Raw genomic sequence first — 72,089 nt, 5'->3', positions numbered from 1 at the left:
GGGACTTACTGTGCAGGCAGGATACAAAGCCTCTCATGCGAGGAACAAAGATGGCGGGCGTCTCTGAAGCCAGACGCACTGCACGCTTTCACTGCATCCAATGAGAGAGCACGTCAGATGTCCGTGGACATCACGCAAGCTGCTTGCCCAATCACCGTCCTGTCCGCGGAGCGAACAGGCAAGTGTGTCTGCGAAGTGAACACAGATATCACTGATTTTTTCACTTACATTTTTGTCATTTTCTTAAAAACTACTGGACGGATTTACACCAAATAAAGCAAATCATGCTTTCGGGACCAAGCCGCCGCCCCTGCCGCAAATTTGGTGTAAATCTGTCCAGCGGTTTGGGCTGTAGGCGTGAGCAAAGTTTTTTCCCATTATGTCTATGGGAAAAAAACATTTTGGGACCCCTCCTATAACTTTGCCCCCTCGGACGAATCATCACCAAACTCAGAGTGACCCAAATACTTCTTTTGCAAAGTTTGGTGAGGATTCGTCCAGGGAGAGCGAAGTTATAAACCGCCCAAAAAGTGCTCTTCCTATGGAAACAGCAACTTAATCATAACTACATGGCCACTACCATGGCCATGTAATATATATATATAACACGGACCGTGGTAGCAGCCCTGTAGTTATGGTTAAGTTGCTAATGCCATAGGAAGACCACTTTTTAGGCGGCTTATAAGTTCATTACCATCGGAGGAATCCTCACCAAAGTTTGTCAAAAAAGTATATGCCCACAAGTTTGGTGAGGTTTCGTGCAGGGGGCGCGGGGGGGGCAAAGTTGTAGGGGGGTCCCAATTTCTTTTTTTTCATAGACTGCATTTTCACCAAATTTGCGACATCAGCAGTGAACAGGAGACAGACACGGGGCATGAGCGGGGGATGGGGGGAACAGGAGACAGATACGGGGCATGAGCGGGGGTGGGGAGAACAGGAGACATACATGGGGCATGAGCAGGGGGGTGGGGGGTTCAACAGGAGACAGAATAGAGGCATGAGCAGGGGGTGGGGGGCAACAGGAGAGAGACACGGGGCATGAGCGCGGAGTGGGGGGTACAGGAGACAGACACGGGACATGGGTCGGGGCAACAGGAGACAGACACGGGGCATGAGCGGGGGTGGGGGGAACAGGAGACAGACACGGGGCATGAGCGGGGCGTGGGGGGAACAGAAGACAGAAACGGGGCATGAGCGGGGAGTGGGGGCAACATGAGAGAGACACGGGGCAGGAGTGGGGGTGGGGGGTACAGGAGACAGATACGGGGCATGAGCAGGGGGTGGGGTGCAACAGGAGAGAGACATGGGGCATGAGCGGGGGTTGGGGGGGTACAGGAGACAGACACGGGGCATGGGCGGGGGGTGGGGGTCAACAGGAGAGAGACACAGGGCATGAGCGGGTGTGGGGAACAGGAGACAGACACAGGGCATGAGCGGGGGGCAACAGGAGACAGACACAGGGCATGAGCGGGGTGGGGAGAACAGGAGACAGACACGGGGCATGAGCAGGGGGTGGGGGGCAACAGGAGACAGACACGGGGCATGAGGGGGGTGGGGGGTACAGGAGACAGACACGGGGCATGAGCAGGGTGTGGGGGTCAACAGGAGAGAGACACTGGACATGAGTGGGTGGGGGAACAGGAGACAGACACGGGGCATAAGCGGGGGTGGGGGGTACAGGAGACAGACACAGGGCATGAGCGGGGGGTGGGGGGCAACAGGAGAGAGACACGGGCATGAGCAGGGTGTGGGGGGAACAGGAGACAGACACGGGGCATGAGCAGGGGGTGGGGGAACAACAGAGACAGACACGGGGCGTGAGCGGGGGGTGGGGGGCAACAGGAGACAGACTCGGGGCGGCAGCAGGGGGTGGGAGCAACAGGAGACAGACACAGGGCATGAGGGGGGGTGGAGGGCAACAGGAGACAGACACGGGGCATGAGCGGGGGCTGGGGGAACAGGAGACAGACACGGGGCATGAGCGAGTGGTGGGGGAACAGGAGACAGACACGCGGCTTGAGCGGGGGTGGGGAGAACAGACAGGGGGCATGAGCTGGGGGGTGGGGGCAACAGGAGACAGACACACGGGGCATGAGCGGGGGTGGGAGGAACAGGAGACAGACATGGGGCATGAGCGGGAGGTGGGGAGAACAGGAGACAGACACGGGGCATGAGCGGGGGGTGGAGGGCAACAAGAGAGAGACACGGGGCATGAGCGGGGGGGGAACAGGAGACAGACACGAGGCATGAGCGGGTGGGGTGGGGGGCAACAGGAGATAGACACAGGGCATGAGCCGGGGGCGTAGGGGGCAACAGGAGAAGACACGGCACATGAGGGGAACAAGAGACAGATACGGGGCATGAGCGGGGGGTGGGGAGAACAGGAGACAGACACGGGGCATGAGCAGGGGGAACAGAAGACAGACACGGGGCATGAGCGGGGGGTGGGGGGAAGGGGAGAGAGACACACGGGGCATGATCGGGGGTGGGGGGAGGGAGAGAGACACACGGGGAATGAGCGGGGGGTGGGGGGAGGGAGAGAGACACACGGGGCATGAGTGGGGGGTATGCGGGAGGGAGAGAGACACACAGGGCATGAGCGGGGGGTGGACGGGATGGAAAGAGACACACGGGGCATGATCTTTTATTTATTTATTTATTTAATATTTGTATTGTTGCGCCGGTAGCTCGCGAGCCTCGGGGCGCAGAGACAAGAACACGATAGACAGACGAACAAGAACAAACAGCAGAGACGGGACAGAAACATGCAGAGATTACTCCAGCTGGAATTTGGACGTATGGTAATTTATTTGAAGATGTGGGTTTTTAGCGATTTGCGGAAGCGGATGTAATTAGGCTCTATTCTTAGGTGGTCCGGGAGGTTGTTCCAGAGATTGGCTGCGAGGGACGGAAAGGCTCTGCCTAGGCCGCTTTTAAGTTTATGTGGGGCTATTGCAATTTTGCCGAGTTGAGATGATCTCAGTGTTCTATTTGGAACGTATGGTCTGATTCTCGTTTTTAGGTATGTTGGTGCTTTTCCGTGGATGCATTTATGGACAATAGTTAGGGTCTTGAAGTGCACCCTATCATGCTTTCGGGACCAAGCCGCCGGCCCTGCAACACATTTGGTGTAAATCTGTCCAGCGGTTTGGGCTGTGGGCGTGAGCAAATTTTTTCCGATTATGTCTATGGGTAAAAAAACATTTTGGTACCCCCCCCTATAACTTTGCCCACCCTGGACGAATCCTCACCAAACTCAGAGTGACCCAAATACTTCTTTTGCAAAGTTTGGTGAGGATTCGTCCAGGGAGAGCAAAGTTATAAGCCACCCAAAAAGTGCTCTTCCTATGGAAACAGCAACTTAACCATAACTACATGGCCACTACCGTGGAAATGTAATATATATATATATATATATATGTATATATATATATATAAATAACACGGACCGTGGTAGCAGCCCTGTAGTTATGGTTAAGTTGCTAAAGCCATAGGAAGACCACTTTTTAGGCGGCTTATAAGTTCATTACCATCGGAGGTATCCTCACCAAACTTTGTCAAAAAAGTATATGCCCACAAGTTTGGTGAGGTTTCGTGCAGGGGGGGCGGGGGGGCAAAGTTGTAGGGGGTTCCCAATTTCTTTTTTTTCATAGACTGCATTTTCACCAAATTTGCGGCATCAGCAGTGACTTGGTTCAGAAAGTGTGCTTTTGTAAATTTGGTGAAAATCAGTCCAGTCGTTTTTTAAAAAACAGGTAAAATGTAGGTCCCAAAAAAGTTTGTGATATCTGGCTCTGCTCCGCGGCCCCATTTCCCTGTTTGCTTCACAGTCATAACTCTGATTGGCCGGAGTGAGGCGTGATGTCCGCAGACATACGACGCGCCCGCAGGTTGGCTGGAGGCAAGCGTGATGTGCCTTAACATTTTCAGAAATGCCCGCCATGTTGTATCCGAGTATAGTGTGTCAGCGAAAGGGCCTCTAAAACATGACTTCAGGCATCTGGTGGTGGGAAGAAGGGCTGGAAAGGCTGGGGGAGTAAAACATTGTTAATATGATGCATTTGCTTAGGTGGAAAAAAGACAGCAGTGAGTGTGCAGTGTCCGCGAATACTTCAGTAGTTTGCGGGTAGCTCCTCAAGCAGCCGTCATTGGGGTAGGATAGGTCGAAGTCGAGCAGTTTCTGTGGTGACTGCATGCAGGTTTAATTGGGGAAGGGGAGTGAATTGTAGATGATATGAGGATATTTGCATAGGGTGTATTATGCTGTGTTGTGTGTGGTAAGCCCCTATAGTCTTGGGTGCATGGCCAGAGGCGATGCGCCCACAAGTCTGCCCACCAGTTGCAAGTAGGTTTCAGGTTGTTGGCTTATGTGTGTGATTTGTGAGCAGTGTACAGATTGTTGGGTGCATGGGTGTGTTATGTTGTGGTGATTTTGACCACGTACTACAGTGTTGGGTGCATGGCTGGAGGTGATGGAGTCAACAGTCCAGGAGTGTGTCCATTGGGTGATGTGTAGGAATACTATGTGTACAGAAGTGGACAGCGTTTAGGTGGATGGTTTATGTGTTTGGGTTGCAGCCACTGGCCAGGTTCTCAGGTAGTTTACTGTGTTATGTTATATTGGTTGCAAGCAGTTAATAGAGTCTTTGGGGGCAGAGGCTGTATTGAAGAGTGTGTGCTTTGGTTGGAAGTTGTTTAATAGTATGTGAACTGAAGTGGGTAGCGCAGCTGGTGGTTGTGTTATGTTTGTGAGTTGTGGTAACTGGGCAGATGTTTGTATGCATGGCTGTATTATGTTGTGGTGATTGTGGCCAGGGCCTAGACTTTTGGGTGCATGGCCAGAAGCCGTTGACGTGGGCTATGCACCCAGGAGTCTCTGCCGTGGCCACAACTACCAAAACATAATACAGCCATGCATTCAAACATTGTGATACTGGTATAAGGATTCGACAAATGTGTGTACAGAGTGCAATTTTATTGTACCCATCGTTTGGGTAAGTCATTATAACCATATGTTGATCGATCGTAAACTTTTTTCCTACGCATCTTACTTAGGGTGGCCAACTTTATAGAATGGTTCTGCAGGTCACTTTAGACTTGGTAGCGAATCAGAAGTGGGCTGCAATGTGTGCAGTTCCATATGGTGTAATTTGTGCCCTGTGTTCCCCATTTGGGAGTGAAATAAGACAATTTGAGTTTAAATGGTTTGCCCCAGATCATACACGTTGGTTAGGGAGTGAAATGAGAAACTGTGAGATTAAATTATTTGCCCAGGATCATATGTTTGGTTAGCTAGTGAAAATCAGATGTGGGCAATTTAAGCATTTGACCACATATATTTCATGATTTACTTGATATACATAATTATTAAAGCTTTGTTTAAAGAAATGCCTTGGAAAAAACACATACAACATAGAAAAACACAATGAACTAACCTTACACTACATTACTTGTAATAAAAATATGTTGAGCAAATTGAGTATGACTTTAGCTTTATTTTTCCCGTCCTGCATGAAAGCTCACAGCAGCACTAGTCACACTAGTTTGAGAAAAAACGTTCTCACTTGACTTTCAAAATTATAGTCTTATTTCAAACACAGCATGCTGTACTGCCACTTCTAATCCCTCCGAATTCACATTTCTTAATGGACAAAAGTCCTTGCTAATATCCCCCCTGACCCCTATTTATGTCTAATTGCTGCCATTGTAATGCTCTGTGGACACAGAGCAACACGTTAAAATGCTGCACACCCTCAGAGATCTGCACTTCTGCCCTTGTGCCCTGGGCTTCAATCATCACACATAAATGTGAGCTCAGGGCAGGAAAGGCTTTAATGAGGCAGGGGGTCAAGGCAAATTCGGGTCTTTTGGCGGCCTCCACAGGGTGCCTGAAAATTGTGGTACAAAACCCAGTAATACGGTAAGTTCAGCAAAATATGGGACGGTTGGCCAACTTAATCTTACCTCAGTTTCCCTTACTTTTACAGATGCAAAAAGAATGTGTTGAGTGTGGCCATCTTGTGCTAATCTTATGCGTGGATCGATCGCCTTAAGTTTAAGTGAGGGTGTGGCAATACATCAAAACACCTATCCCGAAGCTGACATTATTTGTCCCAATGATTTGATCCAGCCATTTGATTACGTTCGTGCCCAAGTGCAATGACATCACCCATGTCCATGCAAACAGGAAGATAAACACAAGATAAAATAGACATGCTCACACAGAGCGTACCTTCTCTGTCTTAACATGAGTAGCATTTGTTTAGTGACTATTTTAGTAATACCTAAAGAAAAGTCTGAAATGTTGCAAGTGCTTTATTTTTTCAAAGAATGTTCACAAGAAATTGTAAGCTGTATGAAACAGTTTTTTTTTGTGTGTTTTTGTCCTTTTGTGTCCTTCTCTTGCCGTATGGCAAATTAGCAAAACATTTGAATGATGGTCCTTGGTGGTTTGAGTGGGAGAACACAAGACTTTTATGTATTTGGAAAGGTGAACTTTCTTGTTTCTGTGGCTTCTTACATCACAAATGCTTGCATGTTGCTCCTTATTGTTAGAAATGCAAATGGACATATAGAGCGATAGCAATCGTCCCAGATAACGGTGAGTGAAGACACACCACTTATGGCAATCCTGGAATGTTGCTTCCAGAATCCATCTGTTTGCACTTGGAAGAAGTGACATGCACAGTAAGGTAGAAAGAATCTGCAAATGTAGAAGAATAAGAATACATTTAAGTAGCCATTATTTATTTTAGTGTAATAAGTAAGCGTATAACTCATGAGTGCTCCAAAGCTAATTATAAGGACAACACAGCCAATCTTTAAACACACACATTGAAACAAGGTGTACTGTTTGAAATCACGAGTTGCATACAAGTTGAGTGCTGTTAATTAGGTATAGCTCTGAATGGGATGGAGAAGGATGTGAAGAAAACGGAGAACACTCATAGCACTCATTCAGCTTGAACCCCAGAGAGATGTCATTTTAACAGAGCGTTCAGTATTACTGTTAGAAAACCGAGCACAGTGCACACCGTTTACGCCACTGTCCATTAATAATTATGCATACAGCACTCTATCCTACTAATTTTTAATCCCTGTAAAAATGTTATGTAAACTTCAATTTATATAATTTCTGCAAATTCCAAGGTCAGATTGTTTCCATGGGAAATCGCTCTGTACGCCGTATTAGATAGTTTCAGACTGCCTTGGCAGAAAATGTCTGCTGTGAATATAGTTCAAGTTATCTTTTCTTTTTCTGTTTAATTTCGCACAATGTCTGTCCTTGGAGCAATTCATGTGTACCGCTCAAGGCTACTTTACAATAAGAAGGAGGTTTTTTTCCTGGATATCTTGCTTTTGTCAGTTTCAAGAAATACATTTTCCACGCAGTTTGATGCATTTTTTGGTGTTTATTCGTGAAAGTTTTTTTTTTAGGTACACATTTCCGGTACATCTGGGGCTTTTCTGTCCCCATGCGGTCAGCCGACACGTGTTTTGACCCGTAGGTCTTTATCAAGGCTGATACATATTCAAAATCATGTAAGGTGACAAATTGTGTGACATTAGTGTGACATAATATATTGAGGTATGTGCAAGGTGCATGGTGTTTGGTGGTGGTTGGTGTATTAGGAGTGCATCATACATTTAGTACATGTTTTAAAAGATTTCATCAGAAATGATCATGCAAGTGGAAGGAAGAGAGAAGGAAAAAGCAGAGAAAGTAAACAAGGGATCTGGATTGGCTGGGTATTAGTCATACTTGGGGATTGAGTTCCTCTTACCTATTGTTACTGGTACGGCACCCCCTGTGGGGTCCTTGTGGAGATTGTCTTGTGGATAAGTCCTGTTTATACAGTGGCTCATGTTGGGCCCTATGGGGAAAGGGGTGGAGGATTGAGGGTCAAGTGGGTCCCTGGATGGGTTTGTACGTCATGAGGCTAGTTAGCAAGGAGCTTGTATTGGGTGGTGAACTGTGTTGGGTGATTGTGTTGGTTATTCCGTGCTGGTTGTGCTCAAGCAGTGGGGCCAGTGTGCACTTGTTCTAATGGCACTGCGTGATATTATGGGGCCCATGCGTTCAACTTGTGGTGCCTGGAGTCTACTTCATAGTGTGTGTCTTACTGTGCTTAGTTTGTGCCTGGGTTATAGTAGCTGGCTATATGGTGGCGCACTTGGGGCTGGCCATGTTCTCCCATGTAAGGATGATAGACCCTGTTGGTTCGACTAGTGCCTATACTAGTAACATCCTCGTTTGAACCAGATTTAAAGTCGGGTGAGTATAGAGCGAATAGGTGTGGCAGACCTCTGAGGGAAAGGCAAGTGCCTCATGCTTGAAGTGATCAAGTCCGGGGGTTGGAAGAGTTGGAAGAGTATAACATTGAGTGCTTTTGTAGATGGTGCCAAGTTTGAGGCTAGCTCCCCAGTTTAACTATGGAATGTGAGAGGTTGGGGAGAATTGAGCACTGTGTGCTTGTCCTTACCTGGATCCTGGTTCTCATACGGCTAAGTGCCGTGGTGTAGGGTATTAGTAAGGCGCAGTGCTGTTATGTGGATTGCAGAAATATGTGTACAGATTGCAATTTGGAGATTATAAAGAAGTATGACACCACATTTTGTATACTTACTGTTCGTAATATGGAAGGCCTATGCAATATTTGTGTATGATATGTGGAAATGTAGGAGTCATTGTTGTTTCATTCTCTGTGGTAAAAGAAAACATAACATGTTAGGGTAGGTACTTTGGTATTTTGTAGTTCATTGCATTACAGACATTTGTCTACTTTGTGGACCCTCATAATTCATACTTCATAAGTACTATGCTTTAAACAAGTGTACTGTTCAGTGTGCGGAGTTCCTGTGTTTCTTTGCATAATCATTGGTTCTCTTTGGGAGAAAAAAAAAATCCATGCAGGTTTAAAATAAAATGTCTATATTCATTTGTTGTTATGTTGCAGTCTGTTTTCGTAACGTGTGCACTAGTTGAAGCAATGTTTAAGGTGCACTGTTGCAGTAGGAGGAATTGAAATGCTGTATTATTTCTGTTTTGTAAGTGATTGAAGTATGGTTGCAGTTGCATACCAGTTGGTGTTTTCTAACTGTTTATCTGTTTCCTCTTTTTAGCAGCGTTTCTTTATGTGTGTGGTTGTTGCTGATGCTTTGTAAGTATTGTGGCATTACACTGTGATATTGCAGAATTGTGGGGGGAATTAAATACGTGTTGGCGTATTCTAACTGTTGATAGTTTGGACGTTTTTGAGGCTATGTTTGTAGCGCTGTGGTTGCTGGAGGTTGAGTTTGGCAGTTTGAATGATGAAAGTAATATTGAAGTATTATGGTTGCAGTTAGATACCAGTTGGTGTATTCTAACTGTTTATAGTTTCTCATTTTGGCAGCGTATGTTTAGAAGCTTGTCCATTCTTGTTGGTACATTTAGAATGTTCAATATTCTGAAGTGCTGTTGCAGCACTATCGGCGCACTTACTATTATTTGCATGTTTCTTGCATTGATATGGCTATTGTTAGACAGTTGTTGCCTTATTCTAGTAGCTGGTGGTTTCAGAGGTTACTGAGGACAGTTTTAAACCCTCATACGAAGTAGTTTTTGGTAAGTATTATGTAGGAAACAATATTAGTGTGATTATTGTACACTTATTTGTAATCATTGGGTCATTGGGAAGAAAAATTGTATAGCAGGCGTACTGATGTCTTTGTTGGATAGTTGCTGTATGATAAGTTGTTCCAGTTCCACAGAGGTGAAGGTATTTTTTTTGTTGCAATTATATATTTACTTGTGTGTGTTGGGGAGTAGGTTATTCTAATTTTGTAGATCAGTGAGTACATTTTGGTTTCAAGAATATTAAGTAGGCATTTGCAAGATTTGCTGGTAATCTCTGGTTTAGAGTAGTGGGAGTATCATTGCATTCAAACCATGCACATTGCTTTTTTTTAATGTATGCAGTATAGTGACCTGCACTGGTTGTGTCACCTGTCTGGTAGATTATGGCTACTGTTGTGAAGGTTTTCTTGCCAAGTGATACATGTCCTTGTGTGAAGCTAGTAAGCTTGCAGTTGTGTTTGGGTCCATCTGCATTGTATCTTTAAAGAATTAATATTATGTATTGGCTTTGTGATTGTATCTGTAAGGTGGAACGATTATCGGAATTGCAATTGGATTTACAGTCAGGTATAGATACATAGACAAAGCGCTGGTTAAGGACTTGTTCCTGCATCACATGGTTGCAGAGAGTGCATGTATGTTTCCACATGAATGAAATTTGGAAGATTTCATTTATAGGTATGTTTTCAGTATTCTTAGTAAGTACGTTAGACATTCCTGTGGATCTTCTTGTGTGTTTAAAGCGAATCTCACCATTCCAGCACAGTAGTCCCATTCCTGCCTTATTCCTGAGACACTGTAAGTGATTCCAGGATTGGTTGTTGCATTTCTGTGAAGGAGTAGCATTTGTAAACACAATTGGTCAGAGCGTATAAATAAATGTTTTTAGCACTTAGTGGCAATTGAAATAGAACATTTATTGCTACATTTGCATAGCAATTTACACCAGTTGTGTTGGAAAATATGAATGGACCAGATAGTTCTGTGTCTGAGTCCTTTGATAGAAGTCCACATGGTTTGTTTAAAGAGGTTGTTCTCTTTGTTTGTGCAGTTGGGTATGTATATTCCTTTTCAGTACATTTTTCTGTGGTTTTGGTAGTTGATGGAGTATGAGCTGATTTCAATTTCTTTGGTGGTACTGTTGGGAGATCATGTATAAGTTCTGATTGCATTTGTTTTCTTTTCCAAAGTTTGTGTTTTTTGGGAACAGGGTAGATTTTGAGATGGGGTGTGTAAAGTGCACATAGTCTGTTGTACTGTACGATGCAAGGAATGCCGGCGTTGACTTTACTTACATCAACATTGACTAGAAATAGTCCTTCAAGTGTACATAGGCGTGACAGTACTATGAAACGCATGCCTTCTTTAAAGACTATGTTGCCAATATCAAGCAATCCTTGATCTAAGTTTAGGCCTTGCGATTTATAAGTAGTGAATTTGTATGCTAGCGACAGAGAAAATTGTTCTCTAAATACATGCATGGCTTAGAAAAGAAGGGATCAGACTCTTGAGCATCCTATCCTTTTAACTGAAATTTTGTCAAAGTGGATGGTGACAAACTGAATGCTGTTGTCACGTGGGTATGTCTGGAAGCCAACAACTGTACCAAGTGCTCCATTAACTAAACCTTGCTCCATGTCAAGGTTATGCATTAGCATTACTCTACAGTTTAACACGCAATCTTAACATTTTCTCCAAACCAGCTGTGTTAGAGATAGATTTTGCTAAGGTATTTAGTCGTGCTATGTCTTCTTGACACATACGTATTTTCATACTGTGTACGTATTGTTTGTCTGTGGAGTAAATTTGCACTAGTGGTTGCATTTCTTTTTTTCAGCCTAGTTTCATTGAATTGTGCACAGCTTGCTAGAGTTGGCATTAAGGACATACAGTGTACATTTTTGTGTGCTAATTGTTCCATGGCATCAGTAGCACATGTGTTATGGCCATATAGCTCATGGGTTCATCTGGTATTTAGGATAGACTTAACTTCCTTATATAGTACACCAATCTGAATGCTTTTTAACATATTGGAGTAGGTGAGGTCTGCAGACTGATGCATGTTTTCAGTTAGTTCTCTGTATTGGAAATGTTGCCACTGATTTACATTCCCTATGCTTCCAAGAGTTTTATGGCATAGTTTTTTCCTAAGGTTTGAAAAATAGGTTCACCTTTCATTGGTGTTAATTGAAGGAGATCTCTGAAAACAATAACATATTTTCCTCCAAAGACTTCTTAGTAGTCTGTTTTGAGGACCGCTTGAAATCTGAGGTAAATCAAAGCTAAGATTAAGTTGGAAACCATGCTCTCCTCATCTATTAGGAACATTTTCATTTGTTTCAAAACTCTGCGGAGCTCCATGGCAGCTTTTGCTGATAGTTTGTAGTACTCTAATTTGTTTTGGTGTTCTACTGGAAGGAGTAGCAATCGGTTTAAAGTGACACCACCTCTGTTGTAGGCAGCTAAACCTGTGGGGGCAGTTACTACATCTGAAAGGTTGTTGTTTGTTAATTGTTGGAGGAATTTAATGATCATTTTTATTAAGAATGTTTTGCCTGAACCAGCTTGACCACTTACATACAGCAGTACAGGCTTATAGTGTTGACAGTTACAAGTTTAAGTTTTGTGCTGCATATCATGCTCAATTTCATTAATTTCTTCTAGGAAAATGGTATGCTGCTCATTGTTTAGTTGTGATTTCAGTAGAGCAAAGTCTTCTGCAGATTGGTCATACTGACACATGGTCTACTCTACTTCAGTCATGGCTAATTCGGCCTCATTTGCCATGAGTGGCTGTCCAAGTGGTTCCTGGCTTCATGTCAGAGAAGGTTAACTGCTCAAAAGAGTGTCTATGTTTAGTTGTGTTTGGAGTTCTTCTTCTTGTTGGCCTTCATTGTCCAACATGTTTTTGTACTGCATAAAGTTTATATCTGTTATGGTGCTTTCACTTTCCTTGAAAGCATCTTCATAGGACGCATGGGTATCTAATAAACCTTCTTCTTTTTTCCATGGTTTAAAAAGTTGCAGTACAGTTCTTTGTGCTGAGGAGTTTTTAATGGCAGCTTCATGTGATTAATCAGGCTGTGTTTGGTTAGTTTTACCAGGCTGTCCTCACAACTTTCAACAATGCATTTACCTTTTTCTCATCAGGTTTAATATTATTTTTGTTTGAGAAGTTTTGGGCTATGTGGTATAGGCATATGGTTTCTACAGCAGTACTCCTGTTTGGGTAGTATGTGTCCAATAAGTTGTTTTTTCAAAATATCCTGGCTGTTGGGATCGTTTTTGGCTATTGTTTCTATATCTTGGTACGATTAAAGAACTCTTTTTCTGGATGCAGCAGGACCAAGGCTTAGCCAGACTATGTTTTCAGATTTCCCATATAAGGCAGTGCCGGTTAAACAGTCTGTGGCTTTGGACCAGCCACATTCTCTATGGGAGAGCATTTTTATGCTAAAGCTGTACAATTTCAGTGACAGTGTTTTATCTGATAATATGTCATCAGAGGTCTTTGAGCTCTGTTTTCTCTGCTTTGGTTAAGTAGGCTGTGACATATTGTGCAACTGCAGTGGAATTGTCTGCAATGTACTGCACATCTATATTTGCATTCCGTAGGAGGGCTAATGATTGCATTGTAATCATTGATGTACTTTGATGATTCTGTTCTTTGTATGCAGTATGTGTTCTTATGAGATTTGCCTTTTACGCTGTGTCTAACTGAAGACATGAAGCTGTTTAGTTGTCCTTTTGCCGAAACTGGTCTATGGAAACCAAAGAGGCATTTGCCTTTGTTTTTATATTTGTGCCGACAATCCTTGCCACACTTGTGTCATTTAAAAAAGCAACATTTGTGCATGTAGGTTGCTATGTGTGCTTTCTGAAGGGATTTCACAAGTGACATATTTGTAAATGTACTGCAAAACAGTTGAATCACTGTCCTGACCAAATTTAGAAGTATTTTTAATCCACAAAAGCATGTCTATGTGTGGGGCTCCTCTGGCTTGATATTCTTTTCTCCAAAAGAAGTGTCACTTCTCCGAGGGGAGGAATTGTTTTATTACAAATGAATTGCAGCATGGCAATAAAACGATGATGGAAGCACCTTGATACATTTACAGGATCAAGAGAGCATAATTCTCCTGGGGTTTTCATGCCTATACATGTTTTGTTGTTGTTTGCTATGCATAGGAAAGTGTGCAAGTCTTCCCATGCATACTCTGCACAACTTAAAGTGACAAACCATGTGGGTGCGCCAAGGTTGCGTAGCATACACTTTACATCTGTGTGCCGTCGGAACCAGTATTCTTAAGTACCACACATGTTTGCCAAGAGATTTGTAATACCTGACTGTGAAACTTTGTCTTTCGCTTGCACCTTTTGAAGTAGCTGTGTAGCAGACATGTTTTGAAAAGTGGAACCTGTTTTCAATATGTGTGCAACTCCATAACATAGAGTTGCTAGTTTCACTTTCACTTTCAGTTCAGATTGTCTGAATCTGGGGTCTTCAGAATACATTTGTAAATGGCTGTTTTCTGATGCTGTTATTCGTGTGTCTCTTGCATCGTATCTTCCACCTTTTCCAGTAGGAAAGAGTAGAGTAAAGGCTCATGCTTTTACACTTTTTTACCCTATACTGATTGGCGATCAGTTGGCTTGCCGCATTTAATATGTTTCTAGTGCATCGTCTATGGTGTCTTTGGAGTGCAGTGGGTGAATTGTATAGTGGTCTAACATATTGGAGGCTGCAGTTGGAACTAGAAGTTCAAATGGCCAGTTGTTCAGGAGTCCCGAATTATTTCGGTCATTTCACTCAGGTTTTCTTCAATGTTTATTTCTTTGTAGTATTGATTGGTGTCTTTAAGATATTGCAGGGCTTTTGTAACTTTGTTTATGTCCACTAGTTGCTGCCAAATTGTTTTGTCTTTTGTAGGTACACCATTCACCAGGATAATCAAATATTGTTCTATTAGCCGTTTCACTCCTAGATTGTCTACATTTTCTTTGAGATTTAATGGCAAATAAACTACTTTGCCAGAAATGCCTCTCAGTAATTCAGTTGAAGGCAAGTTTGCAGTTTTTGGTTGTAGTCGTATTATTGCTGGAAATGGGTGTACTGCCTGGATTATAATGGTCTCATACAAATTAAGCTGTTGGAGTGTGTTTGGCAGTGGGAATATTTCCAAATTATTACTGATAGCCCATGAAGGTATTTGGTTATTGTCAAGTTGTTCAGTGCTGATTGTGCACAGTATTGAGGGGTTAGTCATTTTTCATGTGTTTTCTGCTATAAGGTAGAGAGCTAATTGGAACCATTGGGATTCCTCATTGTCTTCTATTTGGTACATTTTATCTACAGTTTTTGTGATCTTTGTATAAAAAGTTCTGCGACAACACACACATACTTGGTTTGGTACTTCAGCAGATGTGCTTTTGAACTTGGCTATTTCTTTTTTGTATGTGTGTAATAGACAGTTGACATCCGCAAGGTTGTCACTACTGTTTTCTGAAGGTGCAAGAGTTTATAAGTGATTTTCAGTTCCAAAATATTTGCTTTGGATGTGGTCTATTAGTTCGAGCAGTTGTTTGGCTGTACCGTGGAGGAGAATGGCATTTAAATGCTCCACTGCTAAAGCAGGATTTTTGCATAGTACAATTTGTGAACAAGATTTCTTACAGTGGAATGGTGTGTTGCTAACATTTTGATATGGTGGAAGGTGCTTTTGCGAGCAGGTCCAGAAATGCAGGCTAATGAATGTCCCGTAGTCTTGTATATGTGCGTACTGGACAGGAGTCCATACTTTGTAGTATTTTCATTTTCACTTTGTCGTTGGCTTTCACATAGTTAATGAGGAACTGCTGCAAAGATTTGATAGAGTTTTGGCATATGGTGCACACTGATGTGCATGGCCATTTGTAGATGGGGCGTATTGGTTCGGTAGAATGAAGAGTTGAATCTAACTTTGATGGGGATATTTATGAAAGCAGTTTTTCTTCTTGCATTATGGTATTGTCTACCTTTTCATACCCTCGTCCACCGCTATGTATGACAATTTGGTTTGTTTGCTCTTGTTTGGTGTAACTCCACTCACCTGTACAGATGTTGTCAAATGTATCTATACTGATACTGCGTTTGTTGTGAAGTACTGGTTGTAGTTTACTAATTCATTGTGTTAGTGCTTTCATTCTGTTTAAAATTAATAATGTAAATAATTTATTTTGCGCAGGATTGGACTGTCTACATGAGCTTCCAGGATCACTTTTTTGCAGTAAGTTTTAAGGGTTGAGCGTGATTTTTACCCTGTATTTATAAGGTTCTGAAAAACTCTGTGGTGGAACATTTTTTGTAAAATAAATTGTTTGGAATGCTTACTTGTGGCCATGTTACCTTTTGTACATGCTCTGTTAGCAGTAGTGGTAGTTGCAATCTTTTTAGTACATTTCTTTTTATTTTTACATTTTGAAAGATTAGTTAAAGTTTGTTTCCTGTTAGGTGCTTTCCTTTTCGTTAGTGACTGTGTGAGCTGTTGTGTGGGTTGATCTGCTCTATTCCTGCGTTGTTTTCTATTGAGTTTCTTTTTGGTAGGCATTCGATAGTATCTGTTGGAGAAAAAAGTAAAGAGTGGGTGTGCAGGTTTTGCACTGTATATGTGTGCTCTGTGCATGAGTGGTTGAATATGAGGGTAGGCATACAAATAGAGGTGTGTGATTGTGTAATGGCTGTTAATTTAGGTTGGGATGGCTATATTGGTATCTGAGTGTTACTATAATGGCGGTCAGATGACAATAGAAAGTGGGCACCCTCTTGAGGTGCAATGAGTAAGAATGAAGCAAATATGGTTGAGTTGATGGAATTGTGTATCCTACAATACAAGAACACTGCACTGTAAGAGGCAACACTATGATAGTATTTAGTATTACACTAACTTTCTTCTAGGTTGTATTTTCAACTTGACATTCCACTGGCTTTCAGGAGTGAGGTATTCACTGCATCTGTGAAAGAAGGAAGTAAGAACAAATGTTTGTTAATGGCATAGTGATTGCATTTGGAGAATGCATTATTTAAAATTGTAGGAAGATGTCTTGACAGGAAGAGTTAGTGCCATTGTGAAATTGGATAGCTTTGTATATGAATGGGGACGTGGGAGCATCAGCATTTTTGACCAGGGGGTAAGTGGTTTATTTATAAGTGTGCTGTATGGGGTGCACTTTAGCAAGTGTGTGTGTATGTTGCTGTAGGACTATTTAGTTTGAAAATGGATTAGTGCTAGTAGGGTGAGAAAAAGGTTCAGAAAGCTGTACAGATTGGAAAGGAATATGTTTTCATGTGTGCAATTCTATTAACCTTTCTGCAAATATATGCTTTGTACCTGAGTGGAGCTGTCATTTCAGTTATTTGATTTATTTATCCACATGTATAAATGGTACTGTTCTCAATGCACACATACATTTTGTTGGTTTTTAAGTAATGGTGTGTTCTGTGAACTGTGCAAGGTAAGTGGCAGGAACCCTTTTAATATTCATGCAATGTATGTACTTGGTTTGTGTTGGTAAGATACATTCAGTTTTCCTTTTCTGTGTACATTTTAGGAATTCTATAGAAGGTGTGTTAGTGGGGAAAGAGGTTAGCAAAATGACAGAAGGAACAAAGAGAGTAACAGTTTGCATATCACAATGGGTGATATGGGTAAATGAAAACTTTCAAAGCACATAGTATTGTACGTGGCACTTGATGATAGGTGATGGGACAAATGATAGTTGGCCTCATTTCACGGTAGGCGGTAAGGGTTTACCGGTACCGGTATTTTACTGGTACTGGTAAACCCTTACTGCCTTACTACGAGGTCCCTTTGCGGGTTGGGGAATTTAACGACTGCTTTTTGCAGGCGTTAAAAACCAACCCGCAAAGGGATCAGGGAGCTAATTACGGTACCACAATTTGCGGTACCGTAATTAGCACCTTCCCCATTCCCATAGAGCCCTATGGGGCAAAAATGGGAATGGGGAAGGGCAATGGGGGAAGGGGGAATTACCGCCCCACCAACCTTGGAATAGGGCGGTAATTCCCCTTTCCACCAAGGCGGTGCCGGTATTTTACCTTGGTCCACCGCCATCCGTGTAATGAAGCCCAGTATGATTTTGAGTAGGTTATGCAGGGTAAGTGGCAGGTACCCTGTTCAGAGGCACTTATAACAGAGTTCCAAATGTACTGTACACAAAATATTCATACCTGTAGTTTGTGTTGATTGATGGAGCTGTGGATGATCTGGAATCAGAAATCTTGGATAGTTTTAAAGTACTTTCTGCTGGAGGTGCTTTTCAATCACAGGAGACATGTACTCTGAGTGTTTAACAGTAAATCAGAAGGGGTGAACAGAGATGATAGTGTTAGATATAGAGGTCTTGGATGCGATTTGTGGATGTGTGTGTCGCTGCTTAACAGTACCCAATGAGGGAGTGCTACAAAGAGTGCCATGGAACGGAAAGATGGGCTGCTCCTGCGTTACGGTGTCCGCCGACACTGCAGTAGTTCGAGAATCATGCATGCCACATTCTGCCCTTCTCAGCATGCCGGGCATGGAATTGAGACTGTGGGGATTATCCTATCAGGTTTTCAAGGAGTGCTTAACAGGATGGGGCGGTAATACTTTTGTTCATTGCTGTGTGTAGTGAAGATGGCAGAGATGCAGAGGGTCAGAGTGTTGATCGTGGGTGATTCCTTTGTTGGTGATCTGCAGAGGTATGCCCAGGGAAGAGGCATTTCTGGCAATTTTGATTTTGAAGGAGTGGAGGCTTTGTGGTGCAGCTTGCATGTGCACAGTTTGCAAGCTGTGTTGCAGTCTGCAGAGATGTGTCCACTTTCAGTACTGCTGATGTTCTAGTGGTGCATTGTGGAGCAGAGCATTTGGGTTACATCAGTGCTGGAAGTTTGCTCAGTGCACTGAAGGAGTTGGGGTAAGCAATGATGCTGCTTTTTCACACTGCAAAGGTGGTTTTCTGATGTATACCACCTTGCAGAGTATGGAACAATCCAGATGTACTTCATCCCCAGCAAGTGTTGGAAGGTGTTTTGTAAACGGAGGCATGTCTGCATTTTTGTGCAGTGATAGGATGTTCTCCTGTGACAATGAGAACAATAATTCTATCAATGTGAACTTTTTCACTGCAGATAGCATTTCTTTGTCCACCAATGATAAGTAAACAAATGAAAATGGTCAGTCTTGCCTAATTGAAGATCCCCAAGGAATCATTGACATAACATAGTAGACATACCTTTTTTTTTTCGACAAATGTTTTATGTTAAAAAAAAGGAGAGACCTATTGGTCTAATGGCACGCACAATACAAAGAACATATTATTTGTGGCTGGACATGAACCAAATACATGTTGCTGTTCAGAATACATATTCGAGAAAGATAGTTCAAAATTATTAGTACATATTGGCATTGAATGAATGAACACCTGCTGTTTTAGAGAAACAGGGGTTACAACAGTTAGTGCAATTTCAAAACAAGAGAATGAGACAAAAAATAAAACAGTGTGGACAAATGACACATAAAAGGTCAAGTGTTCTACATATGTGTGTTTCAGCCCTAGTGGGCTACAAAGTGGGCCTGTCTTGCACAGGTCTTCATCAGGGTGAAAAGGTACTTGTGGAAAAAGCCTGTTCAGTGAGTGTGTTGCCTACAAAATGAAAGACAAGGGATAGTTTCAGTATTTTTAAAATTGTCAAAAAGACAAGACAATATTTTTATTTCTTATTTGTAATCTATAAATGTCTGATTTTTTATTTTTCTTACCATGCTTAAGCAGATGGCTTAGCATGGTTCAAATTTGTATTTTTGAGTGAAGATCTGTAGCTTGTTAGATGCTCTCCTGAGTGGACTTCATACTGTCAATTGTTGAAGTTCAATCTATGGATTAATGACTTGTGTCAGTACATATCTAGAAACAAGTTGAATCAAATCAAATAGGTGCCACATTGTATCATGCACCAAACAGATACTTAATATCCATCCAGAATAGATTTATATCATCTGATGAAACAGCACCGTTTGCCACTCTATGTGCATGTACATGATGTGACAACAATAGAGGCTGTGTCAAATTTAATTGTTTGATAGTCTTCAAACATGACTGCATGCGTACACTGGGATATACTAGATCCTACGAGTCAGTCAGACAGCAACATCCCTCCCCTTCTGTCCCTATACCTACAGGAATCCAAAGCAGGCTTTTTATCATATAAACATACAACAACAGCGGCACAATTCAATGTGGACCCAGGTTCCACCCTCCAGAGACTCACCACCATACTGTGGCATGCACAGGTAAGCCCCCCCACTGTTTGGTGCATGACACGACTTGGCACCTAATTGATTTGATTCAACTTGTTTCTGGATAGGTACTGACACAAGTTATTAATCCATAGATTGAACATCAACAATCGACAGTATGAAGTCCACACAGGAGAACATATAACAAGCTATAGATCTCCACTCAAAAATAAAAATGTTAACCATGCAGAGGCATCCGCCAAAGCACGGTAAGAAAATCTAAAATCAGACATTTATAGATTACAAATAAGAAATAAAAATATTATCTTGTCTTTTTGACAATTTTAAAAATACTGAAACTATCCCTTGTCTTTCATTTTCTAGGCAGCACACTCATTGAACAAGCTTTTTCCACAAGTCTCTTTTCATCCTGATGAAGGCCCATGCAAGACAGGCCCACTTAGTAGCCCACTAGGGCTGAAACACACATATGTAGACCACTTTACCCTTTGTGTATCATTTGTCCACACTGTTTTATTTTTTGTCTCATTCTCTTGTTTTGAAATTGCACTAACTGTTGAAACCCCTGTTTCTCTACAACAGTAGGTGTTCATTCATTCAATGCCAATATGTACCAATAATTTCGAACTTTCTTTCTCGAATATGTATTCTGTACAGCAACATGTATTTGGTTCATGTCCAGCCAGAAATATTATGTTCTGTATATTGTGTGTGCCATTAGACCAATAGGTCTCTCCTTTTCTTAACATAAAACATTTGTTGAAAAACAGGAATGTCTACTATGTTATGTCAATGATTCTTTGGGGATGTTCAATTAGGCAAGACTGACCCTTTTCATTTGTTTACTTATCGTAGAGCCCTCCTGGACAGAACAGGGTCTCAGTCAGGTGCCTTTTTATATTTTTTTGTCCACCATTGGAAAGTATAATTTGCTCTACAATCTAAGGGATGCTTTGAAGAGTTCATGTAAGAATGTAAGGAGGAGAAGAAGAGAAATCCTTCTAAAGAAAAACAAAACAAAAGGTGTTTGTTTACAAGCACCTTTAAAAAAACCACTAAAGAGGAACTCTCCTACCGTGGTTGAAAACTGTTCCCAACCCTTTTACAAAGCACGATATGTCCGCGGACACCGCATTTGTTTGAGGATCGCACATCCCACATCCGGGGCTTTTGAGGATGGCAGTCATGGAAATGGGACTGTGGAGGCTAGGGGATTGGTCAATAATGTTTCCTGGGTGTGGTGTGTAAGGAGAGATTGTGGCAGAAAGTCTGTTTGCAGAGAGGAGTGCAGATGCCTATGATTATGGCTGTGTTGTTCAGGAGACAGAGTGTACAGATTTTTGGGGACTCCTGGATACATTGGTTGGAAGAGCATGCAGAACACTGTGGAGTGGCTGCACATCTTGGATTCCATCATGTGGGTGTCCACTGGTATGGAGTGCGTGGAAAGAAGTGGCTGAATTTGGTTCCACTTTGTGCCACTTTGGTGACACTCCATCATCCAGACATTATTAATATTATTAATTGTGGAGGGAACAGTTTAGGACATGTTACCGGAATGTCTGTGCAGTTTGGGATGAAGGAGGCTTTTGGGCAAGTCATGGACATGTTTCCAAACTCCTGAGTAATTTGTTCTCGCATTTCCCAGAGACAAATGTGGCTGCGTTCTTCTTCATTTGGTCCGCAAATGGAGAAAGCAAGGTGCACAGTCAGCAAGGCTGTTTGCGCCTTTTTGAGAGATGTTGGCATGTTCTGCTTCCACAATGAAAATATTACATTTCGTAGCATGAACATGTTTCACGGTGATGGAGTCCATCTTACTGTTGCTGACAATCAGCTTGTTCTGCGAAATATCCAAAATGCATTGCAGCCTTTTTTTACAAGTATAGCAAGTATTTTTCCAGTAGGTGTTGGCCATTTTAACCCTTCCAAAAACAAACACACTCCACAAAAATACTCTTTTGAGAGCCACCACTTTCTACTGGAAAAGAGTGCAATGTTTTTGATGGCTCCGACTCTTACTTATTTTTAGATGTCCGCAGACTACCGCGCTGTCCGCAGACTTCACAGGTGCGCAGGCCTGCATCATTTCTTTGTCACTTCTATTTTTAAACTGTGAAAGGTTGCTCTGAAAAGAGCCTTTTTAAATGTATTTTGTTTGACTGTTTTTATACATGACATACAAGCAAAGGAAGTGAAGGGAGGGTAGGGAAGGGGCTCCTACCACAAGGATAAGAAAGGGCAGGTGGAGAGAGGAAGATATTGGGTGGGCCTCACTTAGATAGAGGGCAGTCTTTCTCATGCTCCTGGACTGAAGCCTCAAAAGCACTTCGAAATTGAACCCGCCTGCAGAGTACCGCATCGCAGTAGATGCACAATACAGTGACCCTTGAAAGGTAAGGGTCTGCTGCAGTGGGTTTGGCCTGCGAGGCAGGTTCAGGGATTTGCTGTCCCACAGGAGTGTCTCTGGTGGTGGCAGGAGCAGATATGCAGCATGCTGCAGAGGAACTCAACCTACTGCTTTGTTCAAAGCGGACAACCCTCTGAAACTGCCGCCTTGTGTCTTGACCTCAGGTGTCGCTACATGGGGGTGGTGCCATAGCTGTACAAGCCTGGTTTGCCACAACTGAGCACCATATTGCACTCAGTGCATTGCACCTTGTCTGCATGAGCTTTGGCTACCTCCCCGACGGTGGTAAACAGTCTCCACACCCAAGATTCACGCTGGCTGCAGGCAATGGGGAATTCATCTACCTCATCCTTGCTCTCTTTTTGATCCCTCTCTATAATCACCATGCATTTTCCACTCCCCAGGCCTATGAAAAGATGGTGGTCTTGGTCAGGGTGAGGGTGCGGGTGCTGGTGCTGCTGAGGCCTAATCAGTAGCAGCAGCCATGGTTGCCATTACTATAGCACAGCTCTGAAAGTAGTACAGCACAGCAGAATTGAGCAGAAAGGAATTCTAGCAAGGAACAATCTGAACACTGTTCTGGCACAGCAGCAAAAGTAATGCAGCAGAGCAGATTTCTGCAGAAATCAATTGCAGCAGCAAGGAGCAAACTGGACCACTGTTCTGTTTTGGACAGCCAAAAACAGAATGAGGAGCAGCTCTGGGGTGTGGCCTTTTTTAGGGGTGCTGGGAAGCACTTCGAACCTGAAAGCGGGAGTAAAAAGGTCCCAAAAGTGGTCAAATTGTCAGTGGCATTGTGTGCGACTTCTATAAGGGTGTAGTTTCACAGTAAAAGACATTGAATTGCCCAAAAAAGCATTGTTTTGATGTTCGGGGCCGATGCTCAGCGTGGGGGCAGTCACATGGTGACGTTGCAAACATTCTCGAGTGGGACGGCTGCCCGCAGGACACCTATTGTGTGGTATACGTTGTGCGCATGTGCATACGTGTCCTATGCACAGGGTTGGGCTCCCCAAACTAATTAAAAATGTGACACATCTGCGGCGGACATTTCAGAACAGGCACAGTGTTGCAGGACCCAGATGGTGGGGTGTGCATGTGCCCAGGTGTCTGTCGGACATGGGTGGGCTCCTCGAAGTAATTAAAGCCACCACTGTTTTCAGACATGCCTGACAGGGGTGGTGTTACCAGAACCCAGGGGAAAAGATACATATGCGTGAAGGTGTCCGGCCGACAGGCTTAGGCACCCCCAAAGAATTAAAGGTATGTCACAACTTTGCAGACATGCAAACAGGTGTGACATACTACAAACACGTCCATTTAGATGGTGGACAGGGAGGGCAGGCATTTGTGATGACATGGATGTTAGTCTTTGCAGTACACAGTGGTGGCGCGAGTTATGGTTGCTTAGCTTACCATAACTGGCGGATTTCTGGGTTTTTTTGGTTTTACTTTTAACCACAAATTGGCTAGGTTTTTATATAATGCCCCTTCAAAAAAGTGTTTGCACTGCATTTGATAGGTTTTTCTTAGGGCAACTGAACCATAACATCCCTTTAACAATGTTTTTTCACTGAATATATATTTTATATTCACTGAAAAAAAAGTTGTTAAAGCAAAGGTATGGTTAAGTTGCACTAATAAAAACCTATAAATGTCACTGAAAAATTTTTGTTAAAGGGACTTTATGGTTAAGTTCCACTAATAAAACCTATGAAATTCAATGAAAAAACTTTGTTAATGCGATGTTATGGTTAAGTTGCAGTAATGAAAATCTATGAAATTCAGTGAAAAAACTTTGTTAAAGGGACGTTATGGTTAAGTTGCGCTATTAAAAACCTATCAAAGTCAGTGAAAAAACTTTGTTAAAGGGACGTTATGTTTATAGGTAAAACTGAAAAACCTCAGAAATTTGCCAGGTATGGTAAGCTAAGCAACCATAACTCGCACCACCACCGTGCACTGCTAAGACTGACACCCAGGACATCAAAGATGACATCACAAATGTCATTGATGACATCACTGATGACATCCCATATCTGGTTCACTGGAAAATCTAGGCCAGGTGGTTTTATTCACTGACAATTAGAATATTAAAATTCAAAAGGTGATGTACTAGTGACGTGACTACGGCTGAAAACTGCTGTTTTTGTGTGAAGGCTGTATCATTAACAATTGCGATTGTGGCTAAGCTAACATGCTTTCGTGATTTGTCATGTTGTCATGTGGTATAATCATTCATTTGCTGCTAGAGGGGATGCCGCAACTTTATATCATGCATCCGCTGTGTACAAAATGCTTGCGTGTGTACTGCTAACTAAACAGAACGTGTTGCTAAGCAACTGATCTTGTTGCATGCCGTCAAATGACTAGGGCCGTTTTCTTACTGTTATGTGTCAAAGCTGTATAAATTACAAATGTGATCAACTCTCAGTACCGTATAGGTTTCAGAATACATTGAATCACTAGAATTTACTGGCTTGCGATCTGTCATCTGTCTGTGTGCCGGGCAACTGCTGTCTCCGTTCTCCAGTATCGCACATGCATGCTCTACTCGAGGCGGGGGCACGGTTCTTATTTCTGACTGTTGATTGGCTGGTCAACGTTGTCATGGCAACTTGATGTCATGTGGCAGGGTGAGGCTAATTGTTGTAATAGAGTGACACCACCTCCCTGGCTCTCCTATTTGTGAATTGCTTACGGGGTAACCTTTGAGATACTCATGTTGGTGCATATTATGTGATATTCAAGTTCAGAATTGGAAAACTCGATCACACGGCTCAAGCTAAATGCTGTAACCTAAAGGTAATATTGTGAGTCGTGGGCATAACGTATACTACATAGAAACACCAGTTTACAGATGTTGCACCATAATCTACATACAAGTCTTCCACAAACAAAAACAAATGCTGTGTATTTTGTAATGCCTATCAAAAAGGTTTCCCACTGTCTCATTTTACATTGTCACAACACACTCGACAAATTCTGACCATTGACCACTCATGTCATGAATTTCATCAGATTGAAAATTGATCTGTGTTATTTTACATTTTATTACACAGAGACACATATTTGATCGTATATGCACACGTATGTATTTACACCCAACCTGTCATCTGATCGCATTCAGTTGCCAGGAAACATTGGATGCTAATGGAACATATGTATGTTGTTATGTGACTGAGTATGGTTTGTAATGGAGGTTATCCATTTGCTTGAAGATCTGTGGGAAAGGTTTATACAAAGTTTTTAGAAATTCAGATTCCACTCAATCGCGACATTAAGACCGTTTTTTACTGTATCCAAATGATTAATTAATTTTTGCTCTAGCTTTCTGAGTACTAGATCTCGATCTCCTTCTTTTGGTTTACTCTTTACAGTCTGTATGACAAACCAGCACAATTCTGTATGTTTATGTTTCTTTCTCTGAAATGTGCCACCATTGGTTTATCCTCAATTAGATTTTTCATACACGCTCTATGCTCACAAATGCGCTGTCTGAGATTAAGACATAGAAAAAGGAATCAGCACCATCATGGAATGTGCAATGATTTTCTGTGCAGTTTTTGCGAATGTAAAACACGCTGTTAATTTAATGAGGTGGTGTGTGCAAATGATATAGGCATTTTGAACTTTACAGTTAATGAACATTAAACTGAGAGTCATGGCCAGCTCTGTCACGAGCTTTAACACGCTTCTACCCAACGGATACAAGAACATCCCTGCGCCCAGGTCCAACCACTCCGGTGGGGGTGCAGCCCTGATTTTCCCTGAGTTGATTCCTGCCTCTGTCACTCCTACGCAGGCCTACTCCTCTTTTTAATGCCTTGTCTACAGTTTCTCTCTCTCCTCTAGCCATTCCCTTACTGTGGCTACTATCTATCGGCCACCTGGTCAAATTTCCTCTTTCCTCTCAGAGCGGGCAGACCTCTCCTTCTCACTCCTGGCCTCTACCACTCAACTGTTCCTCCTTGGAGACTTCAACATCCACCTGGATGCCTCCTGTCCTCCCTCTGGACGCTTTCATGACCTCTGGGACTCTCTCTCTCACTCACTATTCTCCACTCTGGCCCGTCTCAATCTGGAGGGCACACTCTGGATGTTCTGATCTCCTCAGATCTTCCCCTCTCTGTCCCTCATACCACTCCTCTCTCCTGCAGTGATCACTTTCTACTCTGCTCCCACCTTACCCTCCCTACCCCTCAGGCCAAGCCACTCCCATCACTGGCACCCACCTTATTGGTCATCCGACCCATGAAGCGTGTGTCAGCTGAGGCTTTCTCCGCCACCTTCTCCCCCCGTCCCCTTTCGGCTGACTCTCAACCTGACACAGCCCTCTCCATGCTCCACTCTGCTATATCTCATACTCTTGATATCCTTGCCCCTGTCATGAGAATCCGCCTGAGGCCCAAAGCCAAGTGCAACTCCTGGTATGACTCAGACCTTGTCACCCTAAAATGCAAGTGCAGGGTGGGCGAGAGGAAATGGCCTGCTTCATGTGCATCCTCTGACAAACTGGTCTGCCGCCTGTTGCAAAGGCATACCAACTCTCTGTCCGAACCAAGAAGAGAGGTCATATCCAAGCCTGCATCTCTGCGGCATCTAACAACTCAGCTGAACTCTTTAAAAATCTGCAAGGAACTGGCCAATCCTGCCACAGTCTCTACCTCTCCTGTCCCTTCCCAGGCCCTCTGCACGGCACTGGCTTCTCACTTCATCTCTAAAACTCAGGACATCCTGTCCTCTCTCTCCTCCTCTACCCTTCCTCCCTCTTCTACTTGTTCTTCCTCTTGCCCTTCTTCGACCACCTCTCCTCCCTCCTTCTCTGCCTTTCCCCAGTTTTCCGCTGACAAGTTTTCTAGACAAGTCCGATCTATGAAAGTCTCATTGAAACAGGATCACCCCTGTTCCTCCAAAACCATCAAGCACCACATCAACTCCCTGACTCCTACCCTGGCTGATTTGCAATCACTCCTTCACCACTGGAGTCTTCCCTTCCCCCTGAAGCGCCCCCTTGTGTACCCTCTTCTTAAAAAACCCTCTGCCGACCCACCTGCCGGCTAACTATCGCCCATTCTCCATCACTCCCTTCCTGGGCAAGCTCCTGGAGAAACTGGCCATTGTCCAGCTTAATCTCCACACTGAATCTGTTGGCTGTCTTCATGACCATCAGTCTGGCTTCAGAGCTGACAGAAGCACAGAAACTGCTCTCCTGAACATCTGTGAAGACCTGCTCTCCAACCTTGACTCTAACACCCCTGCATCCTCATCCTGCTTGATCTCTCTTCTGCCTTTGACAGTCACCCATACCATCCTGCTCAACCGTCCCCATGATAATCTGGGTATCAATGGTCAGGCTCTGGTGTGGCTGACTTCTTTCCTCTTTGACCAATCCTCCCAGGCCAGCTTAGGTCCTTCCTCTCCGCTATCTTTTTCTCCACCTGTGGTCCCCCAGGGTTCTAACCTCTCTCCCTGTCTGTTTAACCAATACCTGCCACTCCTTGGCCACTGCATCGCCACTCTCTGCCCCAACTTTCAGTGCTATGCTGATGACACCCAGCTCATTTTCAGGCTACCCTGGGCCTCCTCCTCTCCTTCTCTCATCTCTGACTGTCTGTCTGCTATCCAGGAGTGGTGTGCCGCCAATGACCTCTGCCTTAATGTCAGTAAGACAGAGATTCTCCTCATCCGCACACCTGCTCCCTCCTTCCTTGTAGCTCTCTGGCCGGCCTCTCTTGGCCCTCTTCCAGCTCCCAACTGCAAGGCTAAAAACCTTGGGATCATCTTCAACTCCACACTCTCCTTCTCTCCTCACATCTCTGACATCTCTGAGAAGTCACACTACCATCTGCACCTCCTCTGAGGGATTCTTTCTTTCCTCTTCTTCCTCCAGAAGCTCACTGTCTCCAGTGCTCTGGTTCGCTCTAGGCTGGACTATTGCAACAGCCTCTTTCTAAATCTACCTGCTTCTACTCTCCGCCCTCTGCAACTTAACCAAAACAGGACTGTGATACTTGTCCTTGGCCTCTAGCCCAGGGATCGTATCTCTCCAGGACTCAAATCTCTGCACTGGCTCCCAGTGGTTATGAGGATTAAGTTAAAAACCCTCTATATCGTCCACAAGGCCTTTTGTGGCCTGGGTCCTCAATATCTTCAACTCTCCCTTCCTAAATACCTTCCTTCTGGAGCTCTGTGCTCATCCGCCTCCAGCTCCCTCAGGGTCATTCGCTTCTCCAAGCAACAAGTTGGTGGTAGATCTCTTTCTTCGGCTGGTGCCTCTCTCTGGAACAGCCTCCCTGCCTTCCTTAAACTTGAGGAGAACCATCTCTGGTTCCGGAAGCACCTGAAAACCTTTCTCTTTGCTTCTGCTTTCTCTCCTCCTCACCACTGCTGACCTCGGGCTGAAACCTGAACCACACTGGCTATCTGGTCACCCTCTGATCTCGGGCCCAGGTCCATCCCCTGCCATTGTCTCACACCTCCACTGCCTACCTGGCAAACCCCTCACTCGGGGACTGTTTCTGTATCCCTACAATCCCCCTACCAGCCCCTGACACCTGTTGTCCGGACACCTGTTGTCCGCACTTACCCATGCACTTGCCACGTGCTGGCCGCTACTCACTTATTGCTATCATCTTGTACTGCACTTGCCACTTGCTGGCCATTACTTACTTATTGTTATCATCTTGAACTGCACTGTCCCTGCCCCCTTCTCATGCACTTGAGCGATCTGAATGACACCTGGCCTAGGAGGATCATTGTCTGTCCTCCCTCTGTCCCCTCCCTTTCCTCATCGCGCCTTGAAGCACTTGTGCATAGGCGCGTTATAAATACCATATCGTATCATATCATATATCATATCATATCATATCATGTATGCATAGAAAATGTAACATACTTTGGAAGGAAAAACAACGGTCCATACATAGATGTGTTCACTTGTGTTGCAATGTCAGAATACGCTGGGCTATGGAATGCAGTTTTATTTTCTTCATAGCACTATAATATTTTTTGAGGAATGGCAAGTAGCCGTTTAAAGGTAATTCTCATAATTTCCCATGTAAATGAATGAAAAAGTAATCCCTCCTGCCACTGGTATCACATTACCAACCAAGGGTAAATCCCAACCAAGGGGAAAATAAAATGCTGCTAGGGTTAAAACAAATACAGTCAGTGGAAATCCTACACAAATACGAACTTGGATAAATACTGTCAACTTTAATGACTGCCTGCATTAAAAATACAGCCTGTCAAATATTACAATTTTAGGTGTTGTGTCTCCAACTGCCTAAAGCGCTCCTATCTAAAAACATGTGTATGTGTGTTTGTGTGTGTGTGTGTGTGCTGTTCACACATGATGACAATTATTTAAGAGTGCAAAAGTATTTCTTTATTTTAGGCATTATCTGCAGACAGATCCAGTCTGTATTGTGTTCCATAATGGGTATTGCTAGTGGTATGACCTTTTCTGAAATATCTCTAGAGTTACGTGTGGTTTAATGCCAGAAGGATGTGATCTAGAAGTGTGGCCTGGACTGCCCCTTTGTGGGTGGGACCAAGCCTACTTTGCATATGGTCTTTCTCTTTTTGTAACATCATGGCATACTGAAATATAACGGTCTGGTGGTTTGCCTAGGGCAATAGTAGAAGTAATGATTCATTCAAAATCATCCAGCCTTCATTTCAGTGTTTTACTGAAGTCATCCCAAGTTTGACATCATGCCTACACATAGGTCCCGGCTTTGCCAAGTTTAGCATCCCACACTACACCTCACTGACCATGACCAATGAGCTTGAAATATGTCTACTGATCAAGTAGTTAGATGTTAAAAAAAATATTCTTTATGTATGTCTGCAGAAAAACATATTCCTTTAGTCATTAATAGTCTCAACTTTCAAATAGTAATACCATTGGTGTTTCTTAACACCGTAATTATTTTCATTACAGTACAGTCACATCAACAATTTCAAATTACACAATTGATTAGTCACAAAAATTGGTTTGTTTCCTCGTACAACATATATTCACAATGTGTTCTCTCTATTATGGTTCATGTGGTGTATTATCCAAATGATAAAATCGTCCAAATATCTTGATTAGATTTTGTACGGGTGCTCTAATTATGTTTGTGCTCATTAGTGCATCTCCTATCTTTCACTACACGTTTCAGGCCTTGATATGCCCTTCTTCAGGTGAGGATATCAGGAATTTACTTGATTTTCTAGAAGAAAAAAAAATTGAACTCTATTAAAAATATGTTTTGCTTAATAATTCAATCATCTCTGTTATCATTCTATGCTGATGATTAGTTGTTGTTCTTAACATGCTCCATTACTAACCTTGGAACTGGTTCTGAGCACATTCATGATGCTCTGTGTTAGATCATATAGGATTTGTTAATTCACAGGTGAAGGATGCTTTATTTCATAATGTGTCTATTCTGTAAAGAAAGGACACTAATTTAGGTAACGTTATCTGTGCGATGTATCTGAATATGATAATGGGTGATCTCCTGTGGGACACGTTGCTTGTAAGGCGCTGTGTCCCACTAGGAGATCAGAGTCAGTTTTGGGATTCATTAAAAATTATCACAATCATGTTTTTTTTCACTTACCGAACCAATGTTTCTATGCAGGTGCGTTGTTTCAATTTAGGCAACACATGGGATGATATTGATTCTCCTTCACTGTAAATAATTATGGGTATTTTTCAGACCTTGTATCATGCATAGTACTCATTGCATTAAATCTATTTGTGCAGGATGGTTGGCTCTATGAAGACTCTTGTCATACCTTTATCATCGTTAGGTTCTTATCTGGCTCTTTCCTGCTGTATGTGAGACGTGTGCGTAAGAGTTCACTGATGTGTTCTTCACTGTAAATAATTGTGTATATTTTTTAGAGCTTGGCACTAGATATATAATCATAGTGTCGGTTTTACAATGGATTACGGACGCCTTTCATACCTTAATCACCAATCGATCCTGCATGTCTCTTCTCTGTTGGACAACGTGTCATGTGTGTTGCAAAAAGCTGCAGTGTCTTTTTGTTTCACTAGTCAATCGCCTCTGGCTCACTCGCTGCAAACATACGTTTGTATAAATGAGTCTGGTGACATTGGTTCTAATGTTAAATGCGCTTACAATTCGGGTATAATTCTTGGTTTACCCAGAGTATTGAGGCATAGTTTCGTCTCAGCGTCCTCGTTTTTGCTTTCGGTCTCTCGTTCGCTTGGCTCAGAGTGAGTATCGGGTCATTGCTAGGCAACCCCAGCGTTAGTCCATCTTTTATGCTATCGTGCCATTCTGTTGTTATGCATTTACGTCCACCATCTTGGATGTATTAATGCCATATTCACCTATGCTATTACATGTGACGGGTTGCGAACGTAGCTGCATTTTATTATATTTTTAATTGTATTATTGTTAATTGGTGACCCTAAAAATGATCTACATACAATATTATTTTTGCAGACTAAGTTCTCTTCGATGTTGTTATGTTTCTCACCGTGGTACTTCTTAGACCCAGGGGTATCTAGTCAATACAAACTGTTTTTCTCAATTATTGATCTCTTTACGTGGGATGTTGCTTTAAATAACTTCCATTATATGTACTCCTACAAATGATACAGGCGTTTCCTACATTATATCCAGAAGCTGTTATCAAAATTATTCTGGGTGAATTCTCTAGTGGTATGGCATAAAAGCTCCTTTCTTTAGTATATAGATTATATCACAAATAATATGTCGCAAATCTTACATTGTACTCATATGTACGCTAATTACATTACATGTAACCTTCCATTTTCCAAATTCAATACTGCATCCCAGTGCACATGCAGTGGTATTGTATCTTAGTTTGATGGTTACATTGTACCTTCAGATTGTTCAGGTTATAGAATCTCAAGTTTATCATCATTTAGTAGTGGAACATCTATGATACCAGTGGGTTCCTGATTCACAGATAACAGTTCAAATCTCATTCTATATTCATACAACCAGGGTGCATGCTGTCTGGTTTCTCAATCCAATACATTTCTCTTTGCTGAAGTCTTTTGGCTAGGTCCCCCCTCTCCTTGGTTAGGTCACATGTTCTAAGATTACAAATTGAATCTGTGCGATTGTGTATTTCTGCCCCCTAAAGTGTGGGATACTGGTGATTTTACTGATTGTTGTCTGATGTTTGATTTGTGTTCGCCCCATCTGATTTTTGATTTTCTGCCGGTGAGACCTACGTGGTATAGCCCACGTGGGCATTTGATCCCATATATGACAGTCATGATGTCACATGTCGAGGTGTGTAATAGGGGGATTTTGTGTCCTTTTCGTGGATGGTTCATATAATTACCTCTGATTATATTGTTGCAACAGTTACAATTATTGCATGGAATGGTTCACCTAATGTTCTTTGTGATAGTTTTCTTGTGGCTAAAATCAGATTTGATCAGATGATTTCGAATTGATCTGCTTTTGCTATACGCAAATAATGGTGGATTTGGGAACAAGGCAGCTAGGTTGGGATCCAGCTCCAGCAGATTCCAGTTTCTTTTGATTATGTTTTTGATACTGTTGCTTTGTTGCGAGTAAGTGTTGACATATACTAATTCTGTCTCAATATTTTTGATACTTGTTTTTAAGGCTTTGTTCTCAGTGTATTCTTTATTTTGGTGGAGTGTTTCAACACAGGTTCTTCATTGTATCCTCTCTTCAAAAACATATTTGTCAGATGTAATGCTTTAGTGTCAAATTCTTCTTCATTATATATAATTCTCCTGTATCTCACAAACTAACTCAGTGGGATACTTTCAATTGTTTTTCTTGGGTGTAAACTTGGCACCAATAATAAACTGCTCCTGTCTGTGACTTTGCTAAAAACAGTAGTCTCTAGTTTGTTTGATTTAAACTAGACTAACACGTCTAGAAATTCTATTGACGTCCTGCTGTATTTGTGAGTACATTTTATCCTTGGTGTGATTGTATCCATACATTTGAAGAAATCTTCTAATTCTTCTTCTGTCCCATTCAATACTCCAAACAAGTTGTCAATAAATCTAACTAAACACTTGAGTTTGTTCTCCCATCTAGGATTTTTTAGGACTTGGGTTTCTTCCAGGTAGGTCATGTACGTGTTTGCGTAACTCGGCACCATATCGGTTCCCATTGAGGTTCCAGAGATTTGAATAAAGTAGAGATCATCAAGCATAAAGTAGTTGTTGTTTAATACAATAGATAGGAGTTTAAGTATCAATATGCGTTCAATTCTCACAACTTCTTCCGTATTCAATAGAAGCCATTCCATCTCTCCCTTTTTCCTATCTCCTCCCTTACCATCTTCTGTGCACTTACTTTATTAGAATTGTCCCTGGACCTAATATGATAACAACCTTGTCTGTTTCCTCCACCCTCCCATTACTGTTTTTTCCTCCCCACACCACTGCTAGCACTATCTGAAATGTCGTCAGGCCTAGTATGATAGTCACTTGTTTTGATCCTCCCCTCCCTTTCTGCACCCCTCTCCCTCACCTTTTGTTTTCTCCGGCTCTCCCAGAAATGTCATCAGGCCTAGTACGGTAGTCACCTGTCCGTTTTCATTTCCTTCCCACTCTCCCCCTCCCTTCCATATCTATGTCATAGCTCTTGCTATTTCACATCCTTACTGCTCATGGCCTGTAAGAATGCCATTGTATTTTCCATTGTTCCCTCCCTTGCCTTGAAACGCTTTGAAACACATTGTGTACAGGTGCTATATAAATAAACTATCATATGATATCATATCATCACTTCCAGTCCTGCCTTATGAGTCATGTTTGTATACAGCCTCATCACATCCATTGTGAACATGATGTCTGTGCGTCCTTCAAAAGTTATTGAATCCAGTTTTCAATCCAGTTGAATCCGTAAAAATTATTTGTGTCCTTGATATATGTGATCTATCTGTGTGTTAAGGGTTGGATAACCTTGTCAATGTATTGAGCCAAGGGTTCCAAAAGGCTATTATTGGCCACAATAATTGGACGTCCTGGTGGGTCTTCTAGGCTTTAATGGACCTTTGGCAAGATATATATGAGCAGAATCAATGGGTGTAGATTAGTCAAAAACATTTTAGTTTTGTGTGTGATAATCTCTTCTGCTTCTGCTTCATCCCATGTTTTTTTGATAATCTCCCGCACTAGTTCCATTGGATCCATATAGACCTCAAGGTAAGTGTCTTGGTCGTTCAGTGGTCATTCGACCTCTGTTTTGTATTTGATGATCTAGGATAACAAGGGCTCCTCCCTTGTCGGCGAGCTTGATGATTATATCTGGATTCTGCCATATTCTTTCAAGAACTTGTTTTTCGCTGCTGGTTAAATTAGATTGTTTTCTATTCTGAAATTGTATATTCTGAAAATCTTTTAACACGATTTTCTGAAAGGTATCCAGTACCGAGTTGGGAATAGGTGGTGAAAAGGTGTCACCAGACCCATTTATACAAACGCATGTTTGCAGCGAGCGAGCCAGAGGTGATTGACTAGCGAAACGAAAAGACGCTGCACCGTTTTTCCACGCACATGACCCGTTATCCAAAAGAGAAGAGATAGACAGGATTGATTGCTGATTAAGGTAAGAAAGGCGTCTGTAATCCATTGTAAAACCAACACTCTTATTATATATCTAGTGCCAAGCTCTAAAAAATATACACAATTATTTACAGCGAAGAATGCATGAGTGAACCCTTACGCATGCGTCTTGCATACAGCAGGAAAGAGCCAGATAAGAACCCACATTCACAATTGTTTGGCCTGGTAACATAGCTATAACAAGGTGCACCTAAGAGTGATTTACTATTAAGATAGAAATTGACATACAGAGCTAATTCCAGAGAACCTGCATTCACCTCTACGACCAATCTTCTTGTTATCATTAATTCAAAACCTTACAGCCATTAGCATTTTGTTTTGCTGCTTTATTACAATTCTGCCTGCTGTATTTTCACCAGTGGCAGTAATTACCCATTATGGTATTCACCAACAGCAGTAATCAGGCAGAATGTATTTCACTGACAGACCATGTTTTGCGATTCATTGATGCCAATTGTATTATAGCCTGTCTTAATAGACAATTATTACCAGAAGCACTGTCAAGGACCATGCGTGAATAGTGTTTTGTGTTTGTGTGTATATTCATAGTGTACATGTGCTTCAGATGTGAATGTTGTATGTTGTTTGCTGTGAAATGAAGATGGTAGTAGGGGTATATTTGGATTTGATTGAGTGATGCTATTCAAATAAAGTATGTTTTGAGGTCATTTGATTTAATGTGTCTGTTATTCTTTTATATTTAAATAGCAAATGTTGTGAGTTGTATTTATACTATATTGTGTGTGTACTGTGTATGGTAGTATTTGTGAGGATGAGATAACAATGCTGGTATTATCTTATGCTATGTTTAGTGTTTCATAATATATAAAACCATAATGGGGTAATTCCCAACATTTCAAGGTTTTAACCTTTTATAGATCATAATGGTAAAATGTTTTTTGTTCCCATACTGCTTGCCTAGATTGTTAAAGGCAGTATAATACATGTTGTCAATATATGTTGTCCTGAATTATGTTGGCAAATTTACTTTGAGTTCGATTGTTTTAATCAGGTGTGTATTATTTCCTTTGATGTCTGCTTCTATTTTGTGTACTTGTATGCAGAGTATTTTACAAATAATCTGTGTGTGTTAGGTTTACTTACCATACCATGGGATGCTTAGACTTTTGGTTATGTATTCATATGAAATTCCTTAACATGTAACAAATGAAGATAGTTGATATTTCCAATTCTGATACACACCTACACATCAAAGCATGTGTCGTTTAATACGTTTCAAAACAGACTCCATAGAGCTTTTTAGATTAGCAGTTGCCCGCTTGTTTGTCCTTAATTTGAATGTCCCTTTTGGTGTAGTGAGCATTATTGTATATCCTTACCTCAAATGTATTTCTCCCATATGGCCTGTTTTCCAATTGACAACACCATGACAAGGGTGCAAATTGGTTCTCTCTTCACCATCTGAGCCCAGTCAGGTATGGCACATGATGGGGATTCTATGCCATACCGTCCTACTATGCCCTCCAACAATCATTCTTCAGACACCCATTTCCTCTCCATCAGTGTTCTCAGCTTGACTAGGACCACCATCTGGATATCAGCATGTAGGCATCCCATATTGATCTGTTAGTTGCCCCAACAACACCCAGAAACTCCTTGGCACATATCAAAACCTTCAGAGAAACCCAAATTACTTCACATACGACTACACCAAGTTCTGCTGGCCAAAAAGGGATGGTCTTGTCCCCTCATAAAGTAAGTAAAAACAACAGGCATTACACAGTCATCTCGTAGTAAAACCATCACCAGAATGGAAATTACACTGGGTGGCCAAGTGAAGATGAGGAAACAGTCGATCCTACACTTCAGTCCTCTGGAAATCCATCCTAGTGGCAATCCAGGTTACTTTAGGTCTCCTTAAGTTTAGGAAAAACCTAAAGACCTGGCTCTTTCAAAATCATCTTGGTGTAACGTAGATTCGGGCTATCGTGTGCACTCCCCCATCCTTATGTTGCACTTTGATAATTATTACTAAATTTTACTTAGTGACCAATATTTTGCTCATTGATCTGTTTTTTTATTTATTTTATTTTATTGTTTAAAGCTCTGACCTAACTCAAGAGCAGAGGGGCAATGTTCAGAGTGTGGATAGCCAGCATTTGTGCTGATATATTTTAACAGTAGCACAGTGCAGTGAGGTGGGGGTCTCTCCATCGGCTTTGGTGTCCATGGGAATTTGTGCTTGGTCAGGTGTTGGTGCAAAAGCCATGTTTATACAGATTTGCAAAAATTGAGAATTGTGCGGGCATTCCAAGCCAACATCGGATTAAGTTCCAGAGGGTAGGTGCCTGACAAGAAAATGATGATTTATGTGTCATTTCTTGCATACAAGTTGTGATCCAAGCCGTTTGGTCAATTTGCTGCTCAAGAAGTGTATGCCACCAGACATGTGGATCTTAGTCACCAGGTACGCTGGTTTACAACTCGTGACTCCTTTGTAGATGATACATGAAGTCTTGAACAGTATCCTGGCCTGGAGAGGATGCCAATGTAGTTTACGTAGGATGGGGTTATTTATTCAAATTGCCATGCACCCATAATAAGTGTGCTGCAGCATGGCAAACTGCTTTAAAGGAAACGCGTAAGTAGTTGTGAGCACCGTCAGTAGGGTAATTCCCTCATCAATGTGCAGGAACATAAGGGCCTGCACTATGGTGCAGAAGTACTGCAGTGAGATCAATGGTTTGATTTTGCAAAGGATGGCGATTTGGAGCCAGGCAGGTTGAGCCTTCTTGGCTATGTGTTTCGGGAAGGGCAGGTTGTTGTCAATGGTGAATCCTAGGGATTTTGCTGTGTCTGAGAGTGCTAACCTGGCACAAGAGAGTACATTGGAGATGTCATCAATGAAAGAGTCACTCCTGTGAGGTGGTCTGTAGGTGAGATTGAACATGATGGATTCCTTGTGCGATAATGGGGATAGACAGGACAGTGTTTCAAAAGAGCTTGTTCAGGGAGAGGGTATGATAGATCATGGCCAATCACTCCTGGGGATGATTGTCAGTCTGCCACAAGCCCTTGCTGGGTATTCACATGCTGGATTCTGTATTTCTGAGGTAGGCGGATGTAGAGAACTTGGGGGGAGTGTGAGGTAAACCATGTTACAGTGATGAACAGGGAATCAAAGTTGTAGTAGGGGATGATGTCAGCGATCTCTGCTGTGCGAGCGACTGCTGCATGGGCATAGATCCACATGAGAGGGTGTGTGTGGTCTGTGGGTGTTTGATAGGCGAAAGGGTTGTATTGAAAAGGTTTGCTAGGGTAGTTTGCCACGGCTCCCCATTACGATTGGCTATTCAAACCCTAGTGAGAGTGGGGATGGGCTGTGGAGGGAGGAGACACATGGTGAAGTCTTTTGGTGAGTAAAGTAGTAGCAACTGCTTCATAGGTGAAATGCAGAATAATTAGTCTCCCTTGGCCCTACCAGGACTGAACAGGCACAAACAGGTGGGGTCATTGACTCCGTACGTCCTTTGCTGAGGACACGGGTGATGAGGACGTGTAAAGAAACACTGAATGGGGGTATCTGTATTACTGCTTTCTATATGTCAGAGGAGAGGCACACAGGACACCAGCCAAGATTCTGTATTGTTGGTAGCAATTCCTGAGCTACGATGAGCAATCATGGCTTAGCTCTCAGGAGGTGATGGGGGCTGGTTCTTAAGTACATTGTAGTCCCCAAACACTGACAAAGGAACACATAGTATAAGTTAAAACACAGTCTTCATATAAATAAGGTTGAAGGTTATATACACAATCACGATAACACACTTTGTGCTCCAACAATTCTAAAATGGTAAATGTACAGAGTTCTAGGTGGTACCACGATTACTGTGAATCCATTAAAATGCATCAACTGTACTCAGTTCAAATAGCATACGAATCAACACAGCACAACGGTACCAACTATAGATTTAGGAGGAAAACAAGTTGGTTAGACAATTGGCAGAATACTGAGCCCCTACCGTCAGGCACAGTTCTGTATGAGGATATGGGCAACCTGTAAATGAATATGCACTACAAACCCAGTCCATGTATTGTCTATTAGAGTCTCATCTCCTTCTATAAATGTTCTACTGCCCCAATGTACCTGGTTTCGTAGAGTTCTTCAGTGAGTCGTCAACAGGCCCATCTTGAGTGCACTCCCTTTAAGGCAGGAGCCGCGGGTCATCGAGATTGGGTGAAGAAAGAGGTGAGTGTTGTCGTAGAGCGAGCAGCTTTGTTCTTCGGGGTGCTCATTGATGAAAGCTTGTGAACGTCCTGTGAAGAAGAGGCGTGCAGTGCACCTCAACAACAAGTGTTTGTTGCTGCAATGAGTCAATGAAGAACGTTGGCCCAGCAAGGGCGTCCAGTCATCAGCGTCTGGCTTTGGCGAATGGTGCGTGACCACAGCTGGCTTCAGTAGCTTTGTCTGCATCTCAGATGGCGAGAAACTCACCGGCGGATTCTCCTCGGTTGTCGGCTGCCTTGATTTTCTCCGGCAGGACAAAAACGGTCAACGAGGGTGAACAAGGGAGCACTTGGATCAAATTTTCTTTGGCAAAGGGAGCACTGTGGCTCCGGTCGGTGACGGCGGCCGGTGATGGTGGACAGCTGTCTGGTGCTACTCTTGGTTCTCGTCGGCAGTCCCCCTCTCCGGTCGGCAGCCTTTTGTAGGTCTGTCTACCAGGGAGCTTTGGCAAAGATCAGCTGGTGCACAATGGTCCCTCGTAGCTCAGGAAGAGGTCTCCTAGCCAGGTCCTCTCTTGGATCAGTTACTTGAAGGCACAGCAGCTTTTTGATTACCGGAGGACAGCCGCAGCAGTTCTTCTTCTTCCAATGGGCTTCAAAGTTAAGCATCAGTTTCAACTTTAGCTTCGGAAAGCAGTCAGAGGCCCCCAAATATACTGTTTATCTCCCATTCACTCTGCTGGCTCTCACTCAGACAACCAACCAATCATTCAGAAGGGCATTCTGGCAGTCAGGCAGCCAATCAGGTGCACAGTGCATTCAGGCCATTCTTCTCCATCCACACACTCACAACCCAGAGTGTGGATTCGGACAAGCACTCTGCCATTCAGCACTAACCACTGCATTCATACCAATTTCGGGCAGGGATGTCTCTGTCATTGTGTCAAACACGAGACACTAGATACCCACAACATGAAATGCATATTCGTCACACACTCCATTCACCCAGGTCCCACCCCACGGGCGTACCCACAACATACAGTCATTGGGAAGACTCCAGCCAGTCTGGCCTGGACTTCCCCACAACACCATATATGGAACTTCCACATAACAGCCAGTCAGAGGGAATGAAGAGAGTCAGGGCTTCCTGGGACTTCAGGAAAAGTAAGCTAACAGGTGATAGAAAACAAGAGGCCACAGGGGCCATCTTGTTTCCTCTAGGAATCCACTGATTCCAATGACAGGGCCAGAGCATCCCAAAATGGAGGACGTTCAGGGCACCTGTCAATTCAGCACGGGGCTGCCACCAGCCCGTACCCTGCTCTGTGGGCCACACACAGGTGCCCAAAAACATACACTAGGAGTAAAGGGTTGTACACCCAAGCATGCGTGCCACAAGGATATCCCAAGGGTCTGCTCACCAAACCAAATACAGGAAGAGCCGCACCTCCACGAGTCCCAGATGAACTCCTGTGTGGAAAACAAGTAAGAACACATGATAAAAAGCAATAAAGTACAAGGATACAGAGGCTGTGTCCTTTCAATGCATTTCGAGCATCACAAGGACACCTAATGAGGACTGGTAAAATAGGTGGTGTGCGGAACAACTGAGTGACAGGACCTGATCACATGGCGAGCAGCCTACTCCTTCCTGTCTGCCTGGAGCTGGCTTAGCGTCCTGAAGTAGAGGCCTGGAAGTCACAAAAACTAGTGGCAGGCAGAGAAACTGATTTGCACGGCCTGGCAACGTGATCAGCAGCCTACTGAATGCTGTCTGCTTGCAGCTAGCCTAGAGTTCTTAAGAGACCTATACATGGCTCCATTGCTGCCAATGTAGGTTTGCACTATACAAATATATTATTATTAATAATAATAATAATACTAATAATATTTCTAATAATAATAATAATACATGTCATTTAATGTGTCCTATCAGGATTTAGGTGTAATAATCTGTGGTTGCAAGTGTATTTTTGATTCGCGGGTTCTTGCTTGTAATGTTTATACAATAGCACACATGGTCATTCTGAATCTGCATTTCAAAATTCTTGGTTGGTAAACGTTGTCATTTCTAACTTTAAAGTTTTGTGCTTCCCTGTTTTGATAACATACTATGCTGTGTTTGTTAAACATGTATTGTTCAATCTTTTATGTGCTTTTCTTTATTTTTCGAGTTTTGATCACCATTTCGAAGCTCTCTTTGCAATTAATTGGACAATGTTGAGAAATGTGTTGAATGCATGAGTGATAGTTGAATACATACATTCAGGATAATGTTATATTTCATCATTCAAATCCATCATTATGTATTGTTATAGGCATATTGACTAGTATTTGCTTTAGCACCATTTTGTCCTTTATTGTGAAAGAGCATAAATAAGGTGGAGCAAAGGTATCGATACAGTTGAAAACTACACTTGAACAGTGGAACACAAAACATTATCAAATTGGGAGCCAATGGAATCAGGCTTTGTAAGGAGAAATGCTAGTGGACCAAGGAAGTCAGAAGAGAATACAAACAACAGAGTAAAGGATAGAATGTAGAAGAAGCAACACATAATTAGGCAAACCGACATTTAGGAAACAACAGTAATTCAGGGTTTTGGTTGAAGAAAAGGTAAGTCAATGAAAATATATATTTTTTTATTAAAGAAGTGAAATCAGCATGATTGAAAAGATGGATACGATTTGCGGTTGCACTGAAAAAGAAGAATAAAAAAGGTATCTAAGATTGCGATCCTGATAATTTACAGAACGTGTCAATGGAGTAAAAGAAATATTTCAAGAGGGCAATAGAAGGATTAGCAGGAATAAATAAAATGTCTGCTTTTTGGGATTGCAACAAATTGGGAGCCCATCCAGGATTTGACAGTTTAGAGACAAGATGAAAGACAGTGATGAAAACAGCTAAATGAGGGGAAGGAGATGCAAATCTGAGTGTTGTTGGTCACATAGATGAACTTGGAAACCGAAAACAAGAATATAAGAACATAATTGGAAGTTATATAGACAGAGAATATGGGTGACCCAGAACAAAACCCTGCGTAACACTATAATAAAGAGGAAAAAACTGAGAATTGGGGCTCTTCCAAGAGACAGTAAAAGAGTGATAAGACAGATAGCCAGCAAAGAGAAGATTTGGAAACACCATGTGATAACAGTGCATTATGAAAAATACAGTGAACCACAGTCTCACAGGGAGCACTAGATCTGGTAGACAAAGAATAGAAGAGAGTTTGTGATAATGAGTCTGAAGAATATAGTAAGAAACAGAGAGAAGGGAGTTTCGGTAGCGAAACCATGACGAAAGCCAGATAGAGCAGGAGGGAGAAGAATTATTTTAAATAGGGTAAAAAGGAAATAGGGCAGAAATTACAACAATCATCAGGGTTAAGAGAGTTTTTTAGAAGAGTAATAGTGTCAATAGAGAGACAATAGAGAACATTTGAAAAGAGAAGTTAGAAAAGGAATAAACAATGGAAAAATTGATTTAATCAGAAATGCAAACAAATGATTGAGGGTGCAGCTGTTGGATGGGAAAATGAGATGGCCATAATAACTACATTAGTCTCAGTCACTGAAGTAAAGGAGAAAGAAGGCTGATTGGAATCAAGAACAGTAGAACAATTAACAGCGGACCCAGAAGGACTTCAAGAAGACAAACCCATTAGAGGGGATCTGGTATTGTCAATTTCTGAATTTAAAGTAGGAAATTAAAGTTAAGAGTTGAAAACAAGGAAGGAACTGAAAAAAGTGTTGGGTGCAAGTTCTTTGTTTAATGCAGAGTTGAGGAGTCTTTGGTGAGTAGCTCTAGATTGAACATAATATTGAAAATAGTTAATTTTAGCCTCTGTAGGGGAGGACTGGTCCAGGAGACCCCTCTCGCCTGCGTTTCTTCCCCAGGTGAGGGCTATGGCCCATTGGGCGTTCCCTCATGCCACCCGGTCCCAGGTGGTGGAGGGCTCACCCACTGGAGACATTGCCCACACGTATCGAATGCCCACATGTATTGATTACAACACAAATTTAGCTAGGCCCAGAAACCATTTTTCGTCTGGTAAAGATGGTGTGAGCTCCGTGCACTGTAGCGCGGCCCCCACCCTTGGAGAGTTTCATCCCTGTTGCCGCAGCACCCTGGCAGATCCGCTGCGAGCACGTTCCCACGAACAAGACGGACATGAGCTAGCGCAATACGCTAACATTGTAACAGTTCACCTCCCGCAGTGTACCATCACTATCAGCATGACCCGGCCATCAGGCCTGAACAATGAGAAGAACGGTGAAATGGTCATCTGATGGCCGACAGTCTTAATATATGTGTATATAGTAATGCCAAGACCACTTGCAAAGTATACTTTCTTCCACAGAGCCTCTTATATTACATACGTCTGTAGAATGTATTAAAATAAAAGAGCATACTCCCATGATATAAGCAATGGTGAGCGCACACCATTACAGGTGGATACCAATAATAAAGGAACGCTCAAGGGACCTGTTCGTTGCACGTATCACTGGGCAACCTACCTCCCATGGTTTTGCGTCATAACTAAGCTAATGCTGCTAGAGTACACGAGAAAGCGAATGCAATTATACTATAAGCTCATGCAAAGGATGCGCGAGAATGCACTTATCATGTGTGTATGTCTGAGCCCCTTATGTGCCACCACCGTCACGTACAGTGGCGGGTTGTTTTCTATGTACTCCACCGACCCAAGTACTACCTCATTCACTGCAAATGTACATGCATGTAACTAAAATACTATAGCTGCTAGAACATAATGTACAAATATGGTGCGCGGACTGGATATAATCGAGAAACATCCAGCAAAGTTTAAATGCATGTTTTGAAGCGATTCTGAATAAGTATTATAGAAAGTGTTCAAATGTTTGTGATGTCTTTACCTACATTCAGCAACACACGAGGGAGATACCTCTGTGAATGTGTACAAGGCCATTTCCCCCTCCCACCCTGCGAAGGCTGCCAAGACATGAGAACAGAGGCCCGCTCTGCGCTATCCCACCTCCCCCGACCAGACTGGAGCCGCTTCAAAGATTTGTAGCCCCACTGCAGCACCCAAGGCCGCAACTAGCCACCTGCATTATTTACAACACAAGCAGTAAACCTTTGTCTAAACTCACGCGCCCCCTCGTAAACCCCACAGCCCACCGGACCGTCTACAACACACAGCGGAACATCCATAACAACTTCTAACAAGACAGAAAGACCTGTACCATCCGTCCCAGGCCCCGAAGCTTAGCCCCTCGACCTATGGTCCCGGTCAACAGATCACGAGTAACCAGGCCTCGATATATTACCTCCAGACCCCTCACAAGGTGCATTCCTCCTGTGTTGCGTTAACCTATAACATAAACTATTGGAAGATTTACTAAAGAGAATAACACTGTAAATGAGTGAATGACTGTGGTGTGCATGGCTGAGGGCAAGTAAGTCAGGAAAGGCATTCGTCTCTGCCACAAGCCGCCTTGGCACACCAACACCGCCCGGATGAACTCAAGCCGACCTGCCAGGCCCAGCCCAACCCACGAGGGTGACCAGTGACGTCCTCCAGCCAAGACCAACCACGCCGCAGCAGCACCTATAGTTAGTCGTCGCCACCCAATCCCAATGAACTTGTGCCCCCTATAGTATGTAGGTTTTGATGACGTTTTTTGTAAATATATACGCCTGTCTTTGCGATTGTCAGACAGAGCGCTCTCGGAGTTTGCAGAGTTCTTTGCATGCCCAATTCTGATTGATAAACTCCCATTTACGCTCACCCACACTCTGTCTTGGCCTTATTCCCATTTTGGGAGAGTCCTTCATTGTCTCTCATTGCGGGGAGGATCGTGCTGTTTGGGGACGCTTGCTTTCAGTGGTGACCCCGATAGCGTGATTTTTATTTCTTCCTAACTCCTTATAACCGTCCCCTTTTTGGCACGAGAATCTCCGGTCGAAAAGGGATACGCACGGTGAGCCGGCTCCGGGAGGCTGCCCGCCAACGGCGACCGGTACACTAAGAAGTGCGCACTCAATAGAGAGGGGGTACGGGATCCCGGTTGAAAAATCCCCTTTGAGTACCGCTCGCCGGAGCCGGGGCTGACTGTTGAGCTGACGGCGACACTGCCTGGACGGACCCAGTTTCGGAGACTATCGGTTCAAGACGGGCACGTGAGTACTGAGTGCGAGCGATCTTAAAGGGAGCGGGGAGTGAAGTGTAGGACAGGAAACGAAAAGGGGGTACGCAGATCTACTAAGGATCATCTTAAATTTTCCTTGCTTTTTCTTTGCATATGGCCATTAGGATTAAGAGGTGAATAAGAGATAAAAGTGACGGGAACCTAGCTCCGAAAGGGGGTGGAAGGCGGCGCCGCATGTGCTATCTTGACTAGTACTGGGAATATATGAAGAAGTGGAGTATAAAATAAAAGTGTTCAGCAAAAGGGGACACTGAGAGTACATTAGTGACCGCTATTACTTTTTTCCTTTCTTAAAGGTAGGGGGGGGGAGAATAAAGAACTGTGATTAGCACAAACTTAGGGAAACAGTAAGAGAAAAAGAGTCCTATTAGAAGGGGGAAAAACAGGTTAATATCTACATATATATATATATACGCATCTAGATATTTAAATAAGACGAACAGGGACAGCCGGCTAGGGAGGAAAGGGAGGGCAGCTTGAATGGTGAATGGTGCCAAGAGGTGTGTGCACCTCGTATGTGATAGAAGAGATTTTGATGTTGTGAGTGTGTGAGCGGTTATAAATGCATAATAGTTAAATGGTTATGATAAGTGTGGTCGGATAACATTTTTTTTATAGTGAAGTGAGTGAGTACCTTTTTGATTTCTAGGTTGACATTGTCACAATAAAAGGATGGGTTGCTCTTGTATGTGACCCTCAAAGAGAACAGAATAGACATTGAGTACGGCCATTTTTGTATTGTGCAGTCAGGGAGGGGAAGAACCCAAAGGGACCCAACATCGAGTGTGAAGTAAAATTTAAAGGATAATATTGATACTACATTTACATTGTAGTTGCAAACACACTGAGACACACCAGCATTAGGAGGGCACAGAGATGGGGGCTGAAACACCCTTATCACATATTTGTAAGAATCTCCCGGGATATGTGGAGCGGATTAAAAAATATCACGACCAATGGGTGATCGAGCTTAAGGGGGAGGGGTTACCTCAGATTTGGCCCGAGGGAGGGTTGTTTGATAAAAGTGTTCTGGATACGGTGGCCACATGCATTTTTCTAAAATACAAAGGAAAGCAGCTGCAAAATAGGAGGGAAATATTGGATCTCTGGAGGTTATTTGAAGAGATACCACCGCCTAAGACACCAGCACTAAATGCTGATCTCCCGTCCACCACAGACAATCCATTACTAATACAAAGAGATGTCAAAGAAGGCTCAAGTGTAACGCCACCAGTAGAGGTAATAAGTTTGTACCCGATAATAAAGAAGCCTGTGCCCGCAGAGGGGTACAGTGACCCCACTTACATACCTCCCCCTAAAGATGATACACCCCACCGCCCCACGGCACCTCTGCCATATGAAAGCACGAGGGAGCGAGCCCAGGCAGGCGCACAAAGGGTAGATATAGAGAAGCTCACAGATGATTTAGAATCAAGACTGACGATAGCAAAGGATGAGCTCTCGAGGATAAAAGACATATGCGAACGAACAGCACTAGATGCAACTAGATCAGGGCGTACGTCCAGAGCGCTAGGTGAAAATAGAAAGCCCGAAGAGGGGTGGAAAAAGGGCGAGATTTTGTTCAGAATTGAGGAAGAACCAACACGAATAATAGAAGTAGGGCCCGGAGAGGGAGATGTTGCAAGCGAAGAAAGGCGGGGGGGAATTAGAGAGGAGTTGCTGTGTGATATAAGGGACGAGGTAGAAGAAAGCGACAGGTTGAGTATGGCGATAGGAGGGGGAAGCGAGGGGGAGGAAGGTACGTGTTCACTGAGAACCCTGGATGATGAGTGGACGGGGCGACTAAGGAACAGAGTGGGAAAAATGGCATCACTGGGAACATCAGCAGCCAAAACGGGTCCGGACGGAACGACAAAAGGAAGGCTACAGCTCCCGTTGATACACAGGGGAGGAGGGAGGCCTAACTATATCCCATGGGCGCAGATGGATAAAGCCAATTTATTAAAGCTATTGCCCCCGTTGTCAGGGGGGGCAAGTAAGTGGATATATGCCTTTGAGAAACATACTGCCGGGGTACCCCTAGCCATAGGAGATGTAAAAAGTCTACTCGTATCAGCAGTAGGCGATCAGGCTGAAAGGGTATGGGTTAAGGCCGGTTTCCCGGGAGTAACGTTAGACTGTGACCGCCATGATGGGGCATCCTTTAACACAGTGCGTGCCAGGGTGTGGGATGCCTTACGCGAAACATTCCCAGATACACCGGACTTGCAGTCAGTGATGCAGTGTACAATGAATGACGGGGAGGAGGCTATGGATTACATTTTTCGGGTCCAAGAGATGTGGAGAGCAGAAACGGGCACGCCCTGGTATCAATCGACATCTTTGTTTTATTTTATTATAAAGAGAGGGCTCCCAAAGGAAGTGCAGAAGGCGCTTGACAAGATAGCAGGTATTGAAGCAAAGGGATGGCCCGAAATTCAGAGCATAATAGTACACCATTGTAAAAGAATCAAGGAGAGGGAGAAGGAGGTGGCGCAGAAAAGATTGGCAGACGAGGCGAAGCTAGTACAGTCAAAGTTAGTGAAGGTTGCAGCAGCAGTAGCCGCGCTCCCACACAGTAGAGAGGGAGATGAGGAGGAGGAGGGGCTGATAGCACTCCAAGGAAGGGTGGCAACTAATTGGGCAGGACCAGCACAGCGGCAGTGGACTGAGCAGGAGCAAGGTGGAAGTCCGCAGTGGCAAGAGTGGACCCCTCGAGGGGGACGAGGTGGGTACAGGGGCCGGAGAGGGGGCGGACAGGGGTATGGGGGAATGGGAGGAAATGGATGGCAGGGTCCCAGGGGCCCCCAGGGGAGTTGCTGGAACTGTGGACGATGGGGACATTACTCCAGGGAGTGCAGAAGTAGACAAAACAATGGGTTCCAAGAGGAGGAGAATTATGGTCATCCACACCCGGGAAGCCCATATGGTCTCCCAATGGGACAGCAGCAACTAAGAAACCCCGGCCAGGGTACCACGGGCCAGCAACAGGGACACCAGTACAGGACACAGAACCACCCCCAAAACAATGACAGTATGCAATACACGCCAGGTAACCCTTTCGCGACAACAGCAAACGGGGCCCCCGCGCCAGCACCTTACAGCGGCATGTCAGTAGTTTCAGGGAATGTCTTTAGTGAGGGAGGGGCGACGAGATACCCCGCATAGGACAGCCCACAGAGAACACTTGCGTGTCCAGTTCTATCCACCACCTACAATGCAGCAGAGGAACCATTGGTAGGGGCGCAAATAGGAGACAAGCAGTTTATATTCATGGTTGATTCGGGAGCGGAGAAATCATGTATCAGAGAAGGCCGATTCCCGTTATCTAACAGGAAGTTAGAGACGCAGGGGTTCTCTGGGGCTGTAGTTGAAGTTCCTTACACAGAAGCCTTGGATGTAACAGTGGGGGGTAAGACTGTGAAGGCACCCTTATTGTATTACGAACATTCCCCAATTAACTTGCTAGGGAGGGATCTCCTGAGTAAACTCAATATGACCATATCATTTACCGAGAGAGGGATAGTGTGTTCCACACCCGGGATATGCCCCTTGCGTGCGATGTTGGTAGTGCAAGCCTACACAACCACGCAAGAAATACGAGGGCTGCCACAAAATGAGGAAATGTTTATCAAAGGGCTGAAGACTCTGGCCCTCATAATTCCCGAGCTAAGAAGCATGGACTGGAAGATTCCGGCGGAGTTCCTCTTCCGCCCCATAGTATGTCCCAACACAGCACCAGGATCAGTGGTATCGTTAGACTTGCACGCTGTGCAAGTGTCAGCCAAGAGAATCGCTGTGATTGGAGTGGACGAGGAAGGGTGTGAGTGGCGCACAGTGCTGTGCACAAACGCCAACATCGCCCTGCGAGAGGTGACAGATGAGGATCTCTTTTCAGACACGGAAGGGGATGGTGAGATAGTAATGGAAATAGAGATGCCCTGTGACATTTTAATACATGCAAGGGAGACCCCCGTCCAATTGATGACAGTGGTAGGAGCACCACCGTCCTTTTTTGATGATGACATGAGGCTTGTACCAAACAACTTATGGACAACAGGCCCCCATGATGTGGGACTGTTGCATGGAGTACAGCCTGTGGTAATAAAGCTAAAGCAAGGAGCAATTTTACCACAAGTTAAACAGTATCCTCTGTCTCGTGAAGCTGAAGAAGGGATAAAAGAGACAATAAATGCCCTACTAGCACAAGGGATAATAGTGCCTTCAAACTCCCCATGTAACACTTGTATTTATCCAATCAAAAAAGCAAAAGGGGGGTCTTGGAGGATGATACAGGACTTACGCCCCCTCAATGATGTAATTCAGAAGGAGTTCCCTCTAGTGCCGAACCCGGCATCAATACTATGCAGCATCCTGAAAGAGGCATCACATTTCACAGTAGTAGATTTGAAAAACGCATTTTTCTCCATACCCCTGGCTGAAGAGAGTAGATACCTTACCGCCTTCACACGGGGGGGTAAAAGGTATGAGCATTGCAGATTACCACAGGGTTACTGCGAGAGCCCGAGCATCTTCAATCGCGTATTACATGAAGACCTAGGAAATCTATCAGTTGAGAGCACCATTATTCAGTACGTAGACGATTTACTAGTCTGCGCACGAAACGAAGAGACATGCAGAGCAGATTCCATAACATTACTGACTTTGCTGGCCAACAAGGGGTACAAAGTGGACAAGGGAAAGCTACAATACTGTCTGACAGAGGTCCTGTACCTAGGACAGCTGATTTCAAGAGATGGGAAAAGAATAATACCAGACAGGGTAGAAGCCATAAGATCAGTAAGAGAACCCACAACAGTAAAAGACATGCAGAAATTTTTCGGAATGTGCAATTACTGCCGAGCATGGATATTAGATTATGCGGCATACACCAGGCCCCTATTACAAGCATTAAAGGTGGCCCAACAGGAGAACAGGAAGATGGAATGGACGGAAGAAATGAGTTCCTCTTTCCAGACATTAAAAGATTTGATTTCAAGCGCCCCAGTACTCGCAAACCCTGATTATGGACGCGAGTTTTACCTATTCTCACACTGCAAGGAAACACTGATGACAGCAGTCCTGACACAAAAAACGTCCTTAGGACACAAGCCATTGGCTTACTATAGTGGTACTTTAGATGCCGTGATGCAGGGCCATTTCGCGTGCGAGCAATCACTCGCTGCAGCCGCGTTCGCGATTGAGAAAAGTGCCACCATAGTAATGGGTTGCCCGGTGACATTGTTTGTGGAACATTCATTATTCGCAATACTAGAGAGATCAAAAAGCATACTGACCACACAGCGGGCGACAGCCTACAAGATTATATTGTCCAGTGCCAACATCCATATAGTGAGATGCAAGACAGTGAACCCCGCCACATTCATTACAGAAGCGTGCACGCTCGAAGACATGCAGAACCACGATTGCGCAACCTACACAGGAGAAAGAGGGGAGGAGACAGTGGTGTGTGAGAACGCTTTAAGCGAAGGGGAAGTGTACTTTGTGGATGGGTCCGCATCAATTGACGTGGACACGGGAGAAAAACACGTTGGTATGGCAGTAGTGAGGTTAGAAGACGGTGAGTATGAAACACTGGTACAATACCGCCTCCCATCACATTACTCCGCACAGGCAGCAGAACTGATTGCGCTCATAGAAGCACTACATGCAGCAAAGGGTTGTGCAGTGACAATATACACAGACTCAGCTTACATGACAACGACAGTACATGGAGGCTTAGCAAGATGGGGGCGGAGGGGCTTTAGGAGGGCAGATGGAACACCTGTACAGCATGCAGAATTGTTAAAAGAGTTAATTGAGGCCCTGCAACACCCCACTGCAGTAGCAATAGTAAAGTGCCAAGCACATACGTCCAACACAGATGTTGTATCTTTAGGGAACGCGGCAGCGGACGCTGCCGCCAAGGAGGCTTCCTATTTTCAGAAAAATGACACAGGTGAGTACATGATTAAGAACAAGAGAAACGACGAGCCCGCAGAAGGATATAATATGATGCCTGTACCACAAATAATAGAATTACAAGAAGGAGCCAGTGAAGAGGAAAAATTAATGTGGACAAAACGAGGGTGCAGCAAGTCCGGAACAGACCTGCTGTGGAGGCAAAATAACTCAGGGAAGGTGGTAATGCCAATTCAGCTACTAGAGATTGCATTTCAACAGCTACACTTCCCTGCACATAACACCAAACAACACATCGCAGCAGAAATACAGGAAGAATGGTTCGTGCCCTGTCTCCAGGAGCATGTGTCTTGATTGGCAATGGAATGTACAACATGCCAAATATACAATTCAGGGATGACATTACGCACTCTACGGGGAACCATTCCTAAACCCATTGGCCCATTCAAGGAACTGCATATAGATTACGCAGACATGGGGGAAAGGTGTAATGGCGCACGGTACATGATCGTGGTTGTGTGCCCATTCTCGAGGTGGGTGGAAGCAGGACCTTGCGCACGACCGGATGCCAAGAGCGCCGCCAAGTTCCTAGTAAGGGAAGTATTCCCGCGCTGGGGAATTTGTGATGTGATCCGCTCAGACAATGGCACTCATTTTGTGAATGAGCTTTTTAAGGAAGTGACTACATTGTTGGGAATAAAACATAAATTATGCTCAATTTATCATCCTCAAAGTAATGGCGTAGTGGAAAAGATGAACGGACTGTTGAAGGGCAGGTTATCAAAACTATGCTTCTCATTAAAAAAGAATTGGATTTACTGCCTACCGCTTGCGCTATTTGAATTACGAAACCAGCCAAGCAAAGACCACCATTTGTCCCCGCACGAGATCGTGACTGGGAGACGGATGAACACAGCACATTCACCACTGCTCGAACACTCAGACGCGCACAGAAGCGCCGCGATATTGGGAGAAGAGTTCACAGACTATTTAAAGAAATTGACAAGGGCAGCGCGCATGATAGCAAAGCAGTTGTCCCCACCCTTCACTAGAGAAGAGGGAAATGTAACAGGCGCTGTTACGGAGCCGGGGCAACAGCTACAGCTGATGCCAGGCGACTGGATTTATGTCAGAAGCTTTGTACGTCGGTGGAATGCACCACGATTCCATGGCCCATACGAAGTAATATTTTGTACGCCCACGGCAGTGAAGGTTAAAGGATTGAGGTACTGGGTGCACTTGACCGACGTACGGAAAGCATATAGCAACGTACAAGAGGAGGTAGATGAGGAGGCACAGACAACAGCAAACAATGCGACTGAGCAGAATGACTGAATATGAACTTATGTGTATGTGCTGGTGCTAAACGTGAATAAGTGTACAACTGATAAAGATATTAACTTTTACCTGGTTGCTTGTATATACAAATATACATATATATGTGTGGTTAATGGAATGCCAAATTATAGCATGTATACACCCTTGTCTGTGAATACCCCTCCCTGTCTCCCCACCCCTTTCCATTCCCCGTCACATGTATATTGGCACTGATGGTGCTAACAAAATGTTTACATGTATGCACTCAATGCACTTTTATATCTTAAAACAGGAGCTTCCATGGCATCTAACGGGCGGCCTGCAACGGATAGATTTACTAGAATTAGAGAGTGGTTAACTGTGAAATGTATATATTCATATGAATGTGGACTATCTGCGTGCATTGTATTGTTTTTCACATTATTATTTGGTCTGGTTACATACTGGTTCATAGCGTTCATCTCTATCGAGATGAACGAGGGGGGAGGGAGCAACACAACTACTGGGACCAATACAACTGCCAGTGTCAATGCAACTACACGGGAAGGTGATTTTTTGATATGGGACGGGACTAAACTTGTGTGGGGCTACTATACTACGTCATCCACTGTTGTTATCTCACAAGATGGAGGGCCAAAGGGTAAAAGGCAAAATAACACACTGTCCCCACCCGAGATGTCTAATTACAATGCTCACAGCTTAAATGACCGAAACCCCTCTGCCATATCCTGGTTGTATAATACCCCCACCAGCCAACCTGCCCCCACGGCCATAGAGAATCAAAGAATGAGAAAAACACATGAAATATTACATGATGACTGGGTGAAGGGGGGCGGGAATGAGAAAGGGGGGTCTAGTTTGTCCCTTGCCCAGGGAATCGGGAAGTATATGAGGAATAAGAACAATAGACGGAAGAGGGAAGCAGGGAGGAGGAAGTATGATGAGTATTATGGGCTAGGTCTAGATAAGATGGAAGACCCACGACACCCCCACCAAACAAATAAGTGGTATGCAGACATGAGTTCCACAGCTAAACAAACAACAAACGAGAGCTGTTATGTTTGCTCCCTCATCCCTCACGCATCAGGTACACCCAAAGTACTGTTACCCAAAGAGTTGCCGATTATAGATGCCCAGTGTCTCCTTCATCTCACGTTGTGCAGAATTAAGAACACCTTCCAGGCACATGAAGTGACTTTTCAAATGCTGCAGAACGAGAAAACGTGTTACCCAAAACCATCAGGGGTTGTATGTCTGAAAGAACCATTTTTTGCAATCGAAGGGACACTTTTTTCTGATAACAAGTGGAAAAACGAAGAAGTAATGTGTAAAGCTGAAGCACTGAGGGGTGTGGCACCGGAGAAATTGCAATGGATAGAAGAAACGTGCACACCCGTATGGAAGGAACACATTTCAAAACTAACCTGGGTTACGCCCATCGAAAAGCCTTTCAAGTTGCAGAATGAAATAGACTATGAACTATGTTTCAAAGGAGAGGGGAGAACGTCCATGGGGACGAACAAGAAGTGCAACAAAACCCTCACTATCCCAGATCTAAGAAAAGGGACTGCGGCCCTTATGGACACGTACTGGGTATGTGGCAACCAGGCATACCTACACCTCCCCCCGTCGTGGAGTGGCAGCTGCTCAATGGCCACTCTGCACTCAGCCCTAATGGTGATACCAGAAAGCCACATCGATGGAAGCAAAAAGACACAGGAACGCACACAACAGAGTGTGGCCCAACCAACTGCAGGATCACAAATGTATGTCCTGTCTTCCGGATGCAAGGGAGAGGTGTTAACCCGTCACAGACGAGCATCAAATTACATCTCACAGGCATCATCAGAACTATTGGCTCAGATCCCAGACAAATATTGATTATTCAGCTCAGCAGAAACATTTTTTGCCTCACTCGTATCAAGTGTCCAAGCAAGGGCAAACGCAAAATGGCTTCAGATAACCCGTTGGGAATTGATTCAGCTGGCAAATGACACTGAAGAAGGATTTAACATAATAAAGGTCGAACTAAGAGCCTTGCGACTGATGACCATGCAATTTCGTACCTTCTGAAGACGCAGAGAACGGCTCCCTGTCCCATGTGATCGAAGCAGTCCACAACCTAGGAGAAAAAATGAAGATGGAAGGCGGAGCAGAAGATAGTACATGGTTCGATAACATCTTCTCCTGGGTCCCCTCATGGCTTGGAACAACGATGAAATTTTTGATACCAGCTGAGGTGTTCCTCCTTTTGATTTTCTGCCTGTGCCAGGTGGGTCTTCGAGTCTGTGCTAGCGCAGTACCAAATGGTGCAATGATGATGGTGACAATGGGCAACTCACACGGTACAATAAAAACAATGCAAGAAGCACAAGTACAAACAGGGATAGATAACACACCTAGGTACCAATTGGTGCCCATGTATCACGACAAGGATATTGTAGATAAGCTGTGGCACACCACCATCAAAGAGCCCCGCATACTAGAATGGTACGAGGAAGTTTGGGTAGATTTGGAGGGAGATGGTGGGTGTATATATCTCACGTGTACTCCAGATGAATACGCCAGGAGAGGAGAGAGCTTAAGGGGGGTGTGCAGAGCATGGATGCCTATCAAAGGAACTCCTGCATGGGATGAGGCGGTGATGGACGAAGCAGAATGTAGGAGGATAGAGGATTTAAAGAATTCGTTACTTAAGTAACGAAAGGGGGGAAATGTAGGGGAGGACTGGTCCAGGAGACCCCTCTCGCCTGCGTTTCTTCCCCAGGTGAGGGCTATGGCCCATTGGGCGTTCCCTCATGCCACCCGGGCCCAGGTGGTGGAGGGCTCACCCACTGGAGACATTGCCCACACGTATCGAATGCCCACATGTATTGATTACAACACAAATTTAGCTAGGCCCAGAAACCATTTTTCGTCTGGTAAAGATGGTGTGAGCTCCGTGCACTGTAGCGCGGCCCCCACCCTTGGAGAGTTTCATCCCTGTTGCCGCAGCACCCTGGCAGATCCGCTGCGAGCACGTTCCCACGAACAAGACGGACATGAGCTAGCGCAATACGCTAACATTGTAACAGTTCACCTCCCGCAGTGTACCATCACTATCAGCATGACCCGGCCATCAGGCCTGAACAATGAGAAGAACGGTGAAATGGTCATCTGATGGCCGACAGTCTTAATATATGTGTATATAGTAATGCCAAGACCACTTGCAAAGTATACTTTCTTCCACAGAGCCTCTTATATTACATACGTCTGTAGAATGTATTAAAATAAAAGAGCATACTCCCATGATATAAGCAATGGTGAGCGCACACCATTACAGGTGGATACCAATAATAAAGGAACGCTCAAGGGACCTGTTCGTTGCACGTATCACTGGGCAACCTACCTCCCATGGTTTTGCGTCATAACTAAGCTAATGCTGCTAGAGTACACGAGAAAGCGAATGCAATTATACTATAAGCTCATGCAAAGGATGCGCGAGAATGCACTTATCATGTGTGTATGTCTGAGCCCCTTATGTGCCACCACCGTCACGTACAGTGGCGGGTTGTTTTCTATGTACTCCACCGACCCAAGTACTACCTCATTCACTGCAAATGTACATGCATGTAACTAAAATACTATAGCTGCTAGAATATAATGTACAAATATGGTGCGCGGACTGGATATAATCGAGAAACATCCAGCAAAGTTTAAATGCATGTTTTGAAGCGATTCTGAATAAGTATTATAGAAAGTGTTCAAATGTTTGTGATGTCTTTACCTACATTCAGCAACACACGAGGGAGATACCTCTGTGAATGTGTACAAGGCCATTTCCCCCTCCCACCCTGCGAAGGCTGCCAAGACATGAGAACAGAGGCCCGCTCTGCGCTATCCCACCTCCCCCGACCAGACTGGAGCCGCTTCAAAGATTTGTAGCCCCACTGCAGCACCCAAGGCCGCGACTAGCCACCTGCATTATTTACAACACAAGCAGTAAACCTTTGTCTAAACTCACGCGCCCCCTCGTAAACCCCACAGCCCACCGGACCGTCTACAACACACAGCGGAACATCCATAACAACTTCTAACAAGACAGAAAGACCTGTACCATCCGTCCCAGGCCCCGAAGCTTAGCCCCTCGACCTATGGTCCAGGTCAACAGATCACGAGTAACCAGGCCTCGATATATTACCTCCAGACCCCTCACAAGGTGCATTCCTCCTGTGTTGCGTTAACCTATAACATAAACTATTGGAAGATTTACTAAAGAGAATAACACTGTAAATGAGTGAATGACTGCGGTGTGCATGGCTGAGGGCAAGTAAGTCAGGAAAGGCATTTGTCTCTGCCACAAGCCGCCTTGGCACACCAACACCGCCCGGATGAACTCAAGCCGACCTGCCAGGCCCAGCCCAACCCACGAGGGTGACCAGTGACGTCCTCCAGCCAAGACCAACCACGCCGCAGCAGCACCTATAGTTAGTCGTCGCCACCCAATCCCAATGAACTTGTGCCCCCTATAGTATGTAGGTTTTGATGACGTTTTTTGTAAATATATATGCCTGTCTTTGCAATTGTCAGACAGAGCGCTCTCGGAGTTTGCAGAGTTCTTTGCATGCCCAATTCTGATTGATAAACTCCCATTTACGCTCACCCGCACTCTGTCTTGGCCTTATTCCCATTTTGGGAGAGTCCTTCATTGTCTCTCATTGCGGGGAGGATCGTGCTGTTTGGGGACGCTTGCTTTCACCTCTTTGATAAGATATGAGAAAGAATGCAAACATTTAGAAAAAAAATGAATCATTTGCAGTGGAGCTAGATTTTAACCATTTACATCCAGCCCTGCAAAGCTGAGTCCTCAACAATTTGAGGGAATCTTAACGGTCAAGACGTGGGGGATTTCATTTGGGTTTACACTTAGACCAAGGACATAGAGCGTCAAAAGAAGTAGAGAGAGCATGGTGGAAGCCATTCAATCCAGAATCAACACAGTAAGTGTGCAGAAATACTATCAACAAGGGTTGAATGGTTAGGATTTTGAATATCACCATGATGAAGAAATTAAGTAGATTGGACAGTGATTAGAGAAGAAGGGGGAAAAAAGTGAAAAGGATAACACAAAGTGATGAACAGAAGGAATGATTCCGAAACATTTCCACAAATCTTCAATTAAGCATACATATTTGCTGACAAATTGTTAGGGAGAATTCTCTGTGTAGGCTGAATTTCCTAACCTAGTGAGTCCCCAGCAGCTTTGCTGGATTTCTGGAGTTTGTTTTTCCATCCTGCCAAGAGTGAGACTCTTTTACTCCCACTCTTGGACATGAATGTGTGTAATTCCTTTAAATGTCCATGTGTTCTATGGGCTATGGGGTCTTTTACTCCATAGGGTCTCATATGTTATTCTATGTGTGTTACACCGTACCCTATGTGCTGTAACACTTGGGCATCCTAGCGGACCTCCACCATAGACTCCATACCCGGGGACTGACTACTGTCTCCCCGGGCATGTAAAGTCACCATTGGCTTTACTAGACCTAAATTTACTAACAGAACTAGTACACACCATCTTATTGTGGACATGCTAGTAGGGGTAATTCGATTACTCCTAGGTCTGTTACTCGAGGGGGCACTGTCCCGTCCCCCCTCGTCGAGTTTTGGCTGGTGGCAGTGGAAACTACTTGTTATGTTCGACCCCGAACATAAACCTATGGGATTCTTCCCATTGTTGGAGATTGATACTTTTCCTCGTTAATCTCTAACATACCACCGGTTTACTTATCTTAAATAAGTTTATCGGATGGTATTTTTTGCCAGAACTGGGTTTTTAAAATGGCGTCTGTGTTCGTCTCTGTGACTCCTAAACCAAAGATTGAGCCCTTTTTTCCACTTTTGGCAGGCTTCTGTACAGAGACCCTCCAAAGTGCTGCCATTCTGTCTGGGTTACCACAGGGGTGTGGTAGGGGGTTTAGGTACTCTGGACCGAGTTGCCTTGCCAACTCCGGTCGTACTCTGGTGTGATTGGCCAAAGTGGTGAGCCTCCCCGCTCACCACTTAGCGTGAGTTGATTGACAGCTAGGCTGAATGAATGGGGGTTTTCTGCATAAAAGCAGGTCTTTTGGGACTGGATCTTCAGAAGTCACCACAGGACCTAAGAATCCGATCTGCAACGACGACACCTCCGGTGGAGCCCAGCGGAACCGACTCACCACTTCCCGACGACAGAGGAGATCTCCCTGCTGGAGAGTCTCTTCCCCTGACTGGTGGGAACAACCAGTCCCCTTTGCTTTTTCTTTGCTCCAGGAAGCAGTGGTCGAATTGCCCGTGCAGAGCACCTCGGCAACCGGATAGCCACTACCCGTGTACCGCGACCAAAAGGTGGTACCTTGTGACGGAGCACTCCGTGGCTGGTCTCTTCCCTGGTGGTGCACCGGACTTCACTTTTCTTCGACGACGAGATCATCTCTACTCTTGGCAAAGACCCGACGTGCATCCACCACCAGGAACAACTGCCCCCGCCGGAGCTGTCCCTCCACAAACAAGGTACCGTGTCCGCCTGGCTTCCCTTTCTGCCGGATCCAGTGAGGTGTCTTAATCCTCGCCTTTTTATTGGGTCGCCTCCAAGCTTTCTTTAACGTGTGTTTCTGAACTGGTTCCAAACTTTCCATAACACTTTGCGATAAAGACTCGAAGCGCATTTCCACTGAGACACTTTTTGGACATATCGCCTTGCCTCTCTCCGAGTGGGCCTGGCCTCTGAACTTTGTGATCTGCAGTAGACCCTGCCTTACTTGCCTTGCATTTGTCCGTAAAGTATTGGTACCGAGTTGACTTCATAACCTGCCTTATTTTTTTCTCTCCCTACCTAACGAATACTAGAGTGCCATCTAGGTTAAAGCATACACCTCTGTCTGCAAATAAGTGATACCGGTAAACCTAGACTTGTTGAACTATTGTTAGGGGGATTGATCTTTTTCTTCGTATAGTATTGTGATTGAAGTTTTTTGCCGTATTAGTGCCAGAGTGTTTTCTATAGATGTGTCGTTATAAATAAATACCTTTATATCTTTACACCGAAGCCTTGTTCCGTGTTTGCTTGTTCTACTGTGTAGATTGCCCCATATTGTATACTCCACATACTGCCTAACTCTTCTTGAGGGAAGTCTGACTGCTCAGCCACAGCTACCAAGTGAATCTGTGTGTTACAGACTGCTACCAAGTGGGTTTACTGCCAAACACCTGTAGTCCTAAATCTTTTGCATTGGTCCCAGAGGGAACTGCACTGGTTTCCGCCTAACACAAATCTTCTTTGGCAGTTAGTTCCTCTTCAACTTCACTAACAAACACAGAGCTCAGTGACTCTCATCCAATTTTCAGAGACTCCATGGAGATCACAGAATGGCGGACACCAACAGTGAACAGACAAAAGAAAAAGAAAGAAGAATGCACTTCTACGCATTAAACTGTCTGCCAACATTCTGGTCAAATCAGCCAAATTATTCACAGATTCCAAACACATTTTTTTTCAAACACAACCTATCAATTGACCATGCACATTATTCACACAGAAATACACCAATCAGAGTAGCGATAACAATCATTTGTGTTCCCTTTAATAACACTATCTTTACACAATGAATTGAAATGTACCTCACATCACCTGGTCATGGAAGACAGGCATTGTTATAAGATATCGGCGTGGACCCCTGGAGATTCATGGATTCTTTTTATTTGATTCAAAATTGAAAACATAATGGAATTACAGCAAGCTAAATATAGGTCTTCCAAATTTCCAAATGAAATGTTTGGGAAACTGTGACATGAGGTTGGAACAGGTTGCACCCAAATGATCTTATTTGTCTATTTGGAAACAATGTGACATTATTATAATTCATTGAAATGGCGATGATCTGGGAAGTATGGGGGGAGCATCTGTCTCACTTTGCATGTAACATGGTCATGCCAAAGTAGTTGAATTTTTCCCAGACATATGCTTTATTTTTTGCAACAATGTTACCGAGTCACAAGCTAAAATTTGCCACCAAATGGAACTGTAACATTGAGAAATCCAGAATAAATGTGAATCAAGTGCCCTCTGCTTACTTAAATTCCCACAACATGCCTTGGATAGGCAACACAAATATCCACATTCCTACGGCAGCTCTGTACAGGCCGCACCTTACTGAGGAAAGCAATGCCGTATTGCTTAAAAACGTTCAGTCATCCTTACTGTCATCTCAAGTAAACTAAAATACTAAATACTAAAACCTACGCTATGGTATCAGTAATGTTCTCTCTTTCCCATGTTTAAAAATTCCCAAAATAACCTTTCATTGTTTATAAATTGAGATGTCTTCAAACATTAAAAGATTTTGTGACACCTTATAAAAAATAATGTTCTCCTCTACCATCCATCGTTACACTTTAAAACAAAAGTGAAGAGAAGTTGGGAAAGTGTTTAAAATGTACAGAGTCAAATTATACTTTCTAATTTAGCATGTACATTTAGTTTGCATGACCATTTGCACATTTTCTCAGTACCTGATGATGCTTCAGTTTAATGTGCCTAGTTTCTTTTTGTCAAAATAAGAAACTAAGGTCTACAGACAGTGAAGGATATGTGTCCACACAAAGAGCAAGTGGCCACCTACTCATATCTTTCAACCAAATGTATTCAATGTCTTCCATCATAGCATCTCCACTCTCACCCCATCCCTGGATAGGTGGAAACAAAATATGTTCAAAAGATACAGTCCAATGAAAAGAGTTGATGAGGAAGCAGCTACACGTTCCCTCTTCAGTGCTATGTAGCAATGCATGTTGTCAAAAATAGAGCAGTCCTCTCAGTATACAGGTCACATGGAAATATCGCTCAGGTTTATCACCACTGTGCCAACGTCATCATAACTCATCATATTGGCGGAATTCATCATAACTGCCAAAGACATAACGGCATGATGACTATTAGAGTAAAATGTCACATTCATACCCAGGTGCATAGGGCTTCATTACGACCCTGGCGTTGGACCATGGTGCTAATAACACCATGGTCCATGCCGGTAACTTACCGACTCCGCCATGGCGGAATGGGGAATTACCGCCCCATTCCGAGGTTGGCGGGGCGGTAATTCCCCATGCCGCCATGGCCCTTCCCCATTCCCATTTTTGCCCCATAGTGCTCAATGGGAATGGGGAAGGCGCTAAGTACGGTGCCGCAAATTGCGGCACCGTACTTAGCACCAAGGTCTCTTTGCGAGTTGGTTTTTAACGCCTGCAAAAAGCAGGCGTTTAAGTCTCCAAACCGCAAAGGGACCTCGTAATCAGGCGCTAAGGGATTACCGGTACGGGTACCCTTACCGGTACCGGTAATCCCTTAGCGCCAGGGTTGTAATGAGGCCCATACTCATTAAAGCCTGATTGCTGAATAAGTAATCAATTATTGATACTGCTTTATTGCATCTCCATGTTGGTGCCACTGGGGCATTTTCTCGACACACCAATGTTTTCTAAATAAATTAAGGTCACTCCACCCACCAATGGGAGGCCTTCACATTGTATTCACCCACACCACAGCCGTTAGATACCTGCATAACATCAATGCTCATCATCTCAGAATGTGTGCATCTCGCATTTAAATCATCCCCCAGCAATATCCTTCCTGCCTTTACTGTTTCCTGCTGGGATGAAAGAATATCAACACAGCTGGCAGGTATCAGTGAACTCTCCACCCCGGGGACCATAAATAAACCAAATACAAATACAAAATGCAAATACAAATCACCAGCATAGACTTGTGCAAATCCACCAAGAACACTACAGCCAGTACATGTGCATTCACACCCTCATGTTCAAGTTCATATAATGTATATCGTTTGCACATAATGTAAGTAGTCCTCCAGATGGTTGGCCTAATTTCCCCTTTTTTAACTTTCATCTGGTAGCAAGTATAACCATCCAAGGAGGCCTGACCCGCCACCCACGTTTCTTGCAGAAATACCATATCAGCAGTACTTGAACAATGCAGCAGCCGGTCTATGTCATAAGCCAGATCGGAATGGGCCCCAGTGTTCCAAGATTTAATCCGGAAAGGTCACGTCGATTTTTGGATGGGGGTAAGACATTCCAGTGAGATTGGGTGATTGTGACCTCACCCACGGCATTTGGTGCTGCATTTGTGGATTTCTGAACAAGTGACTGTGATACACGCATTTGGGGAAAGCTTTCTAAAGCAGAGTCATCCTTAGGGCTAGATTACTTCTTTATCGGTAGATCAATGTCATTGCCCCATTTGAGGAGGGATTCAGCATTAGCTCACTAAAGACACCACTTCCGACAAGAAGCAGTGCACCCTCGACATCGAGGGGCTATGATCCTCCAACAGCTCCATATATTCAAAGTGAGCACTTCTAATTATCCTAGGGGATGGGACATTACCGAAGAGTTGGCGAACCCGCCCTCTATTCACGGAGATATCGTTCAAGGCAAAAAATGATTGTTTTTGTGAAAGAGCAAGGGGGCAGGGCCTTCAGCCTCTGGATCACCTGACAATTCTCCACCTGAATTTAAAGATTCTGAGGCATTGGTAATATTTATAGTTTACTTATTTTTCCATGACTCCCCGGTTTGTAGAACCCAGTTAGTCAGATTCCCCACTTTATTTCTAGCCCTCTTCGACCGGCAGACAGCTTTTTTCTGCAGTTTCCTTTTAATGAGGCCGAGGGGGGTCCTACTTGGACATCACAACCTTGAGACTCTTCAAGTACCAGTTTAGGGGAAAATGTAAAATGTTCTTTACTTGTTCTCTGCTTTTTCCTTTTGACGCAATTTAAGCAAGATTTTTAATGCAAAATTCACCACCTCTCTGTGGGCCACCAGCTCACCCTCCTCATGCACTCCCGGTGCCAAACAATTCTTGGGTGTATGTTCATCCTGAGTAAGTCCCACTAATTTTGACGATACAGATAGCCGAACAGCTTGTGAACCGCTAACTCGAGAGTCAGAGAGAACTTGTACTGTACTGACGCACATACCGCATTACTCTGGGTGGCAAACTGATGAGCCTCTGTCTTCAAGGTATAGCAAAGAATGAGCAGGGAACTGTGATTAAACAAGGATTATTGTAATGCTGCTGCTCCCATCTCACCTGCTCTGCACATCGTGGTCTCACAAGCTGCAGATGTCATGCCTTGCAATGCTAATTATTGGCTGGCATTTGTTATCTTTATTTTGTCTGAGAGAAAGCTACTGTTAGGCAGAATCCTGCGCAGTGCCCTTAGGGACCACTACAAACAATTAAGACTACAGGTGGCAATACAAGTTTACCTTTTGTACAAGCCTGTACTACTAAGTAATAGTGGTAGCAGTAGCAGAGCAGCCAGGCTTATCTCAAGAGTATATGAGCAGTAGCAGAGATTACACAAAGGGACCACAATTACTGTGACTCAAGCAAACACTGACTTAAGTTTTCAGGTAAAAAATATAAGTACATTTATTTTTAAACCATCTGTTATAAACACAACACCTCTATTAAACTATAAACAAAACCGCACGTTAAATATACTACAACTAACCAATTCACATTCTACAGTATGTCTCAAGGTAAGTACCCTGTGTTTGAATGAACCAGTGTTATGAACAAAACACGATACCGCAGATACGGTTGCGATCACTTTTTGACAGTTCGGTCTACTCAATAAACGCGTATCCGTGACATGAAATGCTACCGGGGCAAAAGCACACTTAGCACCTGAGATACCCAGAGGGAGTTGGAGGCAAAAATCACAGGCAATATTTAGGTTAGGCAGACAGTATCTAGAAACACTCAGAAACAGGAGTTCAAAAGTCAAAGGGTCGGAGCCAGGTTTAAGTGACACCGGAGACCTGTGCCGAAGATCACACCGTTATACAGTTCACGATTCAGCATAGCCCAAAAGTACTTGGATATTGTCAATGTTCGGAAGCAAAAGTTATAAAAAGGAGGGAAGACAAGGACGAGCCTTGAGGATGAAGGAAAGGGATTCACCCAGTTTCCTCAAGTAGAACACAGTACCTTATTTCCATTATTATTAAGTTTATTGAATTTTATAGAAAACATACAAGCAACAAACTTATCAGCATTGTAATCGTAGAACTCATTGCATAGAATCCACACCCCATATCCATCCCCAACCTTCACAGAATCTAAAAAGCAAAACAGGCCAACTTATTATCACATGTCATCCAAAAACCCACCCCACATATCATCAAACAATTTCAACTTTTTGTTCCTGCGAAGGATAACCTTCTCAATTCTGGCCACTTGCCTCAAGTCCTCCACCCATTCTGAACAGGTCGGTCTCTCATCACATTTCCATTTTCTCAAAACAATTTTTTTCACAGAATTTGTAGCCCTAAAAAACCAGCATTTCTGTGGATAAGTGAGATCTTCCACTTTATCATCCTCACCCAAGATGATAGTGTTATAATCAAAATCCTCTTGCAGTAATAGAACCTCATTAATCTTTTCAGTGACACTCCTCCAAAATGTCCTCAGTTCATAACAGTCCCAGATCAAGTGTTCAAAGGAGCCGACATCATGCTTACACCTCCAACAGGACTCTGAGTCAATCATCCCTCTCGCATAAAGTCTCTGGGGAGTCCAAAACACTCTATTAAGAATTTTGATTTGGCGGCATTGTTCTCCAAGATTAATGGATGTCAGAGTTACGTTTTTACAAAGAAACCTGGAGTCTTAAGGTACAATCTGTGTCCGCGGCATTAGACTTACAGCAAAGCAGCTGGTGCCCTGGCAGTTGTTCCTGTTGGTTTCCCGCAGACCCACGATTCCTGGAGCTTTGTTTTGAACGAGGACGTCTGAAGGGGGTCTGCACCACACTGGGATGAAGCCGGCAGTAGCGACAACGAAAAAGGTGTGCTCCTTAAAAACAGGAGAGGCTCAGCAGGTGGCTATCCAGACCACTACATCAGTGTGCAGCGATTTCGACCATGGCAGAGATCTCTGGCTGAAGAAGATGAGCTAGTTATCCCCACCAGGCTCCAGGGAAGAAGGCTCCGGACTGGATCTCCTCTTGGTCGTCAAAGGGTAGATAGCTCAGGACTGCAGCAGGGCTTCACCGGGACAGGGTAGTTGCAGCAGCTGTTGTTCTCTCCGCTTCTCTTCGGTTCCTTGTAGTTCCAGAGGCGACTCTGACTTCTAGCCCTAGAGACCTGCCCCCATTCACACATCCTGGCTGTCAATCACAGAGCAGGGGGGTTGTCCAGCCGGGACAACCACCTCAGCCAATCATGGCAAAGTGCGACTTGGGTTTCCTAGGATACCCTGTGCAGGGGGTGACTACACCCCTTCCTCACATTCAGTCTACCTAGACACTGAGGCGCCAAGAGGAGGGCTTCAGAAGCCCGCCAAAAGATGCTGAACAAAGAAGGCGAACCAAGTTTGCCACGCAAAGTAAAACACAAGAAGGACTTTAATAAAAAGAAATGGTGAATAAACCCAACCAGAGCCAAAAGAAAGATGATTTGGTCAAGCGGGTTTATATTCAAGGCTAATATAATAGCCAAGAACAGTACCACGTTTATCTAATATAATTGCGGTAGAAAAGTTAGGGTAGATACCACTGCAACCAGCCAAGTCTAAATGTTAAAAGAGCGCAACAATGCTCAGGGAGGTAAAGACAGAAAAGGGGTACAGATTCGCCCTTTCCAGTACTCCATGTAAGATGGGGTGTACTGGGTCTGTGGTAAAAATGACTATGTAAAGTAACTGGCAACTTTACCTTTCTCTGGGGGACCGTAGTCAGCCCCAGCGAAATGGAGTCAGAGGGAAGTCTTAAAGACAACCGTGGGTTACTACACTAAAGCTGCTTTGTAACCCGTACAAGAACAGGGGCACCTGAAGTGGTGCGCTCCAGTGCCCAAGATCACACAATGAGTAAAAACACATAGGCCAAAACACATGTAAGAGTGGAAAAAGCATGTACACTCTTACCAGGTTGAAAAAATAAACTCCAGAAATCCAGCAAAGCTGCTGGGGGACTCACTAGGTGAGGGAAATTAGCCCTAGAAGGAGAATTCTCCCTAACAGCTACCTATTTCGGCCTCTCTCGCCAACAGTGTTTCACCTCGTAATGGTATCAGATTTAGCGTAATATCTCGTTGTACTCATGCTGATAGCACCTTATATGACCTTAACTGTCACGACCACGTATTCTTCCCACTGCCCCAAAATTGCTTTTTAACCTGTGCATTCCCGATTTGTGCTGAATTTTAGTGCTCTATTGAGATTTCAATTCCAGGTGTTGTCTTAAATCTGTGCACTGGCCGTCCTCAAGTGTACTGTGCACTAAAATGTAGAATTTAGACGTGACTTTAAACCAACTCATCAAGCATCTCTGCAATGCTCTATTTCTGTCCTCTGATGTCTGCATGACTGGTGCAGCCCCCCCACAAAATGAGGTGTGGCTCTGTCAGTCTGTATACTTGCACCAATGTTGTCCTATGATGTCTGCATGACTGATGTAGCCCCCCTTAACATGAGGTGGGGCATGTCAGTGTTGGCGTTCACCTACCACCCTTACGCTGTAATCCTATTTCGTGTTATTGCACCTAAGAATTGTAGCAATCACTTACTGCAACTAGCGCCTATATGCCTCCGGGATTTGTGCACTGAAATAAATTCAAATAAAAAACAAAAAAAATTATACAAGCCAGCAAAGATGTCAGAGTTATCACCCAAAACAATATTGTCCGTTCAAGCAGCAAACGTGTCTTCCACTGTGCCCTTGAAATATGACATGAATATGACATGATTTTACTTTTATTAGGCTGAGTGGTGCTTTATCCTTGCCCATGGCCCACTTCCCATTCCTGCGTGGTGAAGGACATCTGATGGGCCAGTGGTTGTGCACTGTCAGGAGGCAGGACCCCCTTGTTTTCCCGTAAATTGTAATGGTTTTTGCCGAGTTTACACAGCATTAAATCCTACTTGCCGAGGGGTCAAACCACAGACCAAAAAAACTGTTTGTACCCTTCTCCTCACTTGGAGAAGTAGGTAACTACAGTGCCGTGACACACTTCACTTATATGCCGAATAGAGCGGGATAGCTAATCAAGTGTAAAGCCCCAATAGCCCAGCTACAAAAACTTCAAGTCACGCTACCAAGAATAGAGCACTCACCAGAGCTGCAGCGTTTTGGCAAAAAAAGTAGCCTGCAGTAATTAGAGGCCCATGGGGTATAAGAATTCTCACCTTGCCTTCTCCCATTATTGTACTAACAGCATATATATGCTGACTGGCAGAAAAGGAAACCTCTTCTGTCAGTCAAAATGTTCAGGCTATGGAGAAGGGACGTTGAGCCATCCATTGTGAAGGCAGCAGTGTGCTGAGGGCGTGTGCAGGTAAGTATAGTATGATTTATGTTTATGAATTTTTTTGTGAGCGTGTGTTTTTTATTTTTGTTTTTATGCATATGTACATGCAAGGAGTTATCTGAAAGCGGAATGAGTGAGGGAGTGTATGTTGTATGAATGCATGTGAATGAAAGAGTGTGTGCCTGAATAGGGTATTGTCACGCTTACCTGGGACTCCGCGGGAGCGTAATGCCTTCTCAGCTAGAGGATCTGTTATCTGGGTTCTTATTCTGTGAAAAAACTATAATAACAAAAGAACTACTGTAATTTCTATTTGCTGGGGAAAAAAACTGTATTGCAGTGTGCCTGTGATAAATCCATCCCTTCTCACCTGTGCTTATGTTTTGTGGAGCTCTCCATCCTGTATTCTACAGGAGCGGATTGGTTTGAAAACCTTTAACTCGAGAGGCTGCAGTGTTCAAAAGATTCTTGTCAGAATAATGTCCTTGCCTTTTTTTAGCATTTCTTGGGTGAGTTTTTGGTGAAACATATATAGTTCATCAAATTCTGGGCAGTCCCTACGTTGGAGAGATCTGTCTTTCTAAAATGTTCCCTTTTATTTTGCAGGTTCATGGTTCTCGGAAAAGGTTAGATGCTGCGGTATGGCTGCGACTATACTTTTGAGGAAACGTTTAATAAACCTGAGTTCATCTTAACTGAATAATTGCAGCCTTCAGAGACGAGCGCGGTAACAACTAAGCGAAGAAAAACTTGCTGGGACTTCAGGTAAGCAACATATTGAAGTGGGAGAATGGAAGACCAGGCTCCCGTCCTTCACCTCTCGCGCTTGGCCTAAAGGGTCACGACCCAGACACCCACCACGAGAAGAGTTTGTCCATTTACCAGACGACCAGATACCCTGGTACAAGAACATACGGATGTGTCCATCTGCCTGCCCAGCAGCCCGCACTGGCCATGCCGACACCTGCGGCACGGACCAACTAGACTAAAATCTACACGTCGTTAGAGATGCCATGACGACCTAGACAACGGTAAGCACATCTGTGCAAATATACACACTGGACATTCCCGCACCAATCTACACGAAGAATATACTCAGTGCTATGACATAGGCGACAGGCATACTCACGGACGTGCATCTTTATTATTTGTTACATAGGCTTTCAGAATGCAGAAACGCAAGACGCGTCATGAACTTATCTACAAAGCTTGCTCACGCTTCTCTTAAAACCAGTTACCACCATGAGAAATATAATGAAGACACGATACTGGTCATGGAACTATATGGTACTGTAACCTAAAGCACCTGTGCACCAGACGGACCCACTTATACACCAGGCCTAAGTAGGCCTCAAGCAAGAGCTCCCGTGGACATTAACAAAACAAGAGTCAGGTTGCTGATCCTGCAGAATGAGCCCGGCGAAGCAACCAGCCAAGGTCGCAATGTTGCAAACCCACATTCCAAGAACAAATCATCAAGGGCACGATGTTGCAACCTCGCACTCCGCGCACCAACGTTAAAGTCACACCTGCAAATTAAACCAGACACACAGTGGAAAAACAATATTAATTGTGCAGAATTCTGCCTCAAACACAGTCCCACCTCACGTGACCAAGCCGAACCTGACGAGATGCCAAGCCCAGGAGAAAAGAGGGGTCTGGATCCCTCGCTACGAGACACAGGCAGATACACTTGAAAGGCTCAATGGACATTTGCGACAGTGGGAGAGGTCAGCCTCCAGCTATGAATAAATCCTCACATTGTCTGCACGTACCCTTAGTGAAACATTGTTGCAAATTGCAGGTACACCGAGAGCTGGGAACAGCGGTGGTCCCAGGCTGGGAAGCTCACGGGCGCACCAATCAGAACATGGGGCTCTTATCACTGACGCCAGTAATATTAACCAATACTTAGGAGTCTTCATGTAACAATTCTCATGTATCTAATTGTAGGGACAACCCAGATATATCACCTGACTAACCCTCGACCACTAACATTGTTCTCTATACGTGTGCTATACTAACCCTACCACTCGAGCAACCAATTAAGAGTGGCGATAGGTTTTTTTTGTTAACTTTCTAAAGTGACGCAAGTAACGCGTCATAATACAGTAAAAATGGCCTGCGAGCCCCACGATTGTGTGTGTGTCAGGACGGACGCGTACGCTCCTTGACCCATCCCTGCCGTTTTTGTCTAATAAACAGCAGAGTCACCTTGCTTCTTGCGTGTGTCTCATACTCTATCTCATCTGGGATATACGGGAGGAGTTGGGGCCTCCCTGCCCGGAGGTCTGCGGACGGCCCGGCCGACCCCGGCAGAATTTCCCCCCGACAAGTTGGAGGCACTGCTGAGATCTGTTTAAGATCCACCTTTTTATTTTTTACTTTTTCCAGGCACTGCCGCTGCGAGGAGGCCCGGAGGCGCGGCCCCCTCTGCCGTTGCCCCCTTCTGAGGACTACAGGACCATCACAGAGCTGCGAGAAGACCGGACAGCGCAATCCGGATATTGGCCCTCGGGAGCCGATTGAGAAGTATCCCGCCCGCGGTCGGCGAGTGTCCAGACGTGGTCCAGACGAGGGGAGGTGGCGAGCCGCTTGGAGGGGTGCACGCAGTCGAGCGGCCCTGCATCGAGAGAACTTGGTGAGCATGACACGCACAACAAGCAATGCCAAATTGTGAGGGAGGGGGGAGGAAGTAAATAAGGGAGGAGGGAGGTGTTGCACAGGTGCGCGAAGGTTTAACAACTTAGTGTTGGCAATGGAATGAACGGTAGCGAAACGAGTGCGAGAGCAGTCGGCTACGTCACGCGAAAGAGGGGGGCGGAGCACGAAAAGATCACGTGCGGCCGCTCGTAGACACTGATTGGCCTAGGTTGCGACTACGTGTAAGGGTGGGTGTGTGTGGTTTCCTACGATTTGGCATTTATTGATCAATGAGTAGATGAGGATCCCTATTGTTCGAGCAAGAAACTCGATAGGTAGATGACGTTTCCCTGTAGGCGGTAGCGAGCTAGTTGCCCAATACGGAAGATAATTGGCTGGTTAAGCCCTCCTGTCGAGGGGCGTATCACACGCGAGGCGACGCTGCGTGTGCAGTCCGATTATATTATTGATTTGATTACCTTGTTCCGGGAGTGACAGGAAGACAGCTGTAGGGTTAACGGGGGTAGATTGCAAGTGTATTTTGAACTTAAAGAACATATGAAGAACTTACCAGTAGCTCGAAGAGATCGGTGACGTCACCAGTAGGGCATTAATAGGATATTGAGAGTGGTGGGGAAGAGAAATATAGTAAGGGAGTGGACACGGAGATAAACGGTAAGCGAGTTGATCGGGGAAAGGAGAAGAGGAGAGGGGCGTGGCTGCCCACAGAGAACGCCGGCCACAGCAAGTGTAAAAGGGGGAGGAGAACGTGGAAACAGGACGACTGTATAAGAGCGTCATAAGGGGTACGCAGCCGCAGGGGGCTGCGTGCGCTTCGGCCGCAGGGGGCCGTAAGGGTGTTGTATAAAGAAAGGAAGACAGAAGGGAATATACAAATGTAAAACCCCATATATATTGTTTTTGTGTAATTTTATTAAAGGATTGTCGTAAGTCCCCAAACTTACGGGGCCAGGTAAAACAATACAAGGTTGTATATTGTAAACTGCTAGTGAGATAAACTGCTACCAGATAGGGGAAGGGTAACAAGTGGAGCGCTGCTATGTCATACGGGACAGGGTCGGGAGGGTGGGGGAACACCCTCACTACCCCACTACAACACATATGCACCACACTGCCACCCCATAGGGAGAAACTAATTAAGTACAGCATAGAATGGAACCAGGGGACGGATAACAAAATGTTAACACCATGGCCGCCTAATGGTAGCTTCGATCCATATGCCCAACACTCACTGCTAAACCATCTGCACAATACATACAAGGGGAAGAAGTTGGCAAGCCATGTGGAGGTGTTTAACTTATGGAGGATGTTCCAGGGGTCACGACCAGGACCAAATGGAATGTTCACTATGGGGGAAACACCGGAAGAAAAGGAGATTAAGAAGGAAGGAGAGGATGGGAAAAAGGGGAGTGAAAGCACAAAGAACACGGGGAACGGAGGAGAGGGAGGAGAAAAGATTGATAAATCAGATGACATAAAAAAAGAACCAGGCAACGAGAT

The sequence above is a fragment of the Ambystoma mexicanum genome, chromosome 1q, assembly GCF_040938575.1.
Source record: "Ambystoma mexicanum isolate Mex_15411 chromosome 1q, UKY_AmexF1_1, whole genome shotgun sequence".
Lineage (NCBI taxonomy): Eukaryota > Metazoa > Chordata > Amphibia > Caudata > Ambystomatidae > Ambystoma > Ambystoma mexicanum.
This window is presented reverse-complemented; position numbering follows the sequence as displayed.